The sequence below is a fragment of the Benincasa hispida genome, chromosome 7, assembly GCF_027475165.1.
Source record: "Benincasa hispida cultivar pf3 chromosome 7, pf3_genome.v1.1, whole genome shotgun sequence".
Taxonomy (NCBI): Eukaryota; Viridiplantae; Streptophyta; class Magnoliopsida; order Cucurbitales; family Cucurbitaceae; genus Benincasa; species Benincasa hispida.
This window is the reverse complement of record NC_143484.1, coordinates 25,168,622-25,240,710: the sequence shown is the minus strand read 5'-3', so window position 1 is coordinate 25,240,710 and position 72,089 is coordinate 25,168,622. Positions and strand designations below refer to the sequence as shown.

The 72,089-nt window shown below is 33.6% G+C and overlaps 1 protein-coding gene and 3 long non-coding RNA genes across 5 annotated transcripts in view; 1 reads left to right on the top strand and 3 right to left on the bottom strand.

Annotated features, from left to right (window-relative positions):
- LOC120080838 (uncharacterized) overlaps positions 1-2,167 on the bottom strand; it is a 5,374-nt gene extending 3,207 nt beyond the window's left edge. Inside the window, exons 1-2 of the mRNA XM_039035489.2 lie at positions 1,771-2,167; positions 1,281-1,431 (exon numbers count right to left, since the gene is read on the bottom strand). Of these exons, the coding sequence (XP_038891417.1) occupies positions 1,282-1,431; positions 1,771-1,932 (312 nt within the window). The 5' untranslated portion in view covers positions 1,933-2,167 and the 3' untranslated portion in view covers position 1,281. The remainder of the gene's footprint in view (positions 1-1,280; positions 1,432-1,770) is intronic.
- Positions 2,168-32,078: 29,911 nt separating this feature from the next.
- LOC120081880 (uncharacterized) lies at positions 32,079-34,719 on the bottom strand. 2 transcript variants are annotated; one of them, XR_005482974.2, is made up of 4 exons: positions 34,468-34,719; positions 32,750-33,072; positions 32,598-32,648; positions 32,079-32,365 (listed from the first exon to the last, which is right to left on the bottom strand). It is a non-coding gene; the product is annotated as an uncharacterized LOC120081880 (long non-coding RNA). The 2 variants fall into 2 exon arrangements; XR_005482973.2 differs by lacking the exon at positions 34,468-34,719 and having other exon boundaries at positions 32,750-33,141.
- A 14,647-nt stretch (positions 34,720-49,366) lies between these two features.
- On the bottom strand, positions 49,367-54,452 carry LOC150035058 (uncharacterized). The gene is made up of 2 exons (XR_016530454.1): positions 54,048-54,452; positions 49,367-49,560 (listed from the first exon to the last, which is right to left on the bottom strand). It is a non-coding gene; the product is annotated as an uncharacterized LOC150035058 (long non-coding RNA).
- A 4,534-nt stretch (positions 54,453-58,986) lies between these two features.
- On the top strand, positions 58,987-62,837 carry LOC150035057 (uncharacterized). Its single transcript, XR_016530452.1, has 2 exons — positions 58,987-59,353; positions 62,644-62,837. It is a non-coding gene; the product is annotated as an uncharacterized LOC150035057 (long non-coding RNA).
- The last annotated feature ends 9,252 nt before the right edge of the window (positions 62,838-72,089 follow it).

The following is a 72,089-nucleotide window of genomic DNA, read 5'->3' as shown; positions in this document are numbered from 1 at the left end:
TCTTTTAAAGACAGAGCCATCTGGCTTATCAAAACCCTGAATTCTAAGCAATGCATTATATCGATAAAAGGGGGTGAACGAATGCCGAGCATTTACAAACAATTGGAGGACAGAATGAACATAAAATCAATCATTATGAGAGAACCTCCATGGACAGTAATTATGTTTCATTTTTTGGAGTGCAAGATGCAATCTCCTCAAAATGAAAAGATACAAGAAATGTTTAAAGGAAAAATGAAGCAAAGAAAATACAAGGCTCTTAGAATTCTTGCATCTCTCTCTCTGGATGTTCGTGTCAAATTCTTTTTGTTATACTTTAGACCTTATTTTACTTTACTAGAATACAGTATTTTGTGGACATGGTTTTTATGGATGTCCTCGCATTCTTTCAGTTTTCAGTGAAAGTGTAATTCATTATATTAAAAAATAAAAATAAAAATAACAATAACAGTAATACAAAAGAAGATATATTAATAAAGGCTCCCTAATTGTAACCATCATAGATAAGAAAGACACCCACCATAAAATCACTAGAAGAACAATGAGTGAGTTCTTTATGTTTGTTCTTCATCCACCTCTCCTAGCTCCCTCATATTTTTTTTTTTCAAATGTTTGCATCAAAAAATCTTTTTCTTATATGTTTATTTCAAAATGGCCTAACATGAGCAAAATGTCCTTTGCTTTAGATAAACACAAACTTTTTGCTTTTCAATCAAACTTTCTGAACCGTTGTTTTCAAAAGGCAAGATGTGCTTCATGGTTCACTACAAACACTAAGTCATTAACATACAACAAAAATAAGACAACTTAATCATCAAATGCCAAACAAAGGGATTCAAATGCCATGGCAAGGGATCTTAGTTTCCCACAAAGGCATTATATGTGTCAATGTAGCACAAAAAACCACTTTCACAAGTACATTAGTCTCAAGACTACCAACAATACAACATACTTCATTTTAGTTTTATTACTAAATCTTCTTAGCATGATGACCATGTTATCATTGCATTAGCAAGAACTACTCATGAACCCACCATGCCATCAAGAAAGATGGCAACATGCCAAGTACCAAATAGGGATAACAGAATAATAAAGAATGTATTATTGTAAAGTTTCTTGTACATAACAATCAACTGCAACGTGGTCTAAATGGAAGCAAACAATGCATGCAAATAGTCATCAGGAATTCGAGTGATTATGGTTGCCCACGATAATCCAAAAATCAATAAGATACAAGTTTGGCATTCTACAAAGCAAAGAAAAAATGACTCAAATCAAACCTTAGGATGTTGAAGGAGCTGAAGCTTTGCTTTTGTCTGAAACAATCTGGTTATCTTTTGATGGTGGCTCGTAAATTCGTGCTTTCCTCAAAATTTCAGCAACCACCCAATGTTTATGCTTGCTCAATGGCCTAGAAGGATCTAATCTAACCTGAATTTATAAAATTCAATTTGTTTCATCAGTGGATTAACTAGAAACGTTAAAATATAACGAATAATAGGTTCATGTTCAAGAGAAATGGAAACGAAACAAGAATTATATAAGTTAACATTTTGCATATGTAAATTTAGCAAATAAGCTCTTCAAACACAAAGGACATTCACGAAGACATGTTGAACACTATCCATTTCATCCAATACTACAGTGTTGTCGAACAAATTTGCACGATATTGTAACTGAAACTAAACATCGAGTCCACAACTTGATCGATTAAATTGAAATGAAGAAAAACAGATTAATTGGGGAGTAAAGATGGGATTGAATTCTCACCCTGTCACCAATATTGCATTGGTTGTTCTCATCATGAGCCATGAACTTGGAAGTGCGCTTAACGTAGCGATTGTAGAGCTTGTGATAGAACAACCTGTCCACTGCAACGACCACCGATTTCTGCATTTTGTTTGAAACCACCATCCCCACTACCTGCTTCATCTTGAGCCCTCCGATTGAAAATCCCCCCAAAAGAAAACCCAATAACCCTTTTAAGCTTGAAGCTGCTACAAATTTGGATTCAGAAAGTATCTGGACAGAAACGGCGTGCGGCGGCGCGGAGTACCGTAGCTGGTAATTGGGAGGGCGGAGATGGCTGAACGTGAAATAGGGTTTAAGCACAAAAAGAAGAAAAAAATAGAAAACGAAGGAATAGGAGGGATTTTTTTTATTAATATTTTTATTTTTGATTTTAAAAAAAATAAAAATATAGTTGTTTTTGTTGTGAATTTGAGGAGAAAATGAAGCATAAGAAAAATACCGATGTCGAAAAAATAAAATAATATATAAATCAATAAAATAAAATAAAATAACTAAATAACTAAATTTGGAATAAATAAAAAATTTATTAAAAATAGAAAATTCCTAAAAAATCTCCACTTTCATGAATTTCAACCAATGTATCTACAAAATCCACAAATGACCACTTATTTATAGAAAATTTTGACAAATAGGAAGTGACACATTTGGACAGTATTAGATGGTTTAATGACACATGGGCAACACATGTGGTAATGAAAAAATGACACTTGGCATTGGACACTAAGCATGACACTAATGGACACCTATTATTCTTATTATATTTATAATACTCTCCCTTAAATATCCATTATATATATGAAATATGCCTCATTAAAACCTTACTCGGAAAAAAATCCTAGTAAAGAAAAAAAAAGTACATATTTCATATAATTTATAGTTTTAAAAGAATATATTTGTTCCCCTCATGAAAACATCACTCAAGATCTCTGAGTCATCACATTTCAATGTTGTGCACCAATTTTTCAAAGGTTGCGGTAAGTAATGCTTTTGTAAATAAGTCTGCCAGGTTATCTTTCGAACAAATTTGTTGTCCAGTGATGTCGTCATTTTCTTCAAAGTCATGAGTGCAGAAAAGCTTTGGGGAAATATGTTTTTCTTATATCTTCTTTAATATATCCTCATTTTATTTGTGATATGTATGCTATGTTGTCTTCGTATAATATTGTTGGGATTAGTAAAGATTGTTTTATTTATTATTTTGGACGGATGGGGTTATACATGAAATCATCCGTTAGACATAGCTTATGCGTTTGCACCCATGCGTCTGAGGTCATGCGTTAATCTAGTATGCAATGACCATGCGTTCCTATCACAAGTTTTCTTACGCTCGCGCCAAGTATAATGCGAACGCAAGTTTCTCGGGTAAACCGAGGTCGAACACAGGGACTTGTCACTCAATAATGCTTGTGAGGCAATGCGTTTGAGACGATGAATAATAATAAAAAAAAAAAAGAAGTTTAATGGATTTACACACTACTCCTACTCCTAACTAAACAGATTGAGCAATAGAAGACTAGCGATGAGAATAGGTAGAGACATAACAACCATTAACGCATAGTAATGTTTATTATCTTAAATCGCCCGAGTAATCCCAGCTCATTGCACTAACGCATCGCACACCTCTCGGTGGTTAACCGCATGACTATATCTCTATAGTGCATGGTTGCGTCGAGCATAAGATTGTGCCTATCTCTAGGAACAATGCGAACTTTGCTTTAATGCGTTCCATCTCTTACCTTCTCAGGTAGTTAGACGTGGCTATTTAACTTATAGACAAGCAATGCAACATCCCATAGACAGGCATTGCTATAGTCTTTCACCAAGCAAAGAGGATTAACTCACTATACTCGCACAATGCACATCTCTCGGTGGGTTGCTACATGCGTCTTATCTCTAGGCTACATGATTAAGCATGCGATTGCCTTTAATAAATAAACGTTGAAGATAAACTATGATAAAGATGAAGATGATGAAAAAGACGGCAATGAAGGAGTCAAGATTTGCACTGATCACAAAATGTTTTAATATCTTAAGCTAAAATGTAATACAATACAGAGATTAGAAGGGAAAGGAAGGACTCTGTGTCAAGGCTGCCGGTGGTGCCATGGATGAATGGTGGAGATGTCTCTATCGAGCTCTATCTCCGTCGAAAGCTCCGGTCGTCACTCGGTCTGGTTTGTGAAGATGAAGAATTCTCACTGAAAATCTCGTTCAAGCTCTCATCTGTGATCACAAAGCTCTGCCTTGAGGTAGAAATTCAGATGTCTTGAAATGAAGGTCCAAAAGGCTATTTATAGAGTTTAAACGCCGACAATTATCATGATTGCGTTATGGCTCACTGATACTTTTGTCGCGGTATGGGCAATGTCACATCGTCTTATCTTGTTGATACTCCCAAGGTATGCATCCGAGCTTGATTCAGTTGAAGCATCAATGCGTTCTACCCATCTTGCGATCGTTCTTCTATTATGGTTGTCACTCCGTGGCCTCAATTTCCAATTGATCACCGCAACTTCCATGCAATGGACGCATTCGATTACCGCAACTTCCATGCAATGGACACATTTTATTATCGCAACTTCCATACAATGGACGCATACGATCATCGCAACTTTCAGCGCATGCGTTTGTCTTTGATTGCTTATTTCAAACGCATGCGTTTGATTCCTGCGATAGCTATAAAAATAGACACTTTGGCATGGAGTAACGCATAATATTGGGGTCAGTGAGGATCTAGGTGCTAATTGACGCAAAACTCAATTTTTCACAAATTCTAAGTATTATCACCGCATTTTCTACTTATTAGCCCTCATGATTCTAAGTAAAAGGCTTATAATAACTGGCATTTCTACAGTTATCAAATATCGTTGGAATATTTTTACTAGAAGACAAATCACATGTTACACGAATGTGCTGAGTCATTGATCTTAGCCATACACGTTTTCGACTAGCCTCGTGAATTGCAAGAATTTCTGCATGATTTGAGGAAGTCATTGTATGGTCCGTTGATCGCCATGATATAGCGATTCCTCCACATGTAAACAGATAACCTATTTGAGATCTAATTTTGTGTGAATCAGCTAAATATTCAGAATTTGCAAAACCAACTAGATCAAAATTTGATTTATTTGAATAAAACAAACCCATATCAATCGTTCCTTGGAGATAACGGAGTATATGCTTAATTTCGTTCCAATGTCTTTTAGTTGGAGAAGAATTATATCTTGCTAGTTAATTTACTAAAAATGCAATATCCGGTCTTGTATTATTAGCAAGATACATAAGTCCACCAATTGCACTAGGATATGGTATTGCAAGGCCAAGAAGTTCTTCATTATCATCTCAAGGTCGAAATATATCTATCTTCACATTTAGTGAACAAGCTTCCATTAGAGTGTTTAATGGATATGCTTTCTCCATATAAAATCTTTTCAAAACTTATCTTGTATAAGTTGACTGATGAACAAATATCTCATCTGCTATATGCTCAATTTACAAGACAAGGTAAAATTTTGTTTTTTTCGAGATCTTTCATATCAAATTATTTCTTACGATATCCTTTGAAAGCTCTTCAAGAGTTCCAATTATATTTAAATCATCAATATATACAGTTATAATAGCACATCCTGACTGTGATTTCTTTATAAGAACACATGAGCATATTGAATTATTTTAATATCATTCTTTTAACAAATATCCACTCAGGCGGTTGTACCACATTCGTCCTGATTGTTTCAATCCATATAGTGATATCTGTAACTTTATTGAAGACAATTTCTGATAATTTGATTTATATGTTTAAGGTACCTTAAATCCTTCTAGGATTCTCATATAAATATCATTATCAAGAGATCCATATAAATATGTTGTGACTATATCCATAAGATGCATGTCTATATTTTCATATACAGTCAAACCAATTAAATATCTTAATGTAATTGTATCCATTACTGAAGAATACGTTTCCTCATAATCAATACTAGGTCTTTGTGAAAAACCTTGTGCAACTAGTATTTCTTTATATCTTGTGACCTCATTATTTTCATTTCTTTTCCTCATGAATACCCATTTGTATCCCACAGGTTAGACACCTTCTGGTGTTTGGACTACTAGTCCAAAAACCTGACATTTTGAAAGTGAGTTTAATTTTGCTTTGATTGCTTTTCTCCACTGAAGCCAATCTTTTCTATGTTGATATTTTTCAATAGATTTTAGTTCAGAATCTTCATTTTCATATATAATATCAAGAGCAATATTATACGCAAAAATGTTGTCAATAACTATATTAGTTCGGTTCCATCTTTTTCCTGTCATGACATAGTTTATTGAAATTTCATTATTATCTTTAGGTATTTCATCTTCCTCACTAGTCATGTTAAGGATCTTCATGGGTATTTATATCCTCAACTAAGTCTTCTTGACTATTAACTATTTTTTTTTTTGAGGATTTTTATATGTGGAACCCATTGGTCTACCACACTTCTGGCGTATTTCAGACTCATTAGTGACTACTTGCTGTGTTGGGATATCAATTTTCGATGGAACATTTGCAAATGGTATACATGACTTAATAATTTTCTTTGCATCTATAAATGCATATGGTAACTGATTTGTTATATTTGCAAATGAATTATTGTCTAAACTTAAGGTTCATATTGATCTGTACGAGATCTAAATGAGACAATAGCAATACATTCCATGTAATTTCTTTTGCCAACTTCTTAATTCCTCCCCCTAATGTTGGAAAATTTATCTCATTAAAGTGATAATCAACAAATGTGCAGTAAATATATCAACTGTCAGGGATTTAAGATATTTGATAATTGATGGGGATTCATATCCAATATATATTTCTAAATTCCTTTGAGGACCCATCTTAGTATGTTGTGGTGGAGCAATTAGAACATATACTGCACATCCAAAAATTCTCAGATGGAAAATATTTGTCTCATGGACATAATCTATTTGTAATGACAAGTACTTATGATAAGATACTGGCTTTATGCGTACAAATGACGTTGCATGCAAAATAGCTTGTCCTCATACATATGTAGGAAACTTAACTCTCATAAGCAATGGTCTAACAATTAACTACAAATGTTTTATGAATGATTCTACTAAACCATTTTGTGTATGAACATGAGCTAGAGGATGTTCAACAGTTATTCCAATTGACATACAATAATTATAAAAAACTTGGAATGTAAATTCATCAGCATTAGCAAGACGAATGGTGTTAATTGTATAATCAGGAATTTGTTCTCTTAACTTAATTATTTGAGCAAGTAATCCTGTAAATGCAAGTTTTCGACTTGATAATAAACACACATGTAACCATCTACTGGATACGTCTATTAATACCATAAAATATCTAAATGGTCCACTTGGTAGGTTAATAGGTCCACATATATCACCATGAATTCGTTCTAAAAATGCAGGGGATTCAATTCCCACTTTGGCTGGTGATGGTCTAATTATTAATTTGTCTTGAGAGCAAACATAACATGATAATTCATTAGATTGAAGAATCTTCTAGCTCTTCAATGGGTGTCGATTTGAATTCTCAATAATTATCTTCATCATTATAGATCTTGGATGACTCAATCGGTCATGCAAAATTGTAAATAAGTCTGGATTCATGAACTTCGTGTCCATTGTTGCTTATGTTTTAATTACTCGTATATGAGTATAATATAATCCAAAAGATAAAACAGGCAACTCTTCCAGTATACGTTTTTTTATATGAGATAGTAGATATCATTCTTTCTATCAGTCTCAATATGATAATCACCGCAACGTATGTCTTTAAAACTAAGTAGATTTCTCTTTGATTGACTAGAGAACAATGTATTGTCAATTGTAAATTTTGTTTCTCTAGGCAAAATAATACTTGCTTTTCCAAATCCTTCAATTAAATTTGTAGAACCTAATATTGTATTGACTTTTGCTTCCAGCATTGTTAGTTTGGAAAAAATATTTTTTACTTATATGTATTGTATGTGTAGTTGCCCTATTTGCCAGACAAATTTTTTACTCATTTTTTAGTCACCCAACATCTGAAAATGGTCCATGTTTCTTCATTAAAAGAAAATAATTACAATAAGAAAAACAACATTTGGAGTATATAGAGGTTAACATATACTAAGAGGAAACAAAAACATGGAGATAAATAAAAAAAAACATTAAGTCTAGATATTTTCAAAGTCAAAAGAAACACTTGATGTTCTATCAATTGTACCGATCTTCTGTTCAGGAGATTCAAATAAATCCACCACATCCAAATTTGTCATACGATGTTGGGGTTGATGCCCTAAATCTTGTAGGTTTTGTAGTTTGCAATTGTATTGTACAAACATTTTATTTATTTAATAAAATATGAGATATTTCATTAGTAGCATTAAACCAATTAACATCCAAGGTTATCATCTGTAGCTTAAACATGTATGTAGAGACATATAGAAGGATCATGTTTAAGTGATAACCTAAATGGTCTGTAGTAGATGGTTAAGGCTGGATACTTTATCCTGGTGCAATACGAATACGGCTCGCTTTGTAAATGTTACAATTGTTGTAAAGCGCTACAAATGATTTGATCCTGATCATTCATATGGAGACATGTGAGTGGGAGTATTATACACAAAAGAGTTTGTATAAGACTGGCCCCATTTAACAACTCTCTCAGCTTCTCCACCCCCACTTCCTATGTCTCCTCTCTTTTCATACCTGATTGTCATTCTCATCACTCTCTCCTCCCTTCCTATGGCCCACTTACGTTTTTATTTTTTTTCATTCTTTTCTTGAGTTTATTTCATTATACTTCGGGTGTAATTTTTTTCCCACTATATCCATTTTATTAAGAAACCTTGGTATTTCAATCTAGTTCCATGCACCCATTTTTTACCTTCAATTTACATAAATTATTTTTTCCTTTAGTGTCTTGTGATAGAGTATATTATTAATTTATTATCTATAAATTATGTCATTCAAGTTTTCATTTTTATTTGCTTAATATATCAATTATTATCTGTATAAGGGCCATTAAAAAAATCACAATATTTTGGATTAAATCTTTGTACACAATTTATCAAAAATAAAAAAATCTCTCATCAATATTCAAAATCTACTATTCAAAAGTTTATTATAAAACCTCAATAGAAAACTCATCCATGAATATATATGAAAAAAGCTTCAACGAAATCCCTAAAATCAAACAGAAGCAAAACTTTTTTTTTTCTAAAATGTCTCACTAAAATATTTAACTGACTATTCATAACCTTTTAGTTCTTGATAGTTTTTAAAAATTAAATTTATAAATACTACTTTCACTCGTTTATTTTTATTTTTTATTTTTTATTTTATTTGTCTTACTTTTGAAGACTATTTTCAAAATTCAAGTCATGATTGAAAATTATATATATACATTTAGTATTAAAAAGTGGAAAAAAGTTTTAGAAAAAAAGTTGGTACGTCATCCTGGCTTAGAATTAAATTTCATATTTTTAAATGTTGGTATTTCATCAACTATTTATGATTAATCTTAAATTTTGAGTGAGTTTTTTTAAACAAAAATAATAAAATTATTTAAAAGACAATAATTGAATACAAAAAGCTGAATTGATACAATAACTGAATTATAAGATTAAAAAAGTAGTGTTCATACAGGCAAATTATTTTAGAGTACAAAAAACTAAACCAGATAGCACTGACATATGAACTCTACGACATTAGAACTCCAAACATCCTATATCATCTCAGCGCCCCAAACAACCCTTATATGTTATGTGTTATATATGATATAACACACACACACATATATATATATATATAATATTTGTTTAAAATTGAATTCATTTTTATTTTAATTTAATTTTAAATTAAAGGGGAGGAATAACTTCCCTCCCCTTAATCCTCTCTGTATAATTGTGAAGAGTGGGGAAGTTATTGTTTCTTCTTGACGTGATTTTGTATTCATCTTCTTCATAGAAGACCGAACCAAGAAGAACTCTCTGTAATTTTCTCCCAGACCTTTTCCTCTCAAAATCCTTTTCCCGTCTCTTCCAAAAACCTAAGAGCCCACACCTCCTTAGAGATTCTCATCCCAAAAGAGAATACAAGAGGCTCCAATTGGTGGTGGCTATCTTTGATTGTGTTTTATTCGTGACAATCCGGATAAGGGAATTTTCGTGAAGACTATGAGCTCTTCAAAGATAAGGTTTTCTAGAAACCATAAATTTCCCTTTTCTCTAAATTTATTAAGCATGTTGTAAATTACTGTTTTTTGCATAATTTTTGTTCTATGAAAAACAAAAAATTGGGACGATCTACATTTTCGCTCAAGGCCTTCACAAGTCCTTCATATGTGATGAGTCAAATATATCATTGTCCTAGTATGCAAAATTGCTTCCACATTTTTTTTTTCTTCATGGAGGCTTAGAGATCAACTAAGTGTTTTGAAGTATGATAGGCATATGACCAATGACCAGTCATTCCGCATCGGAAGCATTTATTTTCAACACTTTTTGAACTCTTATCTTTTGGAGTTTTTCCTTTGTGATCATCATTTTGTGTGGTTCTTTTTAAATTTGAATGATTAGAACGACCACCACAAAAATAATAGTTATTTCTTCACGACCTCAACCTCAACCACGATTATTATTAAAATTCACAGCATTCACTTTAGGGAATGGTATCATTTCAGTTGGTTGAGATTCATGATTTTTCATCAATAACTCATTATTTTATTCGGCCATGAGAAGACATGAAATTACTTTATCTAGATATTGCTACTGTAGGAGCATATTCGAGACATGAAATGTAAAAATGTCTTCTCTAAGGTTATATTGTATTTGATACAATATAAAACTATGGGCTATGTGTTATATATGATATAGCATATAGTTAATATATATATATATATATATATTTATTTAAAATTAAACTTATTTTTAATTAAAATGAGGGAAATAACTTCCTTCTCTTTAATTGAACCAAGAAGAACTCTCTGTAATTTTCTCCCAGACCTTCTCCTCTCAAAATCATTTTCCCCTCTTTTCCAAAAACCTAAGAGCTCATACCTCCTTAGAGATTTTCATCCCAAAAGAGAGTACTGAGGCTCCAATTGGTGGTGGCCATCTTCGATCGTGTTTTGTTCGTGACAATTCAGAGAAGGGAATTTTTGTGAAGTTTGTGAGTTCTTCAAAGGTAAGGTTTTCTAGAAACCCTAAATTGTCTTTTTCTCTAAATTTATTAAGCATGCAGTAAATTACTGTTTTTTGCATAATTTTTGTTTCTGTAATTTGTGTTCTGTGAAAAATAAAAAATTGGGACAATCCACTTTTTCGCTCATTGTCTTCACAGGTTCCTTCAATTAGTATTGGAGTTTGGTATTTGGTCCCCAATTTTGATTTTCTAGAATTAGTTTCACAGAATTGGTCGTTAGCATTCTGTATATGTTTATGTGATGAATGATTTGATGAATGGTTTTCAATTGTTGGATGTTTGTAGGATTGGATTTCGATTTATCGCTTTTTACTTTTACAAATTGGTTTGTAAGGGCCCGTGTTTTGGGCAATTATGTGATAAAGTCTATAATTTAAAGCATTTGAGTTGTTCATAAATGTTTCGATGAAATTCTAAAGAAAACAAGGCAAAAACGGAGGAAATTCGAAGGAGATTGCAACTATACAGTGGCTACAGTACAATAGCGTAGCAATGCTATAATCTAGCATTGCAACACTACGAAAAGGGGAACGAAACATTCTTTCCATAGCATTGCAACTTTAGGACACAACGTTGCAATGTTGCGAGTCGGATAGAATGAACCGTTTCGCGGCCGGTTTGGTTCGTAGCTCAGTTGTCAATTATTGGACCTGGTTCAGTTGTTTTGAACTTGTTTGACTATTAATTAGTAATAGTTAGTTTTTCTCTTGTCAATTAAATTAATATAAGTGTAATTTAATTAATGGGTTTAGAGTCTAATCTCGGTCCAATAATTGTTTTAAATCGTGCATTTGATGTATGATTTAATTTGATGTATGTATATATATATATATATATAGAATTCGTGATCGAGCCACTGGGACCAATTTTAGGCTTCCGCTCATGAGATTTAGATTTCTTTTCATGTTTTGCTTAACTTTCAGTTTTGATTTTTGAAACTTACTATTAAGAATTGTTTTCAGACTTATTTATTAACATTTGTGATTTATGGGTACCCTATTATTGTTTTTAATATTTGAATTTAATGAAAGGCTTTTGAACTTACCTTATTTATTTAGCATTTATTTCACCATAAAAAGGTGTCGTTTTAAGTTCCATGCATGCATGTATTTAGTAATGACCTAGCTTGAGTCCTAGGGGGTCGGGTCATTACATAAATGGTTTGTAGTAGATAGATAAGGCTAGATAGCTTATCTTGGAGACAATACGAGTATGACCCATTTTGTAGATGTTATAATTGTTACAAGGTGTTACAAATGATCTGATCCTGATCATTCATATGGAACATGTGAGCGGAGATATTAGGAGTTTGATAAGACCAGACCACGAAATGACTAGTCTCATTATATAACGTCATTCATAATTGAGACTTACATTTCACCAGGATGATCATAGATGACATGACTTGAATCCTGAGTGAGTTGTGAACTCCTGCCTATGAGGGCGGTCCTTTGATTTGTATGGATAGAGTGGCTAGATCGCAGGCTCAATAAGCCTACCATAGGATTTCGTCTGATTGGGGAGCTAGGAACATAACTACACAAGATGGAATTCACTCATTCCTTAATGTTGGGGTGAGTAGATAAATTGCTCCCTTAAGGGTTGATTCTAGGGCTTGAACAATGTGGCGCCATACTCTCTCCTGGCCCGAAAGGGGTTTTGTCATAGTTGAACTATGTCTTGTTGTTCGTTAGAGGGATCAATGGTACTTAATGTTGGGGTTGATGCCCTAAATCTTGTAGGGTCCTATAGTTTATAAATCTTGTATGAACAAACTTGTAAGTGATTTATAATATTTGATATTTTATTCACTTTGTCTATGAAATATGCGATATTTTAGTTGCATTAACCACAAACCAATAAACTAACATCCAAGACTATTGTTGTAACTTAAACACGCATGTGGAGACATACATGTGGATCATGTTTAAGTTAACCTAAATGGTCTGTGGTATATGGATAAGGCTGGGTACCTTATCCTGGTGACACTACGAGTATGACCCACTTTGTAGGTGTTACAAATGTTGTAAAGTGCTACAAATGATTTGATCCTGATCATTCATGTATTAGGCATACGAGCGGGGATATTCTATACAAAGGAGTTTGTATGAGATCGGACCACGAAATGCTTAGTCTCATTATATAACGCCGTTCATAATAGAGACTTTCATTTCATTGGGATGAGTGAGTTGTGAACTCTTGCCCATGAGAGTGGTCCTTTGATTTGTATGGGTGAGAGTGACCAGAACGTCGACTCAACAAGCTTACCATTTTGGGGATTTTTCCGATTAAGGAGTTGGGAACTCAGCTACACAAGATGAAATTCATTCCTTCCCCGATGCAGGGTAAGTAGATTAATTGCTCCCTTAAGGGCTGATTTGGGGTCTTGAACAATGTGGTGCCACACCCTTTCCTGGCCCGAGGAGGGCTTAGTCATAGTGAGACTATGATTTATTGTTCATTAGAGGGATCAATGGTACTTAAGGAGTTAGAGATAACTACAGGAGAAAAACGGTAATTTGGCCCAGCTGTACTTGCGAGCAATTTGTGAAGGGTCATCGTATTATTGATTGGTTGTATCCAATGGATATAGAAATATATCTGTAGTGCGAAGAGTGCAGTTGTCGATCTTTAGTGAACTGCCTGATAGTTAACGGTTGGTGGATAATGTAATTAAAGAGTTTAATTAATTATTCACGTACCATTGGAGCTTTAAGCTACAGGTCCATAAGGTCCCCTTGATAGCTCAAAAGAATTTAGTTGAGAATCAATTTTTGGGTTAATTTGAATTGTTCAAATTAATAAGAGGGAATTTAATTATATATGATATAATTAAATTGATTCAATTATATATGATATAACTGATATAATGTATTTGATACATTATGGTTTAATTGGAGGAATAAATATTTGTATGAGATTCAACTAGTTGTTAAATTTAATATAAATATGATTTTATATTAAATGCCACAAAATAGGGAAAAAGAACTATAATTTATGTTGTATATGATGCAATATTAAAACAATAGGTTATAAATATAATATGATAAATTCGTTATCATATTTATTTATAATATTAATTATTGGGATAATTAAACCCTTTTTTCTTTCTAACCACCATAGTGGGAGGTTAATTGGTTTTTATGGCAAAATGGAATAAATAAAATATGATTTTATTTTTTCCAGAGAGAGTTACATGACTTGTGATTGAATCTATACGATAGATTGAGAGCCTATACGATAGAGCTTTAACACTACACGATTGAAAGGTTTTCTATGCAATAGTTTGTTCCTTTCTCAATCGTCTTCCTCCTTTAATCTCACAAACTCCTTCCTAACCAAATTAGTCAGAGCCCACCACTCCTGGGTTCTCACTTTGAGAATATGGTCACCAAGTGGTTGTGTCTTCCTCTTTTGTTTCGTTTTTGTTGTTGTTCAAGGAGTTCGTGACTGTTCAAGGGTTGTAAAAAAAGAAGTGTTCTTCAAAGGTATAATTACTTGAACTCTTTTATTGTTCAAAAGCATGTTATAATTTTAGTTAAGATGCATATCTGTATGTTTTACTGTAAACATTTGTTTTCAATCGAAATGGGATTTGGACGATCCGCTTTCGCTCATGGATCTTGTAAATCGAGTTCCTTCAATTGATATCAAAGCCAAGTTATAGTTTTGATTCCAAATTCCATTTCTATATTGAAATCGTTTATAGTTTGGTGGGTTTTATTTTCTGCATTGCGTTTGATCATTAAACGTATGTGGATGGTTTGTTGATGGATGTTTCGGTATAGTTGTCTCTATTTTGGCTTCTGTTTAATTTATAAAAGTTAATTTGTATGGGCTCCTGCATTTTTAGGCATTAATTCTTGCAATCTAGTCTATATTCGTATTAGTTTTAAGTCATTTGTGAAGCTTCAGACGTGAAGGTTGCATTATGTTTCGATGGAGAAGACGAAACGGTGGTCGCATCGTGTAGCTAGAGCTGAACGATCGCTTAGATTTTGCTATGCGTACGTGTAGAGTTTTCTATGTGATCGTATAGCATTTGCTAAACGATCGCATAGCTAATGCTACACGATCGTGTAGAATTTTCTGCACGATCGTGTTGCATTGGCTGCATAATCACGTAGGCACTCGAGAAGTAAACGATCGCGCGGTATATGATACTCGATACAAAGAATGCATGCTAAACGATCGTGTAGATTATCATGCTGATCGCATAATCAATAGCTACACGATCACATAGTATACGATACTCGGTACACGCTACTCAATCGTGTAGACTATCATGCTTATCGCATAGTCTTTAGCTACACGATCGCATGGTATGCGCTACTCGAAGCACGCTGCACGATCGTGTGGACTTTCATGCTCATCGCATAGTCCAAAGCTACGGGATCGTTTATACTCGATGCTCGTTGCTCGACAATCAGGAGATTTGCTACACGATCAAGCTACAAGGCTTCAAGGCAAGCGGTTCAAGACCCGGTTCACTTGTTTCGAACCGGTGGACTCAACTTTTGTAATAGTTTAGCCTTTAATTTTCCGGTTTTTTTAGATTAACTATCACAGTCCATCAACTTTATTTAAATATGCATGTGATGTATGTTTATTTTATATTCCATAATGTATGTCATATAGTTTTAAAATCCACCATAGGTTATGCATTTATTTTTCATCCATCATTTTATATTATAAGTGTTATAATATATTAGTAGGCATGATCTAAATTACATAAAGCATGCTCATGCATCATATAATATAAGAGATAATATATGTATGCATGCATTATAGCATATTCATGCATCATTTAGATTATAAATGTTATAATATAAGCTTGTATATGTGTATGAAGTGTATACTATAGCTTAGTTCATTACTTTATTATATAAAAGTTATATATTAGTAATGAATTAACATAGCATGAAACATGACACTACCTTAGGTTAATTTATAAGTGTTAAAATAACTTATGTATGTCTAGCTAGCAATGTTTCTTGGTTTTAATTGTGTCATTTCTTATAAGAGTTATAATAAATGAAATTAGAACTAAAATCAATAATAAAGAGTTGCATGCAAACCTTAAGCTTTAATCATTTTTTAAAAATGTTTTAAAATTTGATTGAGATAGACCTAAGATCACATTTCTAATAAGATTAGAAATCTAAGTTTAATCTTTTAAATCAGTTTAATAGGATCAAATTGATTCCTAATAAAATATTAAATATGTAATAAATGTATCTATAGAGACCTTTTGGGTAAGGCTGGTTCTGGCTGAGCTGGGGTACTTAAGTCAGTGGAAATGTCGCACTCTTACCTGGGAACCTACCTGGAAAGGTGAATTAGATAGATTTGTTACATACATATAAATTTGATGAAAGTCTATTAAAGAGTTTAATGAGACTTGAATCAAAGTTGTTTAATCATCAACAGCAAGGGTTGTTTTTGAGCAAATTAAACAAATCACTTAGATAAAATCAGTGGCCGGATTTTCTAAGTTAATGAACTCTAGGTAGAACATTCAGTGGGAGGTAAATGGGTATATGATACTTCATTTTGACCTCTACACGTATCTCCCTAAAAGTTCACACTGTGATATCTATCCTCGGCCTCGAGGAACCAAGGCTGTCCCCTTACAGGTGGTATTTGGGTAGGTCAATACCAAGGTAAATGGAGAGAGTGTTCATAGTAAGTGGGAGAGAGATGTGTCACAACATATCCCTTGGTCACTCTCATTAGGTTGGATAAAATTTTTGTGCATCGCCTTGTGGCATCGTGGGTGTCCCCTAAAGGATGGCAGTTTTGTACAATTCTTTATTTGATCTCCAGAAATGGATAGGGTTGCTTTAGTCTCTTGTCCTAATCGTCTTTTCCCTAAGGTTGGCTCATTAGGGTGGGACTCTAGGACCTAAAATGAGGGGTTACACTTACACAGAATTGTTAAGGATGTTAACAAATTCTGGACCAAAAATGGTGACTATTAGATTCAATTACAAGGAGTTGTTTCTATCTAATGGTTGAGATCATCTCATTTCAGTGAGGGGCACTTGATCACCCTACGGTAACTTTTGTCCTGCCTCACTGAAGCATCATTACAAAATAGATGTCACTTAGGGTACACTAGACTATTTTGTTAAAACCTGATTGGTTTTCTAAAAGTGGTTTAATGCAAGTAGACTTAATTAAGTTTGTTCATTTTCAACAATTTAAATATGGCTACCACGACTTTAAGCTCACTTGCCGCTAATAAGTTAACTGGCAAAAATTTTGCTAGTTGGAAAACACCATTAACACGATTTTGATCATCGATGATCTCCGCTTCGTCCTTATGAGGAATGTCCTCATATTCCACCTCCTACTGCTGCTTGAAACGTTTAAGATGCGTATGAGCGATGGACATAGGCGAATGAGAAGGCCCGAGCATGCATCTTGGCTAGCCTTAACGAAGTTTTGACCAAGAAGCATGAGCCCATGGTCACTGCACGTGAGATCATGGAGTCCCTAAGGGGAATGTTTGGACAACTGTTCGCACAACTCAAACATGATGCTCTCAAGTACATCTTCAACTCACGAATGAAAGAAGGGTTATATATTTGGGAACATGTTTGCAATATGATGATCCACTTCAACATGGCTAAGATGAACGAGTCTAGCATCGATGAGGCTGACCAGGTTAGCATTATTCTGGAATCCTTACCAGATAGCTTCCTTCATTTTGTTAGCAATGCTGTTCTGAATAGGATTGACTACAACCTTACAACTCTACCCAACAAGTTGCAGACTTTCCAATCCTTGTTGAAAAGCAAGGAGAAAAAGGATGAAGCAAATGTGGCAGAAGTTCCCAACTCACTCAGGATTAAGGTCATGTTACCTATGGTCATCCTAGTGAAATGAAGTCTCTATCATGAACGACGTTATATAACGAGGTTATACACTTCGTGGTTCGGTCTTATACAAACTCCATTCTATAGGACACCCCCGCTCGCATGTCTCCACATGAATGATTAGGATCAGACCATCTGTAGCATGTCATAACACTTGTAACTATCTACAAAGCGGGCTACATCTGTAGTGTCACCAGGATAAGGTTTCCCTCCTATATCCATATGCGTCATACCATTTTGGTTATCACTTAAGGCATGATCCATTTTTATGTCTTCACATACATGTTTAAGTTACAACGACAACCAGGGATCTTAGTTTATTGGTTTGTGGTAAATGCAAATAAAACATCTCATATTTCATAGACAATAGTGAAGAAAATATCTCATATTATTACATCAGAAGCATTTTTTTCAATACAGGTGTTTACAAAATACAGAACCCAACGAGAGTTTAGGGCACCAACCCCAACAACTTCATCATCCAAAAAGTTCCACAAAGGTTCAACCTCTGGAACTAAGTCTACACATTTTTCCTCCGACACTAGAAAATGGAAGAAGAAGAAGGGTGGTAAGGGGAAGGCGCCTGCTAACCCACAACCTACTGCTCCAAGGGGTAGACCACCAGTGAGGGTTGACAAGGGAAAGTGTCTCCATTACAACCAGAACGACCATTGAAAGAGGAACTGCCCCAGATATTTGACAAAAAAGAAGAAGGCCAAACAAGGTAAATGTGATTTGCTTGTTTTGGAAACTTGTTTAGTGGAGAATGACGATTCTGCCTGGATTGACTTTGGGGCCACTAACCATGTTTGTTCTTCATTTCAGGGAATTAGTTCCTAGCAGCAGCTTGGTATTGGTGAGATGGCGATGCGAGTTGGAACCGGGCAGTCATCTCGGCTGTGGCAGTGGGAAGTCTCCGGTTAACTTTACAAAACAAATTTCTCATTCGGAATGATGTATTTGTAGTTCCCGATTTAAAGAAGAACTTAGCGTCTGTAAAGTGTTTACTAGAATGTAAATATCAACTACATTTTTTCTTTTAATAAAGTGTTTATTACTAAGAATGGTGTTGATATATGTTCTGCTCAACTGGAAAGTAATTTGCATGTGCTAAGGCCGTTAGCAACAAATGTCCTCCATAACATAGAGATGTTTAAAACTACCGTAACTCAAAATAAACGATTAAAATTTCTCTTAAGGAAAATGCCAAACTTTGGCACCTAAGGTTAGGACACATTAATATCAATAGGATTGAAAGCTTGGTGAAGAATGGACTTCTATGCGAGTTAGAAGAAAATTCTTTGCCTGCATATGAGTCTTGCCTTGAAGGCAAAATGACTAAAAGGCCTTCTACTGGAAAAGATCATAGGGCCAAAGAACCTCTAGAGCTAGTGCATTCAGACCTTTGTGCTTCGATGAATGTAAGAGCCAGGGGAGGTTATGAATATTTCATCACTTTCACTGATGATTATTCAAGGTATGGGTACATTTATTTAATGCAACATAAGTCTAAGTCTTTTGAAAAGTTCAAAGAATTCAAGGCTGAAGTTGAAAACGCTTTAAGTAGAATGATTAAAATACTTCGATCTGATCAAGGTGGAGAGTTTTTAGAATCATCTTTCCAGAACTATGTGATAGAACACGGAATGGTTTCCCAACTCTTAGCACCTGATACACCTCAGCAGAATGGTGTATCAAAGAGGAGAAATCGATCCCTATTGGACATGGTTTGGTCTATGATGAGTTATGCTTCCTTACCTGACTTGTTTTAGGGTTATGTAGTGGAGACTGCAACTTATATCCTAAATTGTGTTCCCTTCAAGAGTGTTGCCAGAACACTTTTGGAGTTATGGAATGGTCGTAAAGCTAGTTTACATCATTTCAGAATCTGGGGTTGCGCAGCACATGTGCTTTAGGCTAATCCTAAGAAACTAGAACCACGTTCAAGGTTATACCTATTTTTAGGCTACCCCAAGGGAATGAGAGGTGGTTATTTCTATGATCCTAAAGAAAACAAAATGTTTGTGTTGACAAACGCTACTTTTCTTGAGGAAGATCATATAAAGAAGCACAAACCTAAAAGCAAAATCGTGTTGAACGAGCTTTCCAAAGAAACTACTGAATCTTCAACAAGATTTGTTGAATAGCCTGGTGTTAGGGTTGATGCCCTAAATCTCATAAGGTCCTGTAGTTTGTAAACACATGTATGAACAAATCTTTTGTTATATAATAATATGATATATTTTCTTCGCTATTGTCTATGAAATATGAGATATATTAGTTGCATTAACCACAAACCAATAAACTAAGATCCCTGGTTATCGTTGTAACTTAAGCAAGTATGTGGAGACATACAAGTGGATCATGACTTAAGTGATAACCTAAATGGTCTGTAGTATATGGATAAAGGAAGGAAACCTTGTCCTGGTGACACTACGGATACGGCCCGCTTTGTGGATGTTACAAGTGTTGTAAAGTGTTACAGATGGTCTGATCCTGATCATTCATGTGGAGACATGCAAGCGGGGCTATCCTATACAAAGGAGTTTGTATAAGACCGGACCACGAAATGTTTAGTCTCATTATATAACGCCATTCATGACAGAGACTTTCATTTCACTCGGATGACCATAGGGCAGTTCTTTGATTTGCATGGATGCGAGTGGCCAGATCGCCGACTCAAACCTACCACTTTGAGGATTCGTCTGATTGGGGAGCTGGGAACTCAGATACACAAGACGAAATTCACTCCTTCTGTGAAGCAGGGGTAAGTAGATAGATTGCTCCCTTAAGGGCTGATTCTGGGGCTTAAACAATGTGGTGCCACACCTTCTCATGGCCCAAGAAGTATTCACTCATAATAGGACTATGATGTATTGTTCATTAGAGGACTCAGTGGTACTTAAGGAGTTAGATGTAACTACAGGGGAAAACGATAAATTGGCCCAGCTGTACTTACAAGCGATTTTTGAAGGGTCATCGTACTGTTGATTGGTTATATTCAATGGACACATAAATATATCTGTAGTGCGAAGAGTGCAGCTGTCAGTCTTTAGTGGAATGCTCGACAGTTAATGGATGGTGGATATCGTGATTAACGAGTTTAGTACTTTATTCACGTATCGTTGGAGCTTCAAGTTACAGGTTTATAAGGTCCCCTTTGTAGCTCAACAGATTCAAGTTGAGAATCAGTTTTTGGGTTAGTTTGAAGTGTTTAAATTAACAAGAGGGAATTTTATTATTATGATATAATAAATTATTTCAATTATATGTGATATAATTGATTTGATGTTTTAGATTCATTGATTGGAGGAATTAATATAAATATGATTTATATTAAATGTCATAAAGGAGAAAAGAACTATGGTTTATATATTACATATGATGTGATATTAAAACTATAGGTTATAAATATAATATGATAAATTAGTTATTATATTTATTTATAATAAAACATTTATATGATAGTTATTGGTGATTATTCTTTTCTCCATTAACCGATTACAAGTGGGAAGTTTTGATCAATTTTAATAACTAAAGAATAAAAGTGAAAATTGTTTTCAATTTTGATGTTCGCATCACAAACGATCAGGTGAAAGAAAAGCTATATGATAGCCTTTGAGAGAATGGATGACGAGTAAGTTTACTAGACGACTACCTCTCGTTTACTAGACAATCGAGTATCCTATCTATCCGATAGACATTCTAATTCTCCCACTTACTCAATCGTTTAACCCGATCGTATACATCCTCCTTCCCTCTACAAAATTCACACAGAGCCCACACCTCCTGAATTCACACATCGAGAATACCAAGGCAATCGAGTGGTAATGTCAAGTGTATCTGTTCGAGGGTTGAGGATCGAGTCTTACTCGATTGGGTTTGAGGATCTGACAGTTCATGGAATTGCACTGGTTATTCTTTGCGTTCATGCTCGTGATCGAGTTTGCTGGGAAGCATGACTGGTGTAGATCAAGGGAATACTTGAAGAAGAGTTCTCCAAAGATATGTCACTTGATTCCTTTTTTTTAAAAAAAAATGAAAAGCATGCTGTGATTTACTCGATGATGCATAATTGTTCTTGTATGTTTGTAAATACGTTGTTCTTTCACAATGGATTTGGAACGATCTTGCTTCCGCTTAATGGTTCTCTTATTTAAGTGTTCCTTCAATTGGTATCAGAGCTAGGTTATTCTGTTATTCCAAATTCCATTAATGTATTGAATTGCATTTTACATTCTTGATGGGTTTTAAGCATGTCTACATTGCGTTTAAGTGTTAGATGTATTTATGGATGTGAATTAATGGAGTTTTCTTGGATGATTACCTTTGTTTACTGCTTTCTTTTACATTTCAAAGTTAATTTGTAAGGGCCCCTGTGTTTTTGGGTGTATTAACTTGCTATCGAGTCTGTATTCAAAGTGGAGTTTGTAAGAGTCGTTTGTGATAAAGCTCCAAGGCATGGAGATGAAGTTTACTTCGAGGAAGAAGAAGACCAAGAGTTGGTCAGATCGTATAATCCAGGCTAAATGATCGTTTAGATTTGGCTATACGATCGTGTAGAAAAGTTCTACTCGATCGTGTAGCATTTGCTAAAGGATCGCATGGCTGATGCTACGCGATTGAGTAAAGAGTTTACTCGATCGTGTTGTGTTGGCTACTCGATCGTATAGACGATGAGGGTAAACGATCGCAGAGATGGGATACTCGTTGCATGGTAGGCACGCGCAGTAAATGATTGAGTAGGCCAACAAGCTTCATCCCATAGTCACTGGATACTCGATCACTCAGTAAGTGTTACTCGACGCCTGCTCCTCGATCGTTTAGACGATCATGCTTTATCTCATAGTTGTCATCTACTCGATCGTTTAAGCAGGTGTTATACTCGGTGCTCTGCACGATCGAGTGGCTTTCATGCTTCATCGCATAATCAAAAGTACTCGATCCATGCTACACGATCGTGGCTACTTGACCAACGTCACTCGACGATCACAAGAAAAAGCTACACGATCAGGGAGCGAGGCTTCGCTCAAGCGGTTCAAGACCCAGTTCACCTATTTGAACCGGTTAACTCGATGGTTTTTGTAATAGATAGATTTAATTTTCGATTTTTGATGTAAATCATCCTGGTCCATTAATTTTGATGAATGTACATGATATGTATGTTTCAATTATATGTCATATAATATGCCATATAGTTTTAAATCCCACCATAGGTTATGCACTTATTCATGCATCATCTTTATATTATAAGAGTTATAATATAGTAGCTTGCATGATTAAATTACTTTAAAGCATGCTCATGCATCATATAATATAAGAGTTATAATATATGCATGCATTAAGCATATTCATGCATCATCTTTATATTATAAGTGTTATAGTATAAGGGTGTATGAAAGCATGTATGCTTGGTTCATTACAATTTATATAAGAGTTATATATAGTAGTGAATGGACATTGCATGAAGCATGACACATAGGTTAAATTTATAAGAGTTATAAATACCTAGTCTAGCTTAGCAATGTAGATGGTTTTAGTTGTTTCCTTTTATAAGAGTTATAATGGAAATTAGAGCTAAAATAAATAAGAAAGACATGCATGCAAACTTAGGTTGAATCATGTTTTAAAAGAGTTTTAAAATTTGATTGAAATAGACCTAAGATCACAATTCTAATGTGATTAGAAACCTAAGTTTGATCTTTTAATCAGTTTAATAGGATTAAATTGACTAATAAAAGATTAAATATGTACCAAATCTATCTATAAGGGACTTTTTATCTAAGGTGGGTTCTGTCTAGGCTGGAGTACTTAAGCTGACAGAAACGGAACACCCCTACTTGGGAACCTAGCTGGAAAGGTGAATTAGATAGATTTGATGCATGCATGCAAATTTGAGATGATAGTCTGTCAAAATGTTTAATGGGACTTAATTCAAACTTGTTTAATTATCAAAAGCAAGAGTTGTTTTTTAGCAAATTAAACTCACACTTAGATAAAATTAGTAGCCGGATTGTCTAAGTTAATGAATCCCTAGGTAGAACATTTAGTGGGAGGTGCTTGAGGTATATGATACTTCACTTAAACCTCTAAACGTTTCTCCCTAATGATCACACCATGAGATCTATCCTCGGCCTCGAGGCACCCTGGGAGTGTCCCTCTAAAGGATGGTGTTTAGGTAGGTCATGTCACACCCCCTCCCAGATTACCCTTTTATTCTGGAAGAGAATATGATCGTGGTAGTTACTAGCCCTACTGCCAGCACCCACCACCCAAGCCTTCTAATCTAAATACCAACCTGTTTAAAACATTAGCAATATACGCATATAGAAAACCCCCTTAAGGTTCTATAAAGATTACATAAATACATGCATACAGCCATGACATAACATTTATAGAAAAATATTCATAGATGGCCCAAACATTCCTAAAGAAGCCATAGTCCCTCTCAAAACATGTGTACATAAACAAATCATCAACCTAAGTCTTCTTAATAAGCCGAGTCTTTCAGTGGCAAGTAGCAGCAGGATCAACCATGAGGAAACTGACCGCTACCTGAAAAGGAAAACACAGAAATCCCGTGAGCTAAAAGCCCAATGGGTGACTATAGATTCGTATAACATCAAGCATTACATCACTATAAACCTGTAAATATACTAATGAGTAACTCAAGCATTAAGCTCTAAATGTAGCTTTAAACCATTCTTAAACATCATTAAACATCATTATTCCCTAGTTGAGAATGAGCTTAACCGCTCTAGCTCCCAACGTTTATTACCGGTCAAGAGACCCATATTTTGGCCTCTCATTCATAACTACCTATGTGCACATGGCCATGCTAAGTATCATCATATCTTAAGTACTTCTGCTCAGATACCTTCTCAAACTTGTCCTTCAGTATCGAGCTATTAAGATACCTTCTCAAATGTCCTTTGGTATCAAGTTGGTCGGGTACCTTCTCAAATGTCCTTCGGTACCAAGTTGATTAAAATTAAATGCAAAAAAACTAGAAAAGAGATAGAGAAGAAGACATCGTGATTTTTATAGTGGTTCGGTCAAACACGACCTACATCCACTTTTCCAAACGCCTCTTGAGACTTCGATTAAAAAAAAATCTTCTTTGACTCCTTCCATGGATGAGAGCCGAACCGCTACCTTGCTCCTGGGTCAAGAGCAAACCCGATCATTTTCACTGGTTAGAATCCAACCTTTACAATGTGTTGAAGCCTTAAATCACACAATAAAACTCTCTAAAAATAGTGGGTATACAAGTTTGAGGTCACACACTTTAATTCTCATAATACAATAAAAATTTCTCTCAAGAATAAGATGAAAAGAAAGAAAATCGGAAGTTTGTAGATAGAGTAACAATGGTGACTTTTTTTTTTTTTTTTTTTTTTACTAATTTTGAGGATTATAAAATGTGAAAAGTTGAAATAATTTTGAAAAAGATGAAGTATAAAAAAAAGAGGGAAATAGGGTAAAAACCAGATTTTGAATTAAACTATTGGATTGATAAAAAAAGTAAAATGGAAGGTGGAGATTGAAAATGAAAAAGTGAAAATATAAAATAAATAAATAAATAAATAAATAAATATATATATATATATATATATATATATATATAATTTTCAACCAAAATAATTTCTTTTAATAAAACTAAAATCCACCAATTGAAATTTTAAGTTCCATGTGTCATTCACCCTATAGTCCCAAGTGATACTTTCTAATTGGTTCAATTTGATGATTAATTCGCCACGTCACCGTCTCGGGTACTTTTCCATTACACTTCTTTTGGCCATAGCTTTTTCATTCGAACTTTGATTTGGGTGATTCAAAAAGTATCAGAATTGTTGTTCTGAGCTCTAAGCTATGAATTATTCAAAATAATAAAATTGTTAGTAAATAAAATCATGTTTATTATCATCAAAATATTAATTAATTAATTAAAATTAATTAATTTGAGATTAAGGGCTAAAGAGCCAACAATCTTCTCCATTTTTATGATGACAAACCATAAAAGAAAAATAACTTGAAATACACATAATTATAGCAACACATGTGATCAATAAATAATTTCAATGTCAAGTATACGTATCACCACAAATGTCATGGTTGAAATTCATTCAAAATATTTAACTTCTTCCCTTTAATTAATTCTTCCTTTAAATAATACTTCAATAGAAACAATCATAACACATTTTTCGTATACTTCTCCCCCTTTGGAATCATAAAAAAGAACAATAAACATATAAGTGCTCCCTCTAAAAATATGACATATACAAAGATTCCAATTCTCCCCCTATCAATATGCATTATATAATAGTGTTAAGTAAGATAGGAAATCAAGATGCATTACAACAAATAATACCAAGCTCAAGCCTATTTTTGCAAAAACTTTCTTCATTCAAAGGCTTGGTAAAAATATCCGCTAATTGATTAATAGAGCTTACGAATTCAAGAGTAATGTTACCATTTTGCACATGCTCTCTAATAAAATGATGCCTAAAATCAATATACTTAGCCCTAGAATGATGGATAGGATTATTAGTCAAATTAATAGCACTAGTATTATCACAAAATATAGGCACACTATCAAACTTTAATCCAAAATTACAGAGTTTATTTCATCCAAAGAATTTGTGCAAAACAACTAGCAACCGCAATATATTCTGGTAGAGGTAGTGGATAAAGCAACCGAATTTTGCTTTGTACTATACCAAGATACTAAGGAATTACCAAGAAATCGACAAGTTCCACTAGTACTCTTACGGTCAAGTAAACTACCGACAAAATCCGAATTGGAATATCCAACCAAATTAAATTCAACATTTATAGGATACCACAAGCCTACGTCAATAGTTTCAAGCAAACATTTAAATATTCTTTTAACGACATGCAAATGTGATTTCTTAGGACAAGATTGAAATCTAGTACATAGACATACACTAAACAAGATATCGGGTTTATTAGTGGTTAAATAAAGTTAAGATCTTATCATACTTCGATAAGTCTTTATGTCCACACATTTACCTGTTTCATCTTTGTCAAACTTAGTGATAGTGCTCATAGGAGTTTTTTCAATTTTACCTTCATAGAATTTGAATCTCTTGAACAAATCCCTTGTGTATTTTTCTTGACTTATAAAGATACCATCCTTGAGTTGTTTGATTTGGAGTCCAAGAAAGAAACTAAGTTCTCCCATCATACTCATCTCAAACTCACTATACATATACTTAGAAAATTCTTCACACAAAGATGGATTAGTTGAACAAAATATAATATCATCAACATATATTTGCACTATAAGCATATCATTATCCCTAACCTTAATAAAGAGAGTAGTATCAATTTTTCCCATTTTAAAGCCATGGATGAAGAATCATCTTCCTTCTTTTCATTGATGCTCACTTCTTGCATACTTGATACAATTTCTTTGCCTTTGTCACTAACAAGTAAATCTCCAAAATCTTTTTCAAAATCATCACTACAAATAGACTTATTTGAAACATTATTACATGATTCATCAAATAAAACATGCATAGATTCTTCAATAACTAAAGTTCTCTTATTGAAAACTCTACAAGCTTTACTAGTAGAGTAATATCCTAGGAAAATGCCAACATCCATCTTAGAATCAAATTTTCCGAGCCTTTCTTTGTTATTCAAAATAAAACATTTACAACAAAAAACTTTGAAATACCCAACATTTGAAATTTTTCCATACCAAAGCTCATAAGGAGTTTTATCTAAAGATGATTTATTTAAAACTCTATTTAAAACATAGCAAGCGGTATTAACGGCTTCCGCCCAAAAATATTTTGGTAGATCAAACTCATTCAACATTGACCTAACAAATTCTTGCAAAGTACGATTTTTTCTTTCAACCACACTATTTTATTAAGGAGTTCTTGGTGACAAAAATTTATGAGAAAAACCATTTTCTTCACAAAAAACTTTAAAGGCATCATTATCGAATTCTCCTTCATGATCACTCTTAATTTTAGAAATAAAAAAGGGAAATTCTTATAAATAAAAAAATCTTTAAAATCTTTATATTTTATAGAAAAAAGTTTCAAAAGTATAAAACACTTTTGGAACTTTTGCTATAAAGTGTAAATATTTTTAAATATTTTTTTATATTTAAAAAACCCCCAATAAAAAAATCCTTTTTCATTTTGAATCTTTTAGCAAAACTAATACAACTTTTTAAAGCATCATCCTTATTTATTTTATCATCAAAACCCAAGTAAATCTAAAAAAATCCTCAATTATCACAAATGCATAATAGTTTCCTCTAGCAATTCTAGAAGGGCCAAATAAGTCCATGTGTAATAGTTGTAGGGGTCTAGTAGTAGAGATCACATTTTTAGATTTGAAAGAAAACTTAGTTTGCTTTCCCATTTGACAAGCATCACAAACTTTATCTTTTTTAAATTTAAATTTAGGAAGACCTCTAACCAAATTTTTTTTGGAAATATTTGAAATTAAGTACATGCTAGCATGGTCCTAGTCTTCTATGCCATAACCAATAGTCATTATGCAACATGGAAAGACATTTATCAATAATAGGACAATCATTCAAGTCAATGGTATACACATTTTCATCCCTATTTCCAATAAATATGACTTTTCTATCACAAGCATTTTCAACAATGCAATTATTTTTATCAAATACAATTCTTAATTATTTGTCACACACTTGACTAATACTAAGTAAATCATGCTTTAAACCATCAACTAAAAGCACATTTTCAATCCAAATAGAAGATTCATTATCTATTGCCCTTGCCAATAATTTTATCTTTCTTGTTTCTGGAGAAAGAAATAAACCTGGATCGGTCTCCGGTCATGTGCCTTGAGTAACCACTATCCAAGTACCACTTATTTTTCTTGGAGGCTTTCAAACAAACCTACAAACAAAATAATTAAGTTTGATTCTTTGGTACCCACACTTGTTTGGGTCCAATAGTGTTAGCATTTACAAATTTAGGGACCCATTTCATTTTTGCATTAGCATTACAAGCATCGGATCTAGATAAGTAACAAGAATGAGCTCTATGACCATATTTGCCACAAGAAAAACAAACAACGTTATGCAAGGATTTATTTCTAACAACAGATTTATGCACTTTACTCTTCTTGGAGAAATTCTTTCTTGGAGCATTGTAAGACTTTACTCTTTGAGAAAAGTTTCTTCTTGAAGAAGTAGTGTGGCCATACTTCAATTTAAAGCACTTAGGTCTAATATGACCTTCAACACCACAGTTATGTTGGCACGAAACTAGATTTAGCATTATTAGACACAATGTTGGGCATATTAGGACAATAGAAGATTCTTTAACAAATATAATTAGAACTTGAAGGAGTAGAACATTCATCAATATAGCCTAAACCTCTCTTATCACCAAAAGGCTTGCCTACTTCAATTATTTTGTCCAATCTTTGAGCACCTATTGTCAACCTTTTAATAGGCTCTTTAGCTCTATCAAGTTCTTGCAAAACATTTAATTCTTTTTATTTAAGTGATTTAATCAAATTATCCTTTTCACAACCATCATGCTCAAGAAATCTAACTTTATCGAGCAATGCATTTTTCTCATCGCAATCACAAACATGCTCATCACAAAAGACATTTATTCCATCAATTTTCTCAACAAGCTCACTCTCTTTAAAGCAAGCAATTTCATCAAGTAAAGATTTATTTTCACTAGTCAAAGTATTGCATTTCTTCTTAAGCACAATATATTCTGAGCTAAATTTTTCTAAGTCATTTTGCATATTTCCAAAAGCTTCAAACAATTTATCATAAGAAGGGGGTTCTAGAGTTACCTCATCATCAAGTTCACCATCTTTTTTACTATGAGCCATAAGACCAATGTGTGCTACTTCTTCATCATCACTTCCACTTTCACTTTCGCTACTATCATCCCAAGTAGCCTTCATTGCCTTCTTCTTGGATTTTTTAAAATGATTTGAGGAGTGGACAATCCATTCTTATATGACCCAACTTTTTGGATTCATAACATTTCACCTCATCCTTTTTGCTCTTCTCACCTTTTGAATCTCTCGGTTGATAGGTGTTTCCTGAATTGCTTCTTCCTCTTGATGAAATTTTTGTACTTACGTGAAAAATAGGCAATGTCATCTTCATCACGGACATCCTCATCTTTGGAGTCAACTTCCAAGGAGATGGTCTTTAATGCAATACTCTTGTTCTTTTTGGACTCATCCTCCAAGTGCTTCTTCAAAGTGATCTCATGGGTCATGAGTGAACCAAGTTCCTCCAATGGAAGTTTAGTGAGATCATTTTCTTCTTGGATTTCCATCACCTTTGCTTCCCAAGTCTTAGGTAGAGACCTAAGAATTTTCCTAAGATTTTCGGATGTTGTATAAAATTTACCAAGTCCCTTCAAAGCTAATAATATTAGTAAATCTAGTAAACATATCCGTCATAGACTCATTAGCATCCATTTTAAATAATTCATAATTATGAACAAACATGCTAATTTTAGACTCTTTAACTTGATTTATTCCTTCATGAGTAATTTCAAGAATATTCCAAATTTCTTAAGTGGAAATTCATCTAATACAAACAATTAATAGCTTAACATTAAAAGAACACATTTTCATTTCATGTTCATCGTACTCTTATTCTAATTTAGGCTTATCAACATTATCAACCTTTTTTATTAGTACATAAGGACCTTTAGCAACAATTAACCACAAATTGTAGTCAATAGATTGCAAATAAATTTTTATTCTAGCTTTTCAATATGCATAGTTTGAACCATCAAAATAAGGAGGTCTAGAAGTAGATTGCCCTTCAACAATTCCATTTGCTACTAGGTTTGCCGTAATGCTCTAACAATAAAGTTTATCTAGAAAATTCAATTTCAAGAGAGCAATCTTGCTCTGATACCAATTGTTGGAATGGTATAGCAACTCTAGAGGAGTGAATATGGTTTAATTAAACTTTTTCTTAAAGTATGCTCAATTTGATCTAATTAGATATTTTTAAATTAAATTAATAAAAACTCTAATTTATGCTAAATAAAAAGATTGATAAAAATTATGTAACAACATACTCGATCAATCTCAACCAACAAAATCAAGAGATTAAAATTAAATGCAAAAATAACTAGAAAAGAGATAGAAAGGAAGACACTGTGATTTTTACAGTGATTTAGTCAAACATGACCTATATCCACTTTTCCAAATGCCTTTTGAGACTTTGATTTAAAAAAAAAAAAAAAAAAAACTTCTTTGACTCTATCCATGGATGAGAGTCGAACCACTACTTTGCTCCTTTTAGGGGTTCAAGAGCAAACCCAATCATTTCCACGGGTTAGGATCTAACTGTTACAATGTTTTGAAGTCTTAAATCACACAATAAAACTTTCTAAAAAGAGTGGGTATACAAGTTTGAGCTCACATACTTTAATCCGCACAATACAATAAAAATTTCTCTCAAGAATAAGAGGAAAAGAAAGAAAATGGTAAGTTTGTAGAGAGAGTAACAATGATGTTTTTTTTTTTTGGGCTAATTTTGAGGATTGTAAAATGTGAAAAGTTGAAATAATTTTGGAGAAGGTAAAGTATAAAATGAGAGGGAAATGGGGTAAAAATCAAATTTTGATTTGCACCATTGAATTGATCAAAAAGTTAAATGGAAGGTGGAGATTGAAAGTGAAAAAGTGAAAATATAAGATAAATATATATTTTTTTTAAAAGCACTTAAAGTGACCAACGATCACTTTATATATATATATATATATATATATATATTTAAATTTTCAACCAAAACAATTTCTTTTAAATCTCTTTTCTTTTAATAAAACTAAAATCCACCAATTGCAATTTTAAGTCCCATATATCACTCACCCCTCTTGTTCTAAGTGGCACTCTCTAATGGGTCTAATTTGATAATTAATTTGCCACATCACCATCTCGAGTATAATTCCATTACACTTTTATTGGTTATATCTTTTTCATCCAAACTCCAATTTGGATGATTCAAAAGGCATCAGAATCGTTTTTCTGAGCTCTACGCTATGAATTATTCAAAATAATAAAATTTTTAGTAAATAAAATTAGGTTTTTTTATCATTAAAACATTAATTAATTAATTAATTTGTGATTAAGGGTCAAAAAGCCAACAAGATATTCACGAGAAATCTTGGTCTAAATATTCCATTATTAGTGCACCAAGGGTCGAACTATACAAGCTGTAACATCTATTCAACTAGAATCCTGTCCTCTTCGTCTATCCATAAATGCTCTTTCGATCACAGTTTGTGCAAATGAAGGCCTTATGTTAAAAATTTATTTCCGACTCATTGGCAGATTCCCTCCTCGCTGCTCAGTCAGATGGTATTGTCGTCCTCGATAGGTAGGCAAAAATCTTTCAGCATTTGGATAGCTAGCATGGCAGCATCACATAAATAATAATTCTGCAAAATTTCAGAACTATTACTTACTCATTGATTTTTTATTCACTTAAAATAATCAATAACTGATAAGTAAATATATTGCACTTATACATACAAGAAAATGAAATCATTAATAACCAATGTCCTAATATTTTTAAGTAAGATGAAAACATACCTAAGTAAGAGTCATGTACAAAATAACCTTAAAAAAATAAGGTAATATATTAGACAAACAAAAAATCAAGATTCGTACAATGAATTATGTGTCGAAAGGAGAATAGTGCTTTGTCACGAACGTTCCAACCTACATTCTCACAAAATGAAGTAATAGTAAGAACATAAATTTATTAATAGGCAAGTAAACTTGCAAGCAAAAAGAAAAATACAAATAATTTTCAACCGTACCTTACTAAAGTTAACCGTGCACTATGATATTTTAACTTGATAGAAGAAGTGAAGTTGTTTGAAATAATTCACAATGGATCCGTCACATGAAGAAGAGAAATATGAAATAAAAAAAACAATATAGAAGAGTGTATGAGAGTAAAAAATAAATAAATAAGGCGAAGTTAGATGATGACTTACCCCTTGAAAGGGAAAAAAGACCAAACATCTTACCCTTTGGATGCGAATCAACTTTGAAGAGGTGGTGTAATTTAGTGAAGTGAGAAATATATATAGAAGTTAAGTACAATGGAAGCATTTAAAACCCAACCACCATTCACAAACTGTCAAATGAAGTTGGAATAGTGTTTTAAAATTAATAGAAGTGACATCAATTTATCCCTTCAACCACCAACTCAACCATAAAAAATAATAATAGTAATAAATAAATAGAAGAGACAACCACTACTTTTTCATTAATTAAAAGAGATGAAAGTAACTAATTTGGTCAGAATCAAACTAATAATCCAACCATTCATAATCCCAACACAAACATAAGTTGAAAACTATCATAAATGATAAAAGAAACTCTCAAAATAGTGGCGTTAGGTATGGTATATCAATTTATTCATTATCAGAATTGGTCATAATCAGAAAACAAACGTTTGAATGGTAGAACCAAGAACATAGTCAACATCAATAATCCAACTATTGGTACTAATAAAATAAAATAAAAATAAAAAATAGTAGGCTTAAGTTATAATCACACCAGATATAATACATCAAATAGAAAATAATTTCTTTTCAAGCATAAGGAGACCTCAAGTATAGATCATGATGAACCAATAAATACATCATAAAACATGTTTTATTTGGCAAACACAAACAAATTTAACAAATAAGGGAAGTAATAAAGGGAAAACATATTCATAAGTTCTTAAAAGGAATTGAAGTATCAAAACATGAAACATGTATAATTAAAAACAGTTATTAATTAAATGAATAAAAACAAGATTGTAATTATTGAAAAAAAAATCCTCATATGTAGAAAAAAAATTATCAATTAGTTAAATAGTGGGAAAAAAAAGGAACATTCATCATCGGCCTAAAAACATTGGAACAAAGATAGGTTTGGGATTACAAACTGGGACTAAATACATTAATGAAAACATGAAATTTGAAATATAATAAATTACAAACAATGAAACAGATTCAAAACAAAGCATGAACAAAGAATAACACATCCAAACAATCAAGAAAAAATTAAATAAGAATAGGTAAGAAACATACAAACCAGAACCCAAAAATAACAAATCCAAAACAATCAAAGCATTACCAAAGAATATCATATTCGAAACATGCAAACCGAAACCAAATAAGAATAGATCCAAAGTACTCAATGGAAGGTGGAATGATATCAAATTCAAAGCATGCAAAGCAAAACCCAAGAAGAACATATCAAAAAGAAAAAAAAAAATGAAAATGGTACCAAAGAATAAAAGATCTGAAACATGCAAACTAGAACCAAATAACTACAGATTCAAGCATTCGAATTAAAACCTAATCATAATAAATTTGAAACATGCAAACAAATACTAAAAAATGATAGATTCGATATATTCAAACCAAGACCGAATAAGAATAAATCCGAAGCAAGCAAATCAAAACTAATGAAAATCAAGTATCACACTAATGCAATAAAGAGCCATCATCTTCGACCTTAAAGATGAGTAACTAACCTTTCGAGAAGGAGCCCTCCCCTACTAGAGACATGATTTTTGGCCAAAATGGAAAGGCAAGGGAGAACTTTAACATTCTCTTCGCGTTATGCGATCCTTAGATTAGGGTTTCAGAGAGGAGGAAAGTAGACATGAGAGGAAGACGAATATCGAACGAGCAGAGCATTGATTAGGGGTTTCAAAGAGGAGTGTAAGACCTCTCCTCTTTTGTTTTCTCTTCTTGGAACTAATAGAAATCTTATAGGTTGAGATTCAATTTGTAAATTTGAGATTCAGTTTGTTTTGGAAATTTAGTAGGAATTGAATAAAATGGATAAGGTTTAGTGTTATCCTTCATTTATATATCAAGATAAGGATAAGGATGAGTGAGATTCTTTATGTGGAATATTTAAGATATTAAATACAAAGGATGAGACTATTTAATGGAATGGAATAAGTATGGTTTATTTGGGCAAAGGAAAATTTATCAAGTTAAACAAAAAGAGAAATTTATTGAATATAAAATTTAAGTAAAATTGGAGGAAAATAGATTTTAAAAAAAAAGGGAAAAGGAGTTGCCTACGTTTTCCTTGCATAAAGGGAAGTTAGACAAACAAGCGACACCTCATACACATAGAAAGTAAGAGGCGCGAGGAAGAAGGATGTGTTAAGAATAATTCCAAGAAAAAAATGGTGTAAGAAAAACAAGAGGGGAGGGCCACGTTTTTAGGGTCAAGCATGAGGTGGAGAGCATTTGGTCAAATGCATGCATGAGAAGTAAGACGTGACCAAAGGAGGTTGAACACTTGCATGAGGAAGTAGAATTGGCTAAGTTTGGGCATATGTGGAGATAGAGTTGTTTTAGGTTGAAGACACTTCACTCATGGGAAATAAGAGGTGGAAGGCTAATTTGTGGGCTGAAGACAACTCAAGGAGGAGCTGGAAATTGTTATGCCTGTTGTAGCCACGTCAAAAGAAGGTTAAGTAGGAGCTGGCAGTTGAAGGGTAGCTTAGACTATGTCTATAAGGCATAAAGAAGCATTTAGTTCTCCCAAACTACTTGTGCAAATTTAGAATTTCTTGAGATAAAATCAAGATTAATGAGTAAGGATGACCATCATGGGTTGCCATGATGGTTGGAGGCTGGGAAGATGGGTAAACTCGAAGAAATGCGAAGGTGGTCGGTGGAAAGGATAAAATCGGATAGGGTTGGTTTGTAGGGCTATTTGAGGCATTTCCATTGGGGTTTAAATCCCCAAAAAATAAGGTTGGTAAGTTTAGAGGTCCCTCTTAAGTGCTATAAAAATTCTTTAAAGTCAGAAAGGCCAGAATTGATAAAATAAATTATGAAAAGTGGCTGGAAAGCCAAGGTCGAGGAAGACAGCCCAAGGGTGCCAACTTGCTGCCTAATCGCCCAGCCTTACACACGGCCAGCCACCCACTCCTACGTGCCCTCACACATGCCAGCACTCATCCGTGCGTAGCCTCACGCTCGTCTTTCTATGCTCGTGTGTGCACGCCTCGCCTAATGTTCGCCTGCTCCTTCCGCATGCCTAGTTCCCAATGCCCATCAACCACGCCCATGTGCTGTGCCACCACACATCTATCGTGCCAACACGCCCCTGTATGCACACTCACACGCCCAATCAGCACCTATGGGCCATTTTGGTGTCCATTGACATGATTTTGGATATTTTGGAGTTTGGTGAGTTATTTTAGGACCCAATTAGGATTTTCTTGATATTTTAGTCCTAAATTAATAATTTTGGACTTAAGAGTAATTTTGGAATAATTTGGTGATCGAAAAATAGGCATGCACAGCGGAATTGAAGACCAATTTTACTCTAATTGCTCAAAAATAACATACAACCCTAAATTAATTAATTGGGGTTTTTTTGAAATATTACCTTTGAAGCTCCCGAAACGCTTCTATCTCCGCCCGAACATGAACCGGACAACCACTAGAGCTGACCTACTACTCTCCGGACTCAGAATCAAGTTGTGGGACCCGATGGATGAAGAAACCGAGAGAGAGAAAGTTATGGAAATAGGAGATGAATTTTTTTGGGTTCAGTTTGGGTTTTGATATTTCTAAAAAATGGTGATTTTTTTCCAACCCAATTTAGAAACTAATTTTGGCAAAATTTTCAAAAGTCCTCTATCCAAATTGAAAGCCAAAATTTTTTAGAAAAAAACCATGTAGAAATTGCATGAAACAAATTCATAAAAACCGACCACCTCAAAATCCACAATCTAAGTGGGCTTGATGTCTCCACTATAAGCCAACACCAAGCCCACTATCTTGTTAGTGGAATTATCCAACAAAAATTTTGGATTTTCCCACTAACTTTAGTCAAAGGACAAAATGGTCATTTTGTCAAAGTCAAATTTTGACCGAAAAGTCAACATTTTGAATTTTTATGACTTTTCCCGTGTTGACTAATTTTGACCTCTCGAGTATGAGTATTCATTTTCTCGAAATTCAAATCACATTTGAATATAAGGCCGGTCAAAGTTTGACTTTTCATAGTCAAAAGTCAATTCTTTGACTTTTTACATCTTTGACCATTTCCATTATTTCTGAGTTTCCGAATATGAACGTATTCATATTCTTGATATTTAAATCACATTTAATCATTAAAGCTGTATCTCTAAATTGAAAAATGACCACTATATCACATATACTTGTCGGTTTCTCTCTCTTCACCTAATTCGAACAATTCAAATCATTCTATCATACTGTTTTAAGTTTATTTCATATGAGCTAGTAGGGGAACCTAATGGACCTATAGAACATGGGCTCCAAAGATCTGAGATTAGCTAGCTAAACTCTTTTAGAGAAGCTAATCAACATTCGTTAACTAACGGGTCATTCCACTATAGTCCCGTAGTTGCACTCCTCTCACTATAAATATATTTGTGTCTATATGATATAACCAAGATAGTAAGCTAATCCTTCACAGGTTGTTCGTAATCTCGGCTGGATCATAAAAACCGTTTTACCCCCAAGATTACATCTTATTCCTTAATTTCCACTGATCCTCTAATGAACAATTGGTTTAAGATCCAACAAACCGAACCCCTCTCAGGCCAAGGAAAGGGTGGGGCCCCTTATTCAAGACCTGGATTCAGTACTAAATGGAACAACCTATCTACCATCCCTATAACGGGTAGGAGTGAATTCCGTCTTACACCCTATGTTCCCAGCTATCTACCTGATCTTACCCCTGAAATGGGAGGCTTATTGGGCCAGCGATAATGAGCTGCCTTCACTTATACAAATCTAAGGATAATTCCGAGTGAACAGGAGTTCATAGTTAGCTCAGGATTAAGATTAAGTTATCTAGGTCATCAATTAACGAAATAGTCAGTTTTATACATAAAACGATGTTTAGAACATAAAAAGTGACTATTTTATGGTTCAGTCTTATGTAAACTCTTTACATAGGATGCCCCCACTTTCATGTCTCCACATGAACAGTTTAGGATCACATCGTTTGTCCTAACTACAAAATGGGCTGCATCCATAGTGTCACCAGAATAAGGTGCCCAACCTTATTCATATACTATAGACCATTTTGGCTATATATTTGAACTTGATCCACATTTATGTCATTGCATAAAGTTCAAACTTATACTTAATAGTCTCATATCTTTAGTTTATTGAATTCATGAATATAGAATTTAATTTTACTAAAGATTTTCAATAACAGCTTTATTGAACAAGAATATGATATTACAAACTACGAGTTTTAGGACATAAAATCCAACATTTGGGAGCTATTTTGCAGGGGAAAAAAACTCGAATTCGGGGAAAATAAGAGTTAATAAGGATATAAGATGGATTATGGGGAAATTATGAGGATGACCTGATGAGCTTGGACTATTTTTTAGGTCAAGTTAAGGTTGGGGAAGCTAATCCAAGGAGTTCTAACCAGCAACTATGAGTCACTCTTCATAGAAGAAAATCCTATTTTAACTACGTTTAAAAGTATTTGATGAAACAAATTATACTTATGGGTTATTTCAAAGTTTATACTCATAATGATCTATCATCAAGTGCTGAATTGTGAATTTAAATTCAAACTCCTGTTTGATAATTCATGCGATGTTCTGTAAATTGATAGTTTGAGAATGAGGTTTTGACACCGTTGGATCTAGTACTCGAGAGGAGTTACTTGAGCTCTGCGTGCATGTATGATAGTTGCTATGCATTGAGTTGGTTCCACCTCAGTGACTGAGTTTGTTAAGTTGGTTCCACCTCAGTGTTTGGGTGTGTTGAGTTGGTCCATCCTAGGGATGTCCGGTTACGGGTTTGATGATTTATTTAACATGCGTTATTCATGCGATTTATTAAATTTTTTGCAATTCTTTACTTAAAAGGTTTAAGGTGCGTTTGGATGAGTGTCTATAAGGATCATGCGTTTGAAAAGAGTTTCTTGATTAAGTTTTAAAGCATGCATGGTTATAAGTTTTCAAAAAAAAATTTGAAACATAAAAGGTTGTTTCATAAAGTGTCACTCAATGAGCTTCCCAACTTATGTTTTCCAAATGTTTTGTTTTTCCGCACAGGTAGCAAAAGAGTATAGTTCCGAGTGCCACACTAGGATGAGGTTGGTATAGAGTTTGTAAAACAGTTTATACGAACATTAAGTTATTATCAATAAAGTAATATGTTAAGTTGTTGATTGATTGGTGTTAGAAGTTGTTGAGTTAAACAGGTCAAGGCGAACAATAGATATCACAAAAGGGTGGTATTTGCTATCTTCACACCTCTTTCTAGGTGAAAAAGGTAGATTTAGGAGGGAGTGTGACAAGGAGATGATAGAATAATTTCTTAAGAAAAGAAAGCACTCTAAAAGGAGAGGACTAGAGAGATATCTAAAACCATGGAAAATTGGAAGGATATACATTTGATTAAACCGATGAGAGAAAATATGATTAATGCTTAATGGGTTAGAAACCATGGAGAATGAGATGAAAATATGGGAAATGGGAATAATGAAACAAGTGGGAAGCAAAAGGGTATGAATTACAAACTAGGCTCAATCAAAACAAACCAAACATGACTTCCAAACCCATTCTATTCAAACAAACCACCCCAAAATTTATAGATTTATTTCTTGTGGAATTCAACTCCATCATTGGGAATCCATTCATTTAGAATTTTCACAAAAAGTTTTAGAAGTATAATGTTCATACAAGTGAAATTTATGGTATGTAAATTCAGTGGGGTTTGTGCTTTCTTAAAGTAGGCAAAGTTTACTTTTCTAGAGAATAATGAAATGAGTTACTTGTTTCACTCATTAACTTTCTTCTTGATTATAGTTTAACACAAAGTTAGAAATATTAAAGTTTAATCAAGAATAGAGTTGGATTAGTTAATAATAGGCATGTTTAGATCGCATTGCATTTAATTCTAATGCTATTTTCCCATACTTATCCATGTTATTGAGTATATTTGGTGCGATGATCATTGAAGGTAAAGTTGTGACTTCATGTGACAAAAGGCACTTTGGTAATTCATTGATAAGTGAAATGGATCATATTATGATTAGAGAAAAGTTTTTTCAGTAGTAATAACTTGTGGACTAAATAGTCAATTGATATAATTGCCAATAAAAAGACAGTTGTGACTATTTGTAGTAACATTTTTAATGAGACCGCCGTTAAAGTATAAAACTATATTCTCTTTTTAATTTTCAGTAAGATTTTTTCCCATTCAACTTTTTGTAGCAAGATTTTCACAAAGCATATATTTTATATACAATAGATATCTAATTTATAATTTTCTAGACTTGTTGCCTATTCTTTCATAACACTATATATATAGGTTAAGTACTCTTGAAACACACATCAATTGAGCATAAAATTTGTTCGAAACTTTCTCATCATCTCCACTTTTAATTCTTATTTTTAGTTTTGTTCTTGACATTTTATTCTTTTTTCTTAACACATTACATACACAAATCTTTGTCATTTTTGAACTAAAGGTATAGTTTCTTTTATTTTCATAATTTGTGGCAACATCTTTTCTACATGTATATCCATTATATATATAATATATACCTTATCTATACATTATTGAACGGAGAACATATCTATACTAAATTAAAATCTATATTATATTAAAAGTGGTTGAGAGAAACAAATTTTTAACTTTCGTCTTTGCACTTAACTTTTTCAATAATGACCATTTTGCCCTTACATTCACACCCTTTCATGGTCTTGTACATAGGGATTATTTTTTTCCATTTTTTTCTTTTCATTTGATTTTACATCTTTTTTCACAATTAGATTTTTCAAAAATCCTATTTTGTCCTAGTATCATTTCATACTTTTTCCCCCCCCCAATCTAGTAGAAGAGCTCAAAATATTCTAAATGAAAATTAAAAGCCTTTGTTTTTCATAAGAGAATTTATAAATTTATTTTGGGGGATAAAGTGATATAGTTAGATTTTATGAACTTGTAACTTTTTTCCAAAAGAAACATTTTATAACTATGGGAAAAATACCTTTTTGGTCCCTGAGTTTTGGACAATAGATGATTTAGTTCCTAAAGTTTTAGATTGGTCATTTTGGTCTCTAAGTTTTGAAGAATAGGTTTAAAAAGTCCATCATTTTAAAAAAAAAAACTTTCAATTTAATTAAAAAAATTATAGAAGCTGATGTGGCAATATGACATAAAAAAAATATCATTTTTAACATTTTTCTTTCTTTCTCCCTCTCCTCACCTATCTCTCCATCCTCTCTCGTTATCTCTTTTCCATCTCTATTACTAGATTTTTTTTTTTTTAAGAAAATAATCAGAACAATCATAATGAAAAACTCAAGTGTGACATCTCCCTCGTTTAATCTCCAAATTGCTCAAACTTGGCATCATAACTCTTATTTCCATTTTTCTTCAACTTAAACCAAATCCTCGGTTGGGTTTTCTCTTCAGGCGAAATGAAATGAAGAAATTGTGGTATGAATGAAATCAATTTCACTAAACTAGATCAAATGAATTAAGATTGCAATTTAGTATAAATGAAATGCATTTAGTATCATTAAGCTTTGGAATGATATTTAAAATTGAATATAACCTCTTTTTAATTAAGATTGTGATCTCATCTGCACATTTCATCTCTAATGTATTTTCATTTTCTGCAAATCTGACCCAATCCTCCCGTGAAATTGCAACCTCCCCTTGATTTAAAGCACTAAATATGAAACTTTATATGAATTTTCTCTTAGGTTGGAATTTGCTTATAGTCTGTGCAATAGAGAGAGATTCAATTGAAGGTCAATGTTGATCCATATCAAAATTTAATTCCTAAAGATGGAAGAGAGAGCCCACGCCATTTTGATTGTTTTTATTAAAGAAAAAAGAAAACTGAAAAATGGAGAGAGAAAGGGAAAGATTGAAAAAATATTTTTTTTATGTCATATTGACGCATCAATCTCTATAATTTTTTTATATTAAATTTAAGGGTTTTTTTTTTCATGAAACTTCAGGAATTAAATGCATTTATTTCCAAAGCTCAGAGGATAAAAATGTATTTTTTTTTTCTCATAACTATTTACTGATGACTTATTTGAAGAAGCATGTAAAAAAGCATGTAAGTGTTCTTCAAAAAATTATTTTAGGTTTTCCCTCCAAAATTAGAGGTTAGTGAAAAGTTTATTATTAATTCTAATCGATATGACATGGTTTTGTTTTTTTTTTTTTTTTTTTAAAGAATCTTAACTATATCTCCTTATTAAAGTTGATGTGAATCCAATAATTGATCAGTTACATGTACTTGAAGGAGCTATTACGAGAAGTAAAGTATAGAAGATTCAAGAGGTTTTCACATTACACCTTCAAAGGCAAGTTAATTCATAAGAAGAGACAAATAATTTTTAGACCAAATTTATATAATGTTAGTTCAATGAGTCTGAGAATGACATGAAGATGGCATGGGAAAATTCTTATGGTTTGGAAGATGACATGGTGGACAAAAAAAAAGTGTGCAAATTTCATAAAGAAAATGTTGTCAAGTGTGCACTGCATGGGAAAATGAAGCCAAACCTTATCAAATGTGCAATTCAACTATGTCGCCTTCTAAAGGAGTTATTTAAGACAGTTTGGAGACTTTCTACATTTTTAGTTTTTCATTTTGACTAATTAATTAGTATGCAATTACGCTGTAAGTTCCTATGTCTCGTTTTCTACTATTTGCAATTAATTGTTTTTCAATGTCTTTTGAGTTCTTGGTCCATGCACAAGCTTTTGGCCTTTAAAATGGTTTGCTCTTCAAACTCAGACTATTGATATTAAAAAAATTTGTGCTTATTCAACCCCTTTGGTAATTCTAAGTTCAGTATAAGAGTTATATCCTTCTAACTAAGCTCTTAGTTGGAATCAATTCATTAAGTTAGCTTTAGTTGTGAGAGTTTGCAAGGATACTAAAAAGATATCTAGCTTTGCATCCATCAAATATTGTGGATGCTTATCATTTGGTATGAGAGTATTTGGTCATCATCCTTGGCCAACTCTAGAGGTGAAATATCTTTATCTTGTTTCTCCTTTATTCTTTTTCGTATAATAAAAGACATACTACAACTTATATTGAAATGCTTTTTCATATTTGCTCTAATATCACATAGAAAATGAATAGCACAAAAAAAAAAAAAGAAAGAAAGAAAGAAAGAAAGAACGAAAGAACGAAAGAAAATCAATATCAAAGAAAAAAAGAGAAGAAAAGAAAGAAAGAAAGAAATCCACGACCACTTCTTCTTAACAAAACTACAAGAATTCCCATTAAACTGCATTCAACCATTCTTAAAACAAATCCAACAAAGCTTGTTAAATACTAACCAACTATAATCAAGCACAACTGAGACAAACTAAACTAAAACCTATTACAAAGCTTCCACTCAAACAACTAACTGAAAAAAACTTAAATTTAAAACAAAGTTTAAAACTCAAATATTCGAAATGAAAAAAAACTTCTAACAAAAAGAAGAAAGCAAGGACATAAGTCTTTGACCGATCCTTCTTAGGCTCATTCTCAGCATCACTAAGCTCACCATGCTCACCGACACGTACAAAATCTGGTGGGATTAGTACACACTTGTATTGGTAAGTAGCCCATACCTGAAGGGCCACCAAACATACACATATATACAAAAAGAAGCATACAATAAAAGCACTATCGGTCACATCATGCTACACAACAATAAAACATTCTCGTTTAAAACAAAATATGTAATGATCAGATCCTTACAATTATGATCCGACCGCTACGACATGCATAGTTAGACTTTTCTATCATGAGATGAGTTTTGGTAAAAATTTCAAAGAACATATCTAAATTTTATTAATTAGATAGAAAAACTATATAAAAAGTTTATTTATCAAAACACCAGGATCCATAAAATATTAGCGTGGTGGTACAAAATGCATGTGCCTATAATAATGAGTTTGATGGTTGGCCATTTGAGCGATGACCAATTCTGCCATCTACATTGTGTCCTTACCTACAAAGTCTGTAAAAATATAGGATGAGAATATAATATACCCAGTAAGTAGTTCTCACGTAGGGTAGTGACCAAATGCACAATCACAAGCAACATGTCATGAAAACATATGGTTGGGACCGAAAATGTATAATAACATGTGGTGGTCGGTTATGCTTCCAACATAAATCTCTCCGTCCTGATAGGAAGATGAGGACCTAAGCGAAAACTAACCCATCTAATGATTAGCAGGTCATGCAGTTAGTAGGGCCAGAGTCGCATCCAACATCAACCATTAGCATAAACGTAATATTGGACTAGAGGGGTGCAACGATACATACCTTGCTAGTCCCTAGCATAAACATAACTTAAGATTAGGCCTGGAGGGGTGCAACCATACATGCCCTGCCAGCCCTGGAAGCATAAATTTCTCCGCCCTGATAGGAAGATGAGGACTTAAGCAGAAACTAACCCATCTGATGATTAGCGGGTCATGCAGTCAGTAGGGCCAGAGTCGCATCCAACATCAACCATTAACATAAACGTAAGATTAGACTGGAAGCATAACTTACATCTAATTAAAACTTGATTTTAACGTAATAGTGAACAAACATAATGCATGACGTCCCTTGTAGAGAAACGTGTTCTAAACATGTAATGCAATATAACAATTAACATAATCATGCAACATAATAAAGGTACACTACCATAGAATATTTAAAGAGAGGGTGAGATAAACTACTTACTGTGATCTAGTTATTCCTTATTATTCTTTATGATTTGATCAGTAGAGCTTTCCCTTTTTAAATTAGAAGGAAATTTGGGCAGCACCTTACCCGAGCTTTTCTCTTTTAGCCTCACAGAACTTCCTCACTCACACTTACTATTTCACACGATTCTTTGTTACTGAGATTTGTTTGAGAATGGGTTAAATCTTCAGGCAAAGGGTCCTATTTATAGTAGTTTTCAGCTCTTCTCAGTGTGACAAATCATCCTATAGGTGGCATCTTTAAAATTACTTAGTGTTTAAGGATTCCTCTCAATAAGACACCTAATCTTGACTAACGTTTGCCCTTACGTCATCATTCTTTGTTTGTATTCAATTTTAGGGTTTTTCCATGTATAATCTAAACGATCGTGGCCAAATTCAACGCATAATCCATGCTTCTGTCCAAATCTCGCTCTTTCTGTTCTCAGAATCTCGCTCTCTCCAGCTTTCTCGCTGGTTTTCTCTTGTGACTCCCGCTCTTGCTCTTGCTCTCGTGACTCTCGCTCTCTCCCACTTTCTTGCTGCAAATCTCGCTTTCTCCAATTTTCTCTTCAATCTTGCTCTCTCCAGCTTTCTCACTGGGTAGCTCTCGCTCTCTCCCACTTTCTCGCTGCAAATCTCGCTTTCTCCAATTTTCTCTTTAATATCGCTTTCTCCAGGAATCTCGTTCTCTCCACTCTCGCTTTTTCCAATTTTCTCTCCAATCTCGCTCTCTCCATCTTTCTCTCTCTCTCTCCAATTTTTTTTTATTTACTTATTTATTTATTCATTTATCATTAAATTAGAGTCTTGCTCTCTCCACCTTTGTTCTTCCAATTTTCTTTTATTTTTATTTTTATTTATTTATTAATATTGTTTATTTATTTATTATTATTTTTAATTGTTTCTCTGCTTCCTAAATTAAGGTTAGGGTATTTATATTTATCATCCAATAAATCTCAATATTTAATTTCTTGTAGTGTATGCGTACAAATCTGGGTTGTTACATTCTTCCTCCCTTAAGAACTTTCGTCCTCGAAAATTTCTTGGTTTTTAAACAGATAAGGGTATTTGTCTTTCATCCCTCTTTCTCGTTCCCATGTAGCTTCTTCCACTTGCTGATTTCTCCAGAGAACCTTCACTAAACTTATTTTTCGATTACGAAGCGACTTCTTCTCTCTTGCTAGGATGCAAACCAGAGTCTCCTCATAATCCAGGTTTTCACTTATTTGTAGAGGTTCATAATTTACTACATGTGATGGGTCAAACACATATTTTCGAAGCATCGATACATGAAAGATATTATGTATTGTAGAAAGGGTAGATGGTAATGTTAATCGATAAGCTACTTTGCCAATACGTTTTAATATTTCAAAGGGTCCAATAAAGCGGGGGCTAAGTTTGCCTTTTCGTCCGAAACGCATAATGCCTTTCATTGGTGCTACCTTTAGAAATACATGATCTTCTACTTTGAATTCCAGCTCTTTTCGACGGTTATCAGCATAATTCTTCTGTCTGCTTTGAGCTGTTCGCATTCTTTCCCGAATTAGCTTAATTGACTCTGATGTTTGCTGCACCAATTCAGGTCCTAGTAGTGTTCGCTCCTCGACTTCATCCCAGTGTACAGGGGATCTGCATTTCTTTCCGTATAAGGCTCGAAAGGGAGCCATACCAATTGTCGCCTAATAACTATTATTACAAGCAAATTCTATAAGATGTATCTACGAATCCCATGCTCCAATAAAATCCAAAGACATGCCCTCAACATGTCTTTTAGGATTTGATTAACTCGTTCTATTTGGCCATCAGTTTGTGGGTGGAAGGCTGTGCTGAAATTTAGCTGTGTGCCCATTGCTTTCTGCAAACTTTTCCAGAACTTGGAGACGAAACGAGGGTCTCGATTTGAAACAATTGATACTGGGATTCCATGTAACTGGATGACCTCTTTTAAGTACATTTGAGCTAGTGCTTCCGTAGTGTGAGTAGTCTTGCATGGTAGGAAGTGGGCCGATTTGGTGAGTCGATCTACAATCACCCAAATCATGTTGTGGTCTTTAACAGTTTTCGGGAGTTCTAAGATGAAGTCCATAGAAATATGTTCCCATTTCCATTCTGGAACATTTAGAGGCTGGAGGAGTCCTTGTGGTCGTTACCGTAGAGCTTTCACTTGTTGACAAACCAAACATTTACTTACATAGTCGGCTATATCCTTTTTCATGTTACCCCACCAGTAATGTGCTTTCAGGTCTCGATACATTTTGGTACTCCCAGGATGTATTGAAAAGCATGATTCATGAGCTTCCTTCAATAGTTCTTTCTCGATTTCTTCATCATCTGGTACATATAGACGTCGTGATAGAGGAGTGTAGAGTTTGGGGCTGTAAAGAATTGACTGGTTTCTCCATTCTCTGATTGCAGTTGTTTGTTTAGGTATTTATCTATTTGTTGTGCATCAATTATCTTTTGCCTTAATGCAGGTCTTGCAATTAACTGTGCTATTTGAGTTGTGAAGGTTTTTGGTATTAGTGAGATCTTAGCCTTTTCAAGATCATCTATTATGTGTTTGGAGATGGTACTTAGAGCTGCTGTATGAGCTGACTTTCTGCTAAGAGCATTAGCAGCAATGTTAGCTTTTCCTGGATGATAGAGGATCTCACAATCATAGTCTTTGACTAATTCTAACCATCTTCGTTACCTCATATTTAACTCTTTCTGGGTAAAGAAGTACTTAAGGCTTTTATGATCTGTATAAATTTGGATCTTTTCCCCATATAAGCAATGTCTCCATATCTTTAAGGAAAAGACTACGACAGCTAACTCCAAGTCATGGACGGGATAATTTTGTTCATAAGGTTTTAGTTGTCTTGAAGCATATGTTATTACCTTTCCGTGTTGCATCAATACACAACCAAGCCCCTTCTTCGATGCGTCACTGTACACAGTTAAACCCCCTGATCTGTTAGGTATAGTGAGAATAGAGGCTGTGGTCAACCTTTCTTTTAGTTTCTGGAAGCTTTGCTCACATGTTTGGTTCCAGACAAAAGGATTATTCTTCTTGGTGAGATTGGTTAAGGGTAATGCTATACTTGAGAAATGCTTCACAAATCGTCTATAATATCTTGCTAATCCAAGGAAGTTACGCACTTCGCTGACTGTTGTTGGGCGAGGCCACTTGCTAACTGTTTCAGTCTTAGTAGAATCCACTGAGATTCCTTCTTGCTTTACAATATGCCCTAGGTAGGCAACTTGTCGCGTCCAAAACTCACACTTGGAGAATATGACATACAACTTTTCATTTCTTAATATGAAAACGACGTCCCTAAGATGTTTTTCATATTCTGCCTCAGACTTGGAATAGACCAAAATATCATCTATAAATACGATCACGAAGTTATCAAGATAGTCCTTAAAAATTCTATTCATCAAGTCCATGAAGGCTGTTGGGGCATTCGTTAATCCAAAGGGCATCACAACGAATTCATAATGCCCATATCTTGTTCGGAAAGCAGTCTTGGGTATATCCGACTCCTTGATTCGTAGTTGATGATATCCAGATTGTAAGTCTATTTTGGAGAATACTGAGGCTCCTTGTAATTGGTCAAATAGGTCATTAATGCGTGGGAGTGGATACTTATTCTTTATTGTCAACTTATTCAACTCCCGATAATCTATACATAAACGCATTGATCCATCCTTTTTCTTAACAAATAAAACAGGTGCTCCCCATGGAGACACGTTAGGGCGTATAAATCCCTTATCTAGCAATTCTTGTAACTGTATTTTGAGTTCTTTTAATTCCGCAGGTGCCATTCTATATGATGCTTTAGATATTGGTTCAGCTCCGAGAATTAGATCTATACAAAATTCTATTTCTCGTTTCGGTGGTAAACCTGGTAGCTCTTTTGGGAATACATCTTCAAATTCTCTTATTACAGGAATGACCTTAATTTCATCCTTTTGGTTTCGTAAATCTACTACGCTTGCTAAATATGACCAAGCCCCATGGTTGAGCAAATGTTTAGTTTTTAAGGCTGAAATTATTCTTGTGGTTGATGGTGTATTAGAACTCTTAAACTTAAACTTGGTTCCTGTTGGAAAGGTGAATATGATCTCTTTATTATGGCAATCTATGCTTGCAGAGTTTGCTGCTAACCAGGCCATACCTAGTATTATGTCAAAATCACTTATGTCTAGGATGATAAGGGTCACCCCTAGTTTATGTCTTGATACTAACAACTTACAGTTTTCCCACCAGAACTTTAAATCGTCTTTTAACATGAAGGTGACACAATTTATTTTCTGTTCTTTTGGGATGTTCATGTGATGAAAACTAGTTCTATTTCTATCCAATTCAATGTTATAGTTGGATGCACGGATGATTCGTCAAATATTGAAGGATGGAACGTCCTGCATTTTCAAATATTTTTTTTTAACTCATACCTATGTTTACTAAATTATTTACTAAATTACTTGTTTGAAAATTCCACTTACCAGCGTATTTGGTGTAGCTATGGGCATCACTTAACAGGCCGAACCATCAAACACCACGACTCTTTTAATGTAATAGAGTCTATTTGGCCCAAACGCTCTGATACGAAACTGTAACGACCGGATCCTTACACATTATGATCTGACCGCTACGACATGCATACTTAGATTTTTCTATCATGAGATGAGTTTTGGTGAAAATTTCAAAGAACATATCTAAATTTTATTAATTAGATAGAAAAACTATATAAAAAGTTTATTTATCAAAACACCAGGATCCATAAAACATTAGCGTGGTGGTACAAAATGCATGTGCCTATAATAGTGAGTTTGATGGTTGGCCATTTGAGCGACGTCCAATTCTGCCATCTACGCTGTGTCCTTACCTACAAAGTCTGTAAAAATATAGGATGAGAATATAATATACCCAGTAAGTAGTTCTCACGTAGGGTAGTGACCAAATGCACAATCACAAGCAACATGTCATGAAAACATATGGTTGGGACCGAAAACATATAATAACATGTGGTGGTCGGTTATGCTTCCAACATAAATTTCTTCGTCCTGATAGGAAGATGAGGACCTAAGTGAAAACTAACCCATCTAATGATTAGCGGGTCATGCAGTTAGTAGGGCCAGAGTCGCATCCAACATCAACCATTAGCATAAACGTAATATTGGACTAGAGGGGTGCAACCATACATACCCTGCTAGTCCCTAGCGTAAACATAACGTAAGATTAGGCCTGGAAGGGTGCAACCATACATGCCCTACCAGCCCTGGAAGCATAAATTTCTCCGCCCTGATAGAAAGATGAGGACTTAAGCGGAAACTAACCCATCTGATGATTAGCGGGTCATGCAGTCAGTAGGGCCAGAGTCGCATCCAACATCAACCATTAACATAAACGTAAGATTAGATTGGAAGCATAACTTACATCTAATTAAAACTTGATTTTAACATATTAGTGAACAAACATAATGCATGGCGTCCCTTGTAGAGAAACGTGTTCTAAACATGTAATGCAATATAACAATTAACATAATCATGCAACATAATAAAGGTACACTGCCATAGAATATTTAAAGAGAGGGTGAGATAAACTACTTACTGTGATCTAGTTATTCCTTATTATTCTTTATGATTTGATCAGTAGAGCTTTCCCTTTTTAAATTAGAAGGAAATTTGGGTAGAAATTTGGGCAACACCTTACCCGAGCTTTTCTCTTTTAGCCTCACAGAACTTCCTCACTCACACTTACTCTTTCACACGATTCTTTGTTACTGAGATTTGTTTGAGAATGGGTTAAATCTTCAGGCAAAGGGTCCTATTTATAGTAGTTTTCAGCTCTTCTCAGTGTGACAAATCATCCTACAGGTGGATTCTTTAAAATTACTTAGTGTTTAAGGATTCCTCTCAATAAGACACCTAATCTTGACTAACGTTTGCCCTTACCTCATCATTCTTTATTTGTATTCAATTTTAGGGTTTTTCCATGTATAATCTAAAAGAACGTGGCCAAATTCAACGCATAATCCATGCTTCTATCCAAATCTCGCTCTTTTTGTTCTCAGAATCTCGCTCTCTCCAGCTTTCTCGCTGGTTTGCTCTCGTGACTCTCACTCTCGTGACTCTCTCTCTCGCTCTCACTCTCTCCCACTTTCTCGCTGCAAATCTCGCTTTCTCCAATTTTCTCTTCAATCTTGCTCTCTCCAGCTTTCTTACTAGGTGGCTCTCGCTCTCTCCCACGTTCTCGCTGCAAATCTCGCTTTCTCCAATTTTCTCTTTAATCTTGCTCTCTTCAGGAATCTCGTTCTCTCTTTTCTCGCTTTTTCCAATTTTCTCTCCAATCTCGCTCTCTCCATCTTTCTCTCTCTCTCCAATTTTCTTTTATTTACTTATTTATTTATTTATCATTAAATTAAAGTCTCGCTCTCTCCACCTTCGTTTTTTCCAATTTTCTTTTATTTTTATCTTTATTTATTTATTTATATTATTATTTTTTTAATTGTTTCTCTGCTTCCTAAATTAAGGTTAGGGTATTTATATTTATCATCCAATAAATTTCAATATTTAATTTCCTGTAGTGTATGCTTACAAATCTGGGTTGTTACAAAATAATCCTATTTACACATAATAGCTCATGATTTGATGGACCGTGCTATGCAACACACACAACACATAATTTATGTGTCATGTTCCACCACTCTCACACGAATTATGTAACGATCGGAACCTTACATATTATGATCTGACCACTACGACATGCATACTTAGACTTTTCTATCATGAGATGAGTTTTGGTAAAAAAAATCTCAAAAGAACATATCTAAGATTTTATTAATTAGGTAGAAAACTATATAAAAAGTTTATTTTACAAAACACCAGGATCCATAAAACATTAGCGTAGTGATATAAAAATGCATATGCCTATGATAGTAAGCTTGATGGTAGTGACCAAATGCACAATCACATGCAACATGTCCTGAAAACATATGATTGGGACCGAAAACATATAATAATATGTGATGGTCAGTTATGCTTCTAACGTAAATTTCTCCGCCCTGGTAGGAAGATGAGGATTTAAGCGAAAATTAACCCATCTGATGATTAGCGGGTCATGCAGTCAGTAGGGCCAGAGTCGCATCCAACATCAACCATTAGTATAAACGTAAGATTGGACTAGAGGGGTGCAACCATACATACCTTGTTAGTCTCTAGCATAAACTTGACATAGAATTGGGTCTAGAAGGGTGCAACCATACATGCCCTGCTAGCCTTAGAAGCATAACCTTTATCTAATTAAAATTTAATCTTATTTCATCGTTGTGAACAAACATAATGCATGGGGTCCCTTGTCGATAAACGTATTTTAAACATGTAATGCAACATAACAATAACATAATTATGCAGCATATTAAAGGTACACTACCATGAAACACTTAAAGAGAGGGTGAGATAAACTACTTACCTTGACTGCGATTCTAGTTATTCCTTATTATTCTTTATGGTTTAATCACTAGAGCTTTCCCTCTTAAACCAGAAGGAAATTTGGACAGCACTTCCTTCGCGTTTCCTCCTTCTAACTAACAGAATTACTTCACCATTTTCACACGATTTTTACTACTGAGTTTTTTTTTGAGAATGAGTTTAACTTCCAGCCCAAAACCTCCTATTTATAGCCGTTTCCAGCTCTTCTCTGTGTGACAACTTCATCCTACAAATGGCTTCTTTAAAATTACTTAGGTTTAAGAATTTCTCTTAATAAGACACCTAATTTTGGCTAATGTTTACCCTTACGTCACCAACCTTTGTTTGTATTCAATTTTAGGGTTCTCCATGTATAATCTATAAGATCGTGGCCAAATTCAACGCATAATCCACGCTTCTGTCCAAATCTCGCTCTCTCTGTTCTCAGAATCTCGCTTTCTCCAACTTTTTCGCTGGTTTGGCTCTCGTGGCTCTCGCTCTCTCCAGCTTTCTCGCTGGTTTACTCTCGTGGCTCTCGCTCTCTCCAGCTTTTTCGCTGGTTTACTCTCGTGGCTCTCGCTCTCTCCAGTTTTCTCGCTGGTTTACTCTCGTGGCTCTCGCTCTCTCCAACTTCTAATTAATCCTCCCTGATTCTGCCCTCTTATTCATTATTTTTAGATAATTAATAAATTTCTTATTTTTTTCCAATTCTAAATTTCCACCCAATTTTTCTATTAAATTTATTTGTTTTCCTATTTTCTAAATTAGGGTTAGGGTATTATATTTACTACCCCTTAAATAAAATTTCGTCCTGCTTAACATTTGACTTTTAATTTCCTGTAGTATATGCGTACAAATTTAGGTTGTTACAAATTATTCATCATGCTCCACGACCCTCACATGATCTATACGTCATGCTTTACCACCCTCACATGATTTACGATCATGCTTTGCCACCCATATACCGTGTTATGTTCAATATGAAACATGCAAATTGCAATAAAATACAAATCACGCATTCCTCAAGGACATAACCATCACCACAAGCATTAAGACATTGCTGAATTACTTACAAATGCTCACTTTATATCTGAAATCGCAAGGTTTATACATGTATACATATACATATATCATTAGCAGAAGCACATCATAAACATACTTATTTTCACCCTAAACATACTCAACCATTCCAAGAATCAGATCATAGGAACCATACATACATTCATATATAGTAGACATAAACCGAATAACAAGCATCAAAGTGCAAACAAGCCCCTCAAGTAGAAATATATACTTACTCAAGTGTTCTAAAGCTCTTCTAAATGAATCCTAAAGATTCCTTAGGTGGCCTTAAACCTTAAATCAAGCACTTCGAGTCAAAGCTAACAAAATTCAAGTATGTCAATGAGTTAGAAATGATTTTACAACACCTTATGTCAATTTGAAAAGCTCTAAACGGAGTCCTAAGCTAAAGAACTCACTAAAACAACTTTTCTTCCTTGTCGAGAAGTGTCCGATTAATTCTGACACTCTTCGAACCTAAAATATAAGTTTGTAAATGTTAGAGACTAGCCTAAGAAACCTTAATCAAGTTCGACAAGGAGTTCAGATCACTGAGCCCATTGAAACTCACCCAAAACGATAGAAATGCCCATGAGTTGATGTCTGAATGGTTCCGAAACCATTCATAATCTACAAGTAAATGTTTCCAATCATAAGAGGCATGTCTAAAGAACTTAAGTCTAGTTCGAAAGGGAATTCAAGGTGCTAAGACTGTAGATTCTTAGCTAATACGACCCGAAACCATGTTGATTGGTGTCCGAATAGACTTAATCCTATATATTTAGGTTTGTTAAGCAATGGGTATGAAAAATCAAACATTGAAAAGGATTGGGTAAGTGTCGAAACTCACCGAAAGGGTAAAAGCACCGCTTTCAGGATGCTCCAATCGTGCGAGTTGGCTGGAGCTCGTAGACAGGCACCGATTCGTGCGTAGAGGAGGTCGCGTAGGTTGTTGTTGGATGTTACGACGTTGTCCACTGTCTACAAGGGCTAAGACACTATCAAGCGCCGTAGATCTCGTCGGAAGATGCCACCATCGGCGATCTCTTGTGACTACGGGGATGAATCGCGCTGGTCGTCGTGCACAGGGGAGTCGACAAAACTGCAATTGCTGGTAGACGTGCGCATGGGAGTCACTGGAGAGGAAGAAGAAATTGTCAGCTGGGTGGTCTTCATGACAAAAAGGAAGAGAGGGAGAGAATGGGAGACATAAAGGAGAGAGAGGAAGAGATTTGGGGATTAGGGTTTTTCTTTCTTGTCTTTACCAATATTTTTTTTTTAAAAAAAAAACCCAAATTAAGAAGGCAATAACTAAAATATGGGATTTTTCTTTAATTCAAAATATAATTTTCCTTTACAATAAAAATAAAACCCTAATTAGAGAACGAAAGATAGGGAAATATTCTCTAGAATTAAATTAAAAAAAAAAAAATTCATGAAGATTGAGATATTGGAGTTAAGCTCAAAATTCCACCATTTAGTGGTACAGCAACGCGAAGGCATACTTAAAATGGGAAAGGAAGATAGAACATGTATTTGATTGCAACACATGTGAGAATAAGAAGATGAGACTTGCCATTGTCGAATTCACCAACTATGCTGGAAATTGGTATCAACATCTCAAATACGAGAGAAGAAGAAAATACGAGGATCCAATAGAAACTTGGGATGAACTTAAAGAAGCCATAAGAAAGATTATGATCCAAAATTGTACGAAAGAGATTTGAAAACTAAATTGCTAGCTTTGAGGCAGGGAACAAAAAGTGTGGTTGAATATTATCAAGAGATGAAGATTATGATGAAAAGAGCCAAAATTCATAAAAAAGAAGAAGACAACATGTCTAGATTCCTTGGAGGTTTCAATCGAGAAATTGCTAATCTGGTTGATAGAAACCCATAGCCTTACTTGGAGGATATGTATCACTTTGCAATCAAAATTGAAGATCAATTGAGAGAAGAAAAGAAGCAATCTAGGAGATATACATCTAAAGCTAATACCTTTTCAAATTCTAATGCTTGGAACAAGGATGGTTTTATGAATAAGAATGAACAAAATGAGAAACTTGTGGCCGCCAAAAGAGTGAAGGTCGAGAGCTCCAATACTAAAAAGAATGAAGCTTCAAATGAAGTAAGAGAGAAGTTTAGTTCTATTTAATGTTGGAAGTGCAGGGGGTTGGACACATTAGCAAGAATTGTGTCAACGAAAAAGCATGCTGATGAGAAAGGGGATACCTGATATGGAAGAAAAATGGGAAGAGCATGATGCATAACTTGAAAAAGAATTGGAAGCACATGATGACGAGTGCATTAAAGAAGGTTGCTCCATAACTTTAATTATGAGAAGGGTACTTACTAGCAAATCAAAGAAGAGAAAGTTGAATATCAAAGGGAGACTTGTATCACACAAAATGGTTAATTGAAGGAACTCCATACAACTTGGTAATTGATAGTGGAAGTTGTGCCAATGTGGTAAGTAGTTTTCTTATTGAAGGACTTCAAATTACTACCTATCCACATCCAAAACCATACCAACTTCAATGGTTGACAAACAAAGGAGAATCGAACGTAAACTCCCAAGCTCTTAATTCTTTTACTTCGGGAAGAAATAAGGATGGAGTCCCTGTGAAGTAGTACCCATGCATATGTGTGATATGTTGTTAGGTCATCCTTGGTAATATTATAGAGAGGTCTGGATTGTTGAACAAGTACACATTTACTTTGAATGGGAAGAAATTTATTTTACTTCCATTGTCTCCATATAAAGTACAATGTGAACAATTGAAATTAGAAAAGAAAAGAAAAGAAAAGAAAACAAATTGAAGATCAAGAAAGGAGAATAGAAAGTAAGTTTAAAGAGAGAGAGATAAGACTGAAAAAAGAGAGAAAAGTGAGGGGGCAAAAAAGATGAGTGAATATTAATAAAGAAAAAAAAGTGATTTTGAGGGGAAAAAAAATGAAATAATGTGAGTTTGGTTATGAGAAAAAAAGAGGTGAGAAATGTGTTGTCAAGCATCAAACTTTGTACTTATGTGCAAATGAATGTGCTTAGTGATTGAATCAAGTTCAAATGATGTTTTTCCATCTAATATGTGCAATTATTTCTAAAGAAAAAGACATCAACACTTTCCACAAATAAGTTAAAAAAAAAAGTATTGAAAAGAAAAATCATAAGTTAGTGATTCACGAGAATAAAAAGAGGGAGAGATTGATTTTTGAATATAGTGATTAGGTTTGAGTTTATCTACAAATGAAAAGGTTTCTAATTCACAGGAGATTTAAATTTAATCAAGAGGAAATGGTCAATTTCAAGTGATATAGTGGATCATTGACTATGCCAATAAACTAGATCTTTAAGGTGAGTACAATATAAGTTCTAATTTTAATGTGGCTATTTGACTCCCTTTGATGTAGGGAATGAAGATGTTGATTCGAGAACAAATCCTTTTAAAGAAAGGGGAGATGATGTGAATCCAATAATTGAATGATGCATGTGCCCAAAGGAACTATTACGAGGCTTTCACATTATACCTTCAAAGGTGGTGGTTAATTCACAAGAAGAGATAGAGAATTTCAAGCCCAAATTTATATACAATGTTAGTTCAATGAGTCAAGAAGAAAATGATATGAAGATGACACGAGAATAATCATATAGTTTGGAAGATGGCACGATGGACAAAAATGTGCAGATTTTGTGAAGAAAATGTTGTCAAGTGTGCATGCATGGAAAAACATGAAGTCAAACCTTGTCAAATGTGCAATTCAACTTTGCCGCCGTTTAGAGGCATTATTTAAGACAATTTGGAGACTTTCTACATTTTTAGCTTTGCATTTTTGACTAATTAATTAGTATGCAATTAAGTTTTAAGTTCCTAGATCTTATTTTCTACAATTTGCAATTTATTGTATTTTAATGATTTTTGAGCTATTGGTCCATGCACGACCTTTTGGCCTTGAAAATGGCTTATAATTCTATTCAAAACTCAGAATGTTGATATTAGAAATCTTGTGCTTATTCAATCCCTTTGGTGTTGAATGACCTTAGTAGATTCTAAGTTTGATTTAAGACTTATTCATCCTTCAAACTAATTAAGCTCCTGGTTGGAATCGATTCGCTAAGTTAGCTTCAGTTGTGAGAGTTTGCAAGGATACTAAAAGAACCTCTAATTTTGCATCCATTGAGCATTGTGGGTGCTTATCAAAAGTTATGGATAATTTATTTTTACTCAAGATCATTTAATATTATAAATGAAAACATATTACATTTTATCTCTTTAATTATTTAATGTCTAATATTTAAAAAAAAATTATATGTTTGTGCCTTTTATTCCCCACTCTATGAAATTATGTTTTCAATCATTTTTAGCTCATCTGACAAAATTCATAATAATCATATACTAACTAAATAAAACATATACATATACATACAAATTTAATTCTATGTGTGTTGTTAAAATATATTTATTTGAAATTTATGTTATAAAGATTTTGAATCACATACATTGCACATATACTCTGACTAGTAGTTTATATGTGCCTATCATGCTATTTGTTGGTTAGTAAATATTTATAGGTTTATATTTAATCTCATTTTACATGTTAAGTTTGCATATATTTCAATTCATATATTCAAACACTTTTATTTCTTTGTCTTATTCTTATTAATTATATGAAGTTTCAACCATTTCATGAGCATGTAGAGTTCAAATTGTTAAATTGACCCGGGAGGTTATAATTACCTCTATGTAGGGACATGAAAGATTCTAGCTCAAGTTGATTCTTAACATATGAATTAATTGGGGGACCTTTATCTTTTTTAGGATTATGATATAATTACATCTGCACAACATCTTTCATTAGCATATGGTTTATTATCTTTTCTTAAAAAATGAAGAAGTGTTAAAAAAACAAAAGGTCAGAGTCTTACAAAAAGAGGGCCTTTCAAAATGTTGAGAAAGAGAAAAAAGTTTTGTCATATGGATCTCTTTTATTTTCTAAGGCCTTCACAATAGAGTTTGAGCTTATGATTTTTCCTTAAAGTCGGAGTATCTTACAAAAAAAATGATTTATTTTTTATGGTCTTCAAAATAATAATAATAATAATAATGGGCACCCTATTCATAACCACAATGTGGAATGGTTAGAAGAATCTTTGAATAGCTAAAAAAATGTCAATCCAATTTCTTGAGGATGATACTCAGTCAAAACCATTTTAACCATATTATTACTTGACACGTGCGTTTCTGCGTGTTAACGAGCAACAAAAGGGATGGACGCCAATGGGCACGCACCCAGTTGGATGTGACATAGACATGGGTTTGCTAAGAAGATGCTGGCGCGGGAAGATGACACACCAGCTCTAGGTAGAGTATACAGGTGCATAGATGAGCATACAAATACCCACTCAGGGTAAAATGCGGGCGCTAGGAAACGTGCATGGTTGCTATGACACCTCGCATTACAAAATTTGGGCTAAATTTGGATTCAATTATGCCTTTGGTCCATTAATTCCAAACTAAGGAACTTCCAAGTCAGGTATTCTAATTTTGGTTTAACTTTTAGTTTCTAAATTACTTTTCTTAAAAAATCGGAAAATTAAAATTCTTAATTGCAAGATTTTGGAATTTATTACTATAAAATTTCCCATATCTTTTAAAGTCTTTATTTGGGGGAATTTGTGCTTTTGGAAACTTATTTTGTGTATCTTGGAATTTAAGGACAATAGCCTAAGCTTTTTCTTTTTAGTTTTGACAAATTAGTTTTATAAGATAATTAATTTGGAAAAGGGGAAAGAGAAAAGAGAAAAGCTAGCCACTATCTTTTCATATTTTTTTCTCTCCCCTTCTCTTTCCTTGTCGTGAAAAGAGGATAAGCACATCCTTATGTTTTCAGTCTAGCCGCACAACCAAACCCTTTCCACTTTGCCTTTCTTCTTCTCTACAAATGCAAGCAGCTCTGACAACTCCCCTTGCACGCGACAGATAGTTAAGAGTAGTGTGTGTCCTGTTGACGACCAGAGAACATACCACATTAGTATCTGCAACATGAGCAAGTAATGACTGAAGAATGACTCACGACGTTCGAAAGCTCTAACGACCTTGTAGTAGTAGCCCCACTGTTCGAACACCCTGGTACAATGTTTTCCTCTTCTTTGGCAAGGTTTGACACTTACCCATTCTATTTCAGCATTAGATCTAAAATACCCACATCCTAATGACTCCAAATATGTAGGGTTATTAAGTTTAAAAACCCAATGAGCATGGTTTCGAGTCGTTTGGCTGAGTTTATATGCGTAAGAATGCTCTAAATTTCATTTCAAACTAGTTTAAGGTTGTTTAGAATTTTCTCTAACACTAGGGGGCCCTTATTGGTATGTTCAAAATAGTTTCGAAACTATTCAAACACTTTGCAACAAAAACTCTTGGTGTGTTTTAGGTGTTGTAGCTCTATTTAGACCTTCTCAAATTACATTTAGATGCTACAAATTAGTTGATGACTCATGGGTACTCTTTTTTTTTTTCTTATAGTTTAAACATGATTTGAGGTGTTTAAATTGAGATTTAAGGTTACGTTGGGTAAGATTATTTATTCTGAATGCTTCATGACTCTTAAAATAAGGATTTGAAGTAAGTTCTAACCTTGGAACTTTGTTTTTATTATTTTAGGAGTGTTTATATTTAAAAACACTTATGTAAGTAGAATTCTACCTGTTGGGTCTATTTGCTTGTGTGATAGCATGATGCACGATTTATTTCTATAATATATAATTATGACTTGTGTTATTCTAAAATTTTGATGTGTTCTGATATTTTTGTGCATGCTTGGGTGCTAGTTGTATTGGTTTTAAAATGTATAACTTGCTGAAATGCTATTATGTGATTTTGTTGATATAAACGTATTATAGAGATGTTGAATTAATACATGATTAATGTTGTGATTATATTATTGTTTGTATGATTTTGCGCATAAAACATGTTTTGGAGTAGCATCAATGGCCTTGGTTCAATGGCCTTGGTTTAGTTAGGTTTGGTACTATTAGTTTAAAATAGAAAGTATTAGAATTCTTAAGAATGTCAATGGCCCTTGGTGGAGCCAATTGGGGCCAACGAAGAGGTCAGTGGCCTTCGATAATATCTGTTGGGATCGTTAGAGAGATTGGTGGCCTTTGATAAACCAGTTAGGGTAGATAGAGACTGTCGGTGGCCATGGATGAAGTCAATGGGGTTGAAGGAAAGCGTTGATGGCTCTAAATAAAGTCAGTTGGGGCAGTATAGAATATCGGTTGCCTTGGACACAATTAGTTTGGGGTCAATATGTCTCATAAGATTTTTATGAAAGTTAAACTTAGATGTTTGGCAAAGTTGAGAATTTTTTATATGGGTAGATAGTGTATTTGATATGGTTTATCACAATTATTATTATCATCATTATTTTTTATTTTCCTATTTCAAATTTTATCATTATTATTTTTTTATTTTACTTATTATTGTTATTCTAGGTACTTTTAATTTAGTATGTTTTGTTTCTCTATTCATTTTTCCTATTTAATAATAATAAATAATAATAATTATTATTATTATTTATTATTTATTTAATTATTATTATTACTTTACCCATTTTCCAACAAACTCCCCTCTTTTTCCCAACGTTCTTCTCCTTATTTCTCTCATTCTCCTTGTAACGACCCAGATTTGTACGTATACAGGAAATTAAATGTCAAATATTAAGCAGGACGAAATTTTATTTAAAGGGGTGGAAATTTAAAAGAAGAAAAAAAAATGAATAATTGGAAATTGGAAATTTATTGGATTAATTGAAAATTTATTCATTATCCAAAAATAATGAATAAGGGAGTAGAATCAGGGAGGATTAATTGGAAGTTGGACGCTAGCTAATTCAGAAGACAACGGGCAGTAGATAACTTTTGTTTGGACACTACTCATTGGAAGAATTGGAGGTGAATTAATTGGCCATATACTCTTAAAATTTGAAAGAGTTAAAAAGAGGAAGTAGAATCCACAAGCAGTGAAGGCAACCATGTGTGAAAACTAGCGAGATTGGAGAGAACATTGAAGACAGCGAGAGTAAAGAGAGTGAAAGTAAAGAGAGCGAGATTCTTAGCGAGGCAGTAGGAAAAAGCGGGAGCAGGAGCGGGAGCGAGAGCGAGAGCGCGACCAAGACCAACGAGAGCGAGAGTGCGACTAACAATAGCGAAAGCGAGAGCGGAAGTCGCGAGAGCCAAACCAGTGAGAAAGCTGGAGAGAGCGAGATTCTAAGAACAAAGAGAGCGAGATTTGGACAGAAGCGTAGATTATGCGTTGAATTTGGCCACGATCTTATAGATTATACATAGAAAAACCCTAAAATTGAATACAAATAAAGAATGATGACGTAAGGGCAAACGTTAGCCAAGATTAGGTATCTTATTGAGAGGAATCCTTAAACCTTAAGTAATTCTAAAGAAGCCACCTGTAGGATGATTTGTCACACTGAGAAGAGCTGAAAACTACTATAAATAGGACCCTTTGCCGAAGATTTAACCCATTCTCAAACAAATCTCAGTAACAAAGAATCGTGTGAAAAAGTAAGTGTGAGTGAGGAAGTTCTGTGAGATTAAAAGAGAAAAGCTCGGGTAAGGTGCTGCCCAAATTTCTGCCCAAATTTCCTTCTAGTTTTAAAAGGGAAAGCTCTACTGATCAAATCATAAAGAATAATAAGGAATAACTATATCACGGTAAGTAGTTTATCTCACCCTCTCTTTAAGTGTTCTATGGTAGTGTACCTTTATTATGTTGCATGATTATGTTAATTGTTATATTGCATTACATGTTTAAAACACGTTTTTCTACAAGGGACCCCATGCATTATGTTTGTTCACGATTACGTTAAAATCAAGTTTTAATTAGGTGTAAGTTATGCTTCCAGTCTAATCTTACATTTATGTTAATGGTTGATGTTGGATGCGACTCTGGCCCTACTGACTGCATGACTCGCTAATCATCAGATGGGTTAGTTTCCGCTTAAGTCCTCATCTTCCTATCAGGGCGGAGAAATTTATGCTTCCAGGGCTGGTAGGGCATGTATGGTTGCACCCCTCCAGGCCTAATCTTACGTTATGTTTACGCTAGGGACTAGCAGGGTATGTATGGTTGCACCCCTCTAATCCAATATTACGTTTATGCTAATGGTTGATGTTGGATGCGACTCTGGCCCTACTGACTGCATGACCCACTAATCATCAGATGGATTAGTTTTCGCTTAGGTCCTCATCTTCCTATCAGGGCGGAGAGATTTATGTTGGAAGCATAACCGACCACCACATGTTATTATACATTTTCGGTCCCACCATATGTTTTCATGACATGTTGCTTGTGATTGTGCATTTGGTCACTACCCTACGTGAGAACTACTTACTGGGTATATTATATACTCATCCTATATTTTTACAGACTTTGTAGGTAATGACACAACGTAGATGGCAGAATTGGACGTCGCTCAAATGCCCAACCATCAAACTCACTATTATAGGCATATGCATTTTGTACCACCACGCTATTGTTTTATGGATCCTGATGTTTTGATAAATAAACTTTTTTATATAGTTTTCTATCTAATTAATAAAATTTAGATATGTTCTTTGAAATTTTCACCAAACTCATCTCATGATAGAAAAGTCTAAGTATGCATGTCGTAGCGGTCGGATCATTATGTGTAAGGATCCGGGCGTTACACTCCTATTTGAATCCCCATGAGAAAAGCTCAACTTCAACGGTAAAACTTCTCTATAATCGAACACACAAAGTGAGAATGAGAGGAGAAATCAAGAAAGAATGAGTGAGAAGAGATAGAGATTAGGAAAATTTTGGAGTTTGGCCACTGGGAGAGTAAAGTAGAGTGAAAATCAAAGGGAGGAGGGAGAAAAAACTTTAGACAAACTCGCGTGTTTACTCTCCCTCCTCCCTTTGTCTAAAATTTTTTCTCCTTCCTCCCTTTGTCTAAAGTCGCAAAAACAAAATCAAAGTAGAGTGATAGATCTTTGTTTTTGCGACTTCCCATAGCTACAATTTCCGACGTGCTCTAAACCTATCAAGTAGATCGGATGTGGAATTGCAAACATTCGATGACCCACGAACGTAGTGACTTCAAACGCCTACACACGATTCTGAGAAGCTCCATTGGCACTTGAGGTGAAGAAATAAGATAAGAATGGAAAGGAAGTAACCCATTAAAGAAGGAAGAGGTTGAAAATGATGAGAAAAGGAGAAAAAAATCGTGGAAGAAAGAAATAAAGGAGAAGAAAAGGAAATTGGTAAGATGAAGGTAAGTCCCACTTTTATTTTATTTATCGGTTTAATAAGTATAGTGGGCCCCAATTTTATTTTATATTTATTTATTGGTTTAATAAATATAGTGGGCCCCACTTTATTTTATAGTATCTTTTGTTTGTTTAATAGAAGTGTTGTGCCTCCACTTTATTATTTTATTTATTTATAAATTTTAATTTTAATTATAATAATTATTAATAATAAGTATCCTCTTTTTGTTTTTCTACCAATTATTTATTTATTGGTCTCTTTTCCTCATTCTCATACCCATCTTTTAAACCTTTATTAGTACTATTATTGTTTTTCTCTCACTCATCTTAAATATTTCAAAGAGTCTCAATAATTTTTCTTTTTTTGTATAAATAATGTTAAATAATTAATTACAAAAGTAGAGTTCAAAGGAAATTATTCCAAAAAATAGGGTTTGCAAAATTGCACGTATCATGTCTGATTTAAAGGTAAATCGTGTACCCAATACACGAGTTATCTAGATTGGCTGTCATGTGTGCACGAAGAAAATTGTGTAAATAGCCCACGATTTGTGTGCATATTCCTACTTTATTTTGAAAGATTTTTTGGATCGATAATTCGAAAAAAAGTTTTTATTTCACGTTTGATTGATTAAAATATTATATTTTCTAATGTTTAATAAAAATATCACAATAATGGTCCAGTAAATTTTCTATTAAAAATGGAATCAAAATTTTAACTAAATATGGATTTTAAAAAAAAAACACTAAATATGGATTTAGCCCATAATAAATGTCTAAATTAATTATCTTAAATGAATTTAATCAATTAGAAAAGATAAAATGAACTTATTAATTCCAAATGTTTTCACAAAAGTTGTTTTGTTTTTTTTTTTTTGAAAAATTCCACAAAAGGTAGTTGAAAACAATAAAAAAAAAAAATCACCATATCTTACACAATTCTCTCCTTAATTTCCTCAATTAGATAACAATAGTGCATCCCTTTCTTCACAGGAGTATCCGTGGATACTGACTTGGAGAATTGGAATTTGTGTACCATGTACACGGGTTTCAACTACCCTATTTTTTTCATTAATTTGTGTTTCTACGTTATATTTGAAATTTCTTTTTTATATTTACGCTATTTTTTAAAATAAAATTTTAAACTACTCTAAATATGTCATTTAAAAAAAAAGGCATTATTTAAGAATTTAACCCAGTTTTAATGGATTTCTTATTCTATTTTCAATTTGCTAGGTTGCATTCTAGACTTTCATTAGTTGATTCTTGAATTATAATTTAGTTTTTAAATAAACCTCAAATCAAATTCAAGTGTAAATTTCTAGGTATAATTTAATTATAGAAATTATCTAATATTTAAACAATATTTTTATGGAACTTTTATTTAAATATTGTAATTTGAAAAAGTATTTAATAAAATAGGGTAGTTTGGAAAGTATTTAGAAATTTATAGTAGTTTGAAAATTCTGAGGTGGGGAAAAAAATAAAAAAATCTTGTCGAGGGTTGAAATCTCGATATAGAGGAAAACTAAATAATACAAAAACTTGTTGAGGGTTCAAAACTTGACCTACATAGGTCAAGATTTCAACCCATGACAACCATCTCAACTTGTCACTTCTGTCCCTACCGTTTTCCATGCCCTGTCACTTCGCCATGCCAGCCTTGATGGAATTTGAACGTCTGGCGGCAACTTTATGAATTTCGCCTATGGGTCAAGTTTTGAACACTCACCTATGGTTTTAAAACTCCCTCTCCATCCCCTTTTTCATATCACAAAATTTTTGCTTGCTTTCTATTGTTCTTCGTACTCTCTTTCCCTTCGCGTTTCTTGTTGCCATTCTCTTCTTCTATTTCTTGCTCTGTGTCTTACTCTCTTCTTCTATTTCATGTGGATCCTTTCTCCGCACACTTTATCCCTATCTAGTCACAAACTATACAGGTTTAATTCATTCTACTCTCTTATATATTTGTTACTATTCGAGAAAAAAAGATTAAAAAAGATGTATACGTTCAATCAACTAAATTACTATCTTTTTATTAAAACTATAAGTTATGAGTTCTAATATATATATATATTTTTTTTGTAGTTGTTGTTGCTGGGTAACCAATAAAAAAAAAATGAACATTGTCACTTTGAAGAGAAAAAAAGAACTACTATTGAATTTATGAGTTGAATTTTAATTTTTATTTATTACTAGTTTTTTGTTTTTAATATTTGTTTATGCTAAATATATCATTTTACTTCCTTATATATTGATGTTAATAATTTTTTTAATATTAGTTATATATTGATATTACGCTGAATTGAATAATATTTTAGATTTATCATGTTTATGTTAGTCTACCATGCTAATATTTTAGATCTACCATGTTAGTCTCAATTCAATAATAGTTTTTTAATAGTTTGGACTTATTAATATTGATAAAATGATGTAAATAGTTATTTATTTATTTATATATATTATGTTAGATCTACGATGTTAATGTTTTCTTCTACATTTTAAATAATATTAGTGTTAAAGGTTCTTAAGGTTTATTGTTGTCTTTGAAAACATTAGATTTTACGCATTATATTTTATTCGTACAATATGTTTTTTTTTTCTAATTCAAATTTTCTCTACATTTTTTGTTTATTGTTTTTTTTAATAGAAAACGAAGTAATCTTGTTTATTTGTCATTTTTTATACGATAGTTTTTTAGTTAAAAAGTTTAGTATTTTGTTTGTTTTTAATAAAAAAAAAGTTACTAATGAAATGACTTTTTATATTTTTTTTTATACTATTTGATTTTTTATTTAACTTTGATGTTTATAGTTTAAAAAGAGAAAATTAAAATAATATAGTAGTTTTGAAAACAATTTATAAAAATATTGTAGTTTTGAAACTATTTATAAAAATAATGTTTTTTTCTTTTTTAATAGGTCGAGGGTTGAAAATTCGACCAACCTAGGTCGAATTTTCAACATTAGACCTTTACCTTTTTTTTTTTCTAAATATTTTTTCATTTTATAAATTCTAATACATCGAGTGTTGAAAATTCGACCTACCTAGGTTGAAATTTCAACATTCGACCTACCTAGGTCGAAATTTCAACATTCGACCTTTGTTTTTTTTTGTTTTTTTTTTTTTTTTTTTTTAATTTTCCATTTTATAAAAACAATTTCTAAAAACCATTTATTATTTTATTTAAACTCTAAAAAGAACAAATTAAAAAAAATAATATCTCATAAAAATAAAAAAATGTAAATTAAAATATCTCATTTATATAAAAATAATTACAAAAATCATGTGTCCCACAAGGTGAAACATCGTCAATTTCGAGCTATTGTCGTCGTCGACTTTAGACTTGAGATTGCTCTGGTTCTTCTCGATGTTGCTCTGGTACCTCTGCAGGCGTTCCATGATATAAATACTCATTATGCTCTCCACGACCCCCACCATTTCCATTCACGTATGAAGACGAAGGATGAGCCTCTGAGTCATAATGTCTTGAACCAAATGCTGGCATCATCATCATCAGACTAACATGATCAGTTTGACTTAGCGTCTGCATCACAAGGAAAACTCTTCCACATTATGGCAACCTCATCAAACTCATCCTCTTCCCGTACAGGTCCTCTACGTCTAGGAGCTGGTGGAAGAACAACAGGTATATCGTATATATAATGTATCTCCTCCCTATAGCTTTGGTTATCACTACATATAGCAAGAACCTGGTTCGGATCATTTGCAACATCATGGAGTCTACTTTTGTTCGATCTCTGTGAATTATAAAACAATTAGATAATATTTAAAATAAATTTAAATTATAAATAATTAGATAATATTCATTCATTTACCAGATGACTCACAGTTGCTCCGGACGAGTGACATAGCGCCTTGTGATATTATTATATCAATGAATGTAGTCTTGAGTGACCTTCCTATCAAACTGTCCAATAGAAACCCCCATTATAATAAATCTTGCACGATAGTGTCATTGCACTACCAAATGTGCAACTTTTTCGGACCAATTTATAGTCCTTAATTTGATAACATGTAGTAGGGGTGCAGTATTACAAGGCGATGAGACATCCTGAAAACTGAATTGTCTCATCTCCTTGTCAGGAAAATTCCACTCACCAATGTGAAAACATATGAGAGGACTTATCATCCGCCATATGTTTTGACCATTCGTATAGAAATTGGGCAAAGTATACATAATAATTTTGGAGAACATTAAAGACAAATACAATAAAAATGTGTATAAAATAATCAATTAGGTTCAGTGTAATGTACCCGATCAGGTTGAAGTAGATCAAACATATATTTGTACTGGCTGACTACATGTGTGGTTGTCCTAGTCATACAAAATTTGTCTCTCCACCTAAATTTTTAAATTGATAATTTAGAATCTAAATTAACTATCATGTTTGAATTGAAATTGAGATATTGATGCAAGTTCTTCCCCTTTGAATCAGATAGATTCATATCTGAAAGAGGTTGACAATAAGTTCTTTCAAAATTGACTATTTGTCCCTCTGTTAGAGGTGTTCCAGAAATGTCTGCGATCGAGTAAATAGCTCGTGCCATCAGCCCTCTTCAAGCTGTCGAATATAGATAGGAGATCCACTTCGACGTTCAAGGCTGGCAGCAAGCGTAAGTGCAATCGCAATCCCTATGAATTTCATTAATTAATATCTCTCCCGCCCTAACGCACTCTGTTATGGCGCAATCACTGACTGACGTTCTGAAGTTCTAGGTCTTAATGCTCTCCGTGCTGTCTCCTTCTGGTAATGCATGAGAGGCTGTCTTCCTTCCACCTTTCTCTATCGCCCTTCTTTTAGCGGCTCATCTCGAATCGTCGAATGTTTAGCGAATCGATCGTAATTGGTCTGACCGCTCAAGGCTTATCTCTCGATTCCCCTTTCTGGTCTCCGGTCATTGGTAGAAAGCAGGTCAGTGATATAAAAATTAAATTGAATTAAAATAACATACCGAGAACGGTAGGCTCGTCCAGCTAACTGAGCGTCATTAACATGTTGTAGCTGTGGAGCCATGGTTGGAAATCGCTCCCAAGCCCATAGTTGCAAAAGTATGAGAGGCCAGCTATCTCACGAACCTCATTGCATAGTTGTCTATACAACCATGCCAAACATGCTCCACCCCACAAATACCTTCTTGCATCATAAAGGTTAGCTAAAGTGGCAGGAACATCAAGTAAACAAAATGACTTGATTTGTCGGAAAACAGACTTCTACCCATCATTTGTAGTATATATGCTCGTGCATATCTTATGACAGTTTTCTTGTCTGCATCATTTGTGAGCCACGAAATTGTGTTCTTAACCATATCAAACTTAACCTCGATCTTTTAATTTTGTCGGCAAGTGGGGTCACACCGAGGTACAGTTGACAAACTTGTGACTAGTCATCATATATCACTCCAGTGATCGGCTCATCGTCAACAGGTAACCCCAACAACACTTCTATGTCTTGTAGAGTGATAGTGTACTCTCCAACAGACATATAAAATGTATGCATCTCAGGCCTCCATCTCTCGACCAAGGCTGTGATCAGATGTCAGTCCAATTGAATAAATCCCAATCTGGCAACCCATAGAATCCAATTGTGTGCAGTAGTGGTAGTATTTGAGGGTGGAGTGGGATAGTGCGTTGGAGAACTGCCTCTCGACACCTGCAAGATATTTCTCCAGTAGTACGATCTTGCCATACAAAAGATGATCGATGAATGGACTGGTCGTACAAAACATCGGGATCAACTGGTCCTAGGTTTAAAGCCATGATCTGAAAGAAAAAAAAAATATTTATTTCTCAATTAGAAGAATAATGTACAACTTAATTAACTTAATTAAATAATGTATAACTTAATTAAATGAATAATGTACAACTTTATAAATTATAGTAAAAAACATTGAATATACAATAAAAGTATCTACACTTAATTAAATATACATGATAAAAAGATTATTTATTTCTCAATTAAATAATGTACAACTTAATTAAAAAAATAATGTATAACTTAATTAAAAGAATAATGTACTACTTAATTAAAAGAATAATGTACAACTTAATTAAAAAAATAATGTACAACTTTATTAAAAGAATAATGTACAACTTAATTAAAAGATTGAATATACAATAAAAGTATCTACACTTAATTAAATATACATGATAAAAGAAGTATTTATTTCTCAATTAAAATAATAATGTACAACTTTATAGATTACAATAAAAAAATTGAATATACAATAAATTATAATAAAAAAATCGAATATACAATAAATTATAATAAAAAAATGAATATACAATAAAAGTGTATACACTTAATTAAATAAATATGATAAAAGAAATATTTATTTCTCAATTAAATGAATAATGTATAACTTTATAGATTACATTAAAAAAATTGAATATACAATAAATTATAACAAAAAACTTGAATATACAATAAATTATATTAAAAAAATTGAATATACAATAAAATGAATATATTAAAAAATATTTATTTCTCAGTCTCTAACTATCTAGAGCCCGTCTTCGTAACGAATGATACTACCTTCTATTATGGCCTAACTGATTACAAAATCCACATCGTTGTCGAGTGACTGGTTCTGTCCAATCCATCTCGTTGTGATAACGTGAACTTTTTGGTTTATTAGATTTTCTCAACAACGATGGATTAGGATGTAAGACGAACATATTAAGGTGCGTGATCCAGTAATCTTCATGCGGTACAGGTTGAAATTGAGGAGAGTAACATTCAGCATACGTTGACAATTTATAGTAGTCCTCAATAAAGTCTTCGTAGTTCATGTTAAACTGTGAGCAAACGGCCATAAAATGAGAGCATGGAATGTCGAACGCTTGCCACTTGTTACATGAACAATATCGCTCAGACCTGTTTAGCCTCAATATTTGAACATTTACTCCTTTGGCATTGAGACTATGACGTCCGGTCTTCACATGAAATACACCTTCATACCGATGGTATGATTGTACTTCATATTTACTAGATCTTGTAGCCCATTTATTTATTTTTGTGTGCGTACCTGGATTTATACTCCACTTAGTATTATAAAATATGCTTGAAATAAATTGTTAATAATATATATATATAATTACCAGGTGTATTTATCTTGACGCTCTAATGCATCCCTTATTTCTTTTCTTCTTTTCTCAAAATAATTCACGCATTTGAAGAATGTTATTTGAGCAAGAGCATTTATAGGCAACCTTCGAGCTCCTTTAAGGACTCCATTTATGCATATTTGTCGTCATCCACCCATATTTGAACCCTCCATCATGTGCTTGAGTCCATTGCTCTAAACTAATGTTATTAAAAAAAAAAAAAAAAAAAAACTCAGACAACTTCGATTTATTCCTTTATTAAACTTCCAAATTTGAAACTGACACTTGACATGATAAACATAATTTTTCAATGTATTAAATCTGTACTTTTTATTAAAGTTGCTGACTATATCTCGTAAGCAGAAGTGATGGTGACATTTTGATCCCGTCCAATCATTTGCGGGATTGTTCATTGCTGCGATTATGCTAGTTTGTCAATCTAAAATTAAATACACCTCTTCATGTGTTACAATTTCTCTAAAGTGTTTCAAGAACCATCCCCATGAGTTTGCAAACTCTTCATCAGCAACGGCAAATGTAAGTGGAAGAAGATGCCCATTCGAGTCAACTGATGTAGCAATCAACAATTTTCCTCGATATTTGCCATACAAGTCTGTGCTATCTATCTGAATTATTGACCGACATTTATTAAAAGCTTCTATACAAGGACCAAATGCCCAAAATACAGAAGTTAGGATAACATGGCCTTCAATAAGCGTTTCTTTCACTCTTCACTCTACATGTGTTTCGAGATTGGTATGCTTAACCATATACAATCACTTGGGTAACAATTTGTAAGACTCATCCCAATCACCGAACACTTTAGCCAACACTTTTCTTTTGCCCTCCCATCCCTGGTAAGGAACATGATATCCAAACTTTGATTTGATGTCAGACTGCAGTTGTGCCACACTGATAGATGGTTTTTCTCTTATGACATCATAAAACTCTAGTGCAATCATTGATGAATCCAATTGTACATGACTGTGACTCAGTTTTAAATAAAAACATGTATGCTGCTCATCGTACTTAGTGATCTCAAACAAGCCATGCAATTTTTTCTTTATTGCACGAAGTCTCCATTTGCAACCTTCCTCCCACTTCTTACACTGAATTGTCCAAATCGTCGGTGTAGATTCCATAACCTCATATGGTGCATGACATTTAATTGCAAAACATTTGACCACGTGTTGTAGCATTTCTTTATCTTGACAAATCATCCTTTTATACAATTGAGTATTGTCAATCATGTTCTCGAATGCTATCCAGTACATTCATATCCAAATCGTTGAATGTATCTAAAAGTAACTCATGTTTACGACCATCGAAATCCAACTTTTCAAATTCATCGTCTGTTTCGGTTCTGAAATCTCTATACAGGTTGTTAGCCGCCATATCTTCATTATCACATGGCGATGCAACTGACTCCATATCATGATCATACATTCAGT